Raw genomic sequence first — 52,814 nt, 5'->3', positions numbered from 1 at the left:
ACTCCAAGTCCTTACACAGCAGAACCTTGAATAGGCACAGGTATGCATCCCACATGGGCAGTTCCTATTCCCCTACCAAACTTCCGAGAATCAGGTGAAACACTGAAATATTTAGCAAGAGAAGCACCTCTGTCACCAAGTCCTGGAGTAGTACTAAGTCCCTTTGGAAGTAGGACAATAACAAGAGGGGAGGATGGGAGCCACAGCGTCTTACAGCAGGATGCATTTAGCAACAATGAGATTATGCTGTCCTCAAAGGCACAGTTCACAGGTTGACTTCCCTGCCCGGTAATCCAAGGAATTTTTGTGAAACTGGTGTGACACCCGCTGGCCATCTATGGTATTGCTCCTCATCACATTCAAAGTTTATTTACTTCCATGACCTGGAAATAAGGTCACCACACCACATGAAAAACGACAAACAAAAATCCCTTACGCTGTGCAGTGGTGCCTGGACAAACGTTGGATACGTTTGTGTCCCTATAAATGGGACACAATACTGGTTAGGCAAATAAAAACAAAAGTACGCCTCAGAGTTTCCACCCCATTGATTTGTTGACTGCTCAACCACGGAGGCTTGCTCTGGGCACACCTTGGACTCTTTACACAAACCCTCATCCAACCTCTGCTGCTCCGAATGGGCAGCTACTCTGTCCTCCTCACTATCCACTGCTCCAAAACTACCAGGATTAGAGCTGCAAGGGAGGACCTGCCCCATCTCCAGCCTCTTTCTCCAGGCGATGCTGCATCTTTGAAAGCTGAAGAAACGAACAGCTTAGTCTTAGCTTTGCAGATAAATAGTCGTAAGGATTAGAAAATGCACAGAACTGTCAGTTATCAGGCTCTAAATTGAGGGAAATTTTTGGAACAACCAGCCCAACTGCTCACAGCTGTCATACCCAAATGGTTTCACACAGAACAGCTGCTTGAAGATGATGCAGGCAGAGGGCTCAGAGGACAGTGTGGCCCGGCTGTCCTAACACCAGCGTAGGACACCAGAACTCATACCTCTGCTACCAGTTTGTTGTCCGATATTGAAACAGATTTGCAGAATCTCTGTCGGTGAGACAGAAGAATGAACAAAACATTCCTGAAATGCCCCTCCTCTTCCTGCTGCCAGTTTCTCCCACAGCTCCACTCCTGCAAGAGGTTTGTGGTTGCACCGAAAGGATGGACACATGTACTGCCCACCTTACAGGTGCAATGGGGAGCGGTGGCAAGTTTCCAGTGCCACACTCCCCATACCCAAGAAGTGCCAACAAGATACTCAGCCTGCTCTTTGACCCCAACCCAGGGCTCCTGCCTCAACTTCTGGAAAGGCAGAGACACAGATACAGGTAGGACCTTGCACAACCAAAACACAGCTACTTCTGGTGTTACTCCACACCCCAAAAGCTCAGCAGACCAGCACTCACCTGAGATGCAACAGACCTTCATTCACGTCCCTCTTTTGCCTGATTTGAAGCCTGTCTGCGAGTAGTAACATCAGTACTGCTTAAAAACTTACACAGTTCAGCCTAAGCTGCTGGCCTGTGAGTAGAGAGTGCACAAGTGTTGGCATTCATTTTCACAGCATCTCAGAAAAGAAATAAAAGCCCAGCTTTACAAATTATTAAGAAATTAATTTACTGTCGGTTAAAACCCTCCAAAGACTGGAAGCCTCCAACTGCTGCCCTTCCACCTCCAGCTCTCCAAAGACAGAACACGTCTCTTCCAGCTTTGCCAACGACAATCCCCTACGCCTCCAGACAACGCTGCAATCCCCAAACAGTGGACAAACCGACAGACCCGACTGAAACGTAGGGAGCTAAGACATCACTAACAATAGATGCTTTGCATAACACTAACATTTAGGTTCATTTCCTCCTCCACTAGAAATCTGATTTTCACAAACAGCATTTCATCCTTAATTTAATCCATTTAATCCTAAAGTCTCGCTCAACAAACACCACAGGACAGATATTTGGTAAAGGAGATGTATATTTATTCACTTTACAAAGAGGGTGGTATTTAGTTGCAACAGCTCCATTTATAGACAAATATATTATTGTACATTATAGTGGTGAATGGCTCAAACCTTTACCTTGTTTTGCTCTTAAAAATGTTTTGCACCACTTCAGCTTCCATTAGCTGAGCAAATAGCTGTCCTTGTTCTGCCACTGAGAGATTAAAAATCCGTAATAAAGGTATAGCTGTGCGCTATGTATTCACAAGCATTCACCTTCTCATTTCCCTGTGTTACTCCCCTCTGCACACCCAGTCCAACACAGTCTATCCTCTGGGTTAGCATTAAACTTATATACAGCCTCCATTAAAACAAAATTAGGAGCCAGTGATAGTTCTAATGTCCTTTTGAAGCACAAGAAAAGTCATTGATTTGTACATATAAAAGTCTTGAGTTCAAATTTGTTAAAAAAAGAAAAAGCCATTTTTAAGTCAGGTTGGCATTTAGATATTGCCAAGGCATGGCTAAACCGATGGAGGGTGGGGGGAGAGGGGGGAGGAATTTCAGTAGAGAATTTAAATATTACAAAAATATCTTTTTTTTTCTTTTTCTGTTGTGTTTTTTTTTTACAAATGCAGCAGGATGCCCACTTGCTATTGCTAACTGAAGCATGGAAAGAAGGTATAGACCAGTTGTCTTTGATCCTTGAATATTTGAAACAAATTCAATGTAAAGCTGAACCAAGTTTACCACACAAACAGCGGTGGCAGATTTATTTCACTTGAGATACAAATGCATGTCCACATGACAGGCATAATCTGACCATGAGGTGGAAGAAATGTTTCTATAAGTAAGCGCAGGGAAATAGGGCGAGAGAAGGCTGGCATGGTTAAACATTCTGGATTCCGAAATGCACAGTGCCCCACATGTGCCTCTGCACACAGGCTGCGCGTGAGTCTGCACTTCCTATATGCAAATATGGCATCTTTCAGCAAGATGATCCAGAATTAGAGTTTGGTGGCCCACTTGTTTGAACTGTTAAAATTATTCTTTCGTGCTGCTATTCTTCTTCACTTTCATTTTCTGGTTCCAAATCAGAATCACCATTGATTTCCTTTTCAACAGTCATTTCTTGTTCATCAGATTGCTCCTCTTTTTCCTCATCTTCATCCCAGTTTTCCTGAGGAAAAAAATAAACAGGAATATTTGAACCTTTGACAGTCACACAATTTCTGTTACAAGCAGGAGGGAGAAGATCTGATCCAACTCCACTTACATCAGAGTCTTTATCTGCAATCATCTCATCATCTGAGCCTTCCTCCTCTGAGGATTCTGCAAAGAGAAAACAATCCCTCAGTCTGAAGAACAGACTTTAAAATGTCATTGTGCAAACAGTGCCCAACCCCACATGTTGCTAAGTCTCCAAACTGTGCTACTTCAATTCCAAAGCTAATTCTACCTGAAGATTAGGTTGATCAACATGAATTAGGAACAAGTCACTTCCGTTAACGATTATACAAGTACAAAGTTGCAGTAGGAAAAAAGGCCAAACTGGAAGTGTACACGCATACACACAGACATCCACTACCTTGATGTCCTGCTGACTCAAAAGTGGCTTGACTGTATCCACCTGAGAAAGAGAGCAGCTAACGCTAGAAATTCGAGGTTGCCAATTAAGCTAAGCAGCATCCTGAACTTCCAATTAACTGATTCCTTAATTTGTGAAGCAGGGATGGGAGGGAATGACAGGAAATAAAAGGAGGGGAAGGAAGGAATGAACAACCAACTACGAGATGCATGCATCATTAACGACTGACTTTCCTGCCATGGACTTCCCACAGAAACTCTCTATCTGGGGACTGTACACTAATGGATAAGGACAGAGGCATGATGAACAGCCATCATGTATCAGATGTCACGTGAATTCAGGAGCTGAGCTACACCTAGCATACAACACTTACCATCCTCATATACCAGCTTCGCAGTCTGATTAACCTCAGTTGCATCCTGAACTGTTTCTGATGCTGCAACCTGAATAGAATTTGCAGATTAGCCTTAGATGCAACCATATAGTCCAACCTTAAAAGTCAACAAAACTCATAACGATGTACATGAAGCCTCCATCAAGTCTAACACACGTTAATTCATTTACGGTAGTAGTTTAACAGCCAAACAAGTATGAAGGACAAAGTAAAATTTTAGAGGCATCTGTTCTGAAGTGGCCCGGTACCTCCTATTTATTCCCCTTTAAGCCTCTATGGGTTAGTAGACACATTTGGCAGGAAAAAATGTGTAACACTTCCAGTGAGCATGGACTAACTAGATAGTCAATCAAGTGTGCTGCTTTAAGCGTTATCAGCGTAGCTGTACAGCAGCTGTATTAAGCTCCCAATGACAGGTTCCATCAGATTTGATCACAAGAGGAGGTTAAGTCTGCAAACGACACTTCTTCATGTTATTTAGTTGGAACTCACCTGGGTGACAAGAATGAAGAGTCTTCCGTGCAGACGGGAAAGCTTTTGCAAAGTTTTTACTCTGCTCTCCATTAACTGATATAGCATTCCCAGCTGAGGAATAAGGTCTGGCAACTTGAGAGAAGAGAGGGATGAAGAAAAAATGAAGCTGTTGACCAACACATCGCAGACGGCTACTTTTAAATTTTTTAAACTACCTTTGTACACTTGGGGCAAGCAATCCTTGCTCACATTATTTTAGACAGAAGGGAGAGCTGAGGGCTCACAGAAACCACCTGCAGCTTGATGAGTTAATATTTAGCCATGTTCAGAAACATAATCTACTTTCAAAACATGGCAATTCTTATACTACTTTTCCTTTCCATAGTCACTGCTGTAAGCAGGTGTCGCAGCACTATTTGGAAAGTTGTGTAAATGGGAACTGAATATATACCAGTGTACGAACGCAGCATCAGCAAGTTCTGACGTACAGCTATCCTCTAATGGGAGAAAGGACTAACAGTGCCAGAATGACTTTTTTGTAACTGAGCAAGAGAGTTTTATCCATCACTTGTAAGGCAAGGCTGGACTTCAATCCAGAAGCTAGGATATTAATTACTACCCTGCCAACTTTGGCACACCTTTACCCTATAAATCTAGCCATGCCCAAGATAGTCTCAAGATGAGCACTACAACAGCAAGACAAATTTAGTTCTGTAAGATTTAGCGACACAGGCTAGATTACTCTTTGACAGTAATTTTGTTCCCTAACTCTCACAGGTATGACATAACTTATCTTGGTTTGACTTTGGGCTGACTATAATTATGTCATGAATGACTAAGATAAACAATTTATAACCAATGTGCAGCAATTCAGCAAAAGTGGCATAAGTATAGCCCTGTACATTGATTTGGGCACTGCCATATGTGGAAAGCAGAAGACAGATTCCTGAAGGAAGAATATACATATATTTAATCATTCAAAACTTGTTTTACTTATGTGCATTAGCACTAATGCAGAATACTTACTGTGGAAAGGTAGGATGCATGTAGAGTAAAAACAGACTTCAGCCATCGAACCATTAGTGAGGCACTGGAAAAGAAAAACAAATTATATCAAAGAGATAATGGCTGAGAAACACCTATTTAACATTCTAGATGCTAAACAGTTCTATAGGAAGTGCTTCTCTTTCACTATATAAAAAGACAAATGCAGATGGAAATAAAACAGTTTGGCTATCCAGATGAGATACCTATTTAAGTTATAGTTGTAATGTATGTTAGGAAAAGAATAGGCATTTAATTGAGACATTAAACTAGACATGTTCAGGGGTCTGTGTTTCTGACATCTTTTATGTGAGGTTTCAATGAATAAAAGATCAAAGCATGCTACTTTTTTCTCCGCCTACAATGAGGGAATTTTTATTTTTAAAAAAGTAAAATAAAAAGCAACAACAAAAAACTCACCACCATTAAGGACAGCTAGTCTCAGCAAAGCTATCCTTATAGCAATGTAACAAGATGGGGGGTGTGGGGGGAGGAAGAGCTGGTTTTGTTATTAAACACACCACCAGGAGATGTCTAAATATATTTGATAATTAAACTGAATAAGCTATACATCTGAAAGTTATTTTATTTTACATATGCATCAGGTTCACAGTGTTGATATTCTGGGATGTCAGATACATTCCCAGGGTTATATGCTTATTTCAGGTATCCTTTTCCCTTTTTAATTTCACTTCAGCCATCCTGACAAAGCACTGCCTTAATAAAAGTTCCTCTTTGCACCCACAAACAGGTGAGAATTTTTACCTCAAGGTGCTGCAGTTTAATTACAGGTACTATGGAAATTAAACACATAGGTGGAGGGAGGGACTATTAAACATACTCTAGAGAAGTTTCAAAAAAATGATACTGTAGTTGAGCTGTCTCTTACCTGTATGGGTTGCCCTGCAATCTCTTTGTAAGCTAAAAGGACAAAAATAGCCAGCAATAAGTAAGAAACACATAATGAGTTTAAAAAAAACAACATTACGTGCATGTGACAGCTCCAATGTTGGGGCATTTGAAGTTTGCTAGGATGAACCATTGCCAGGCTCCAGAATACTGCATTGCCTACTCTACCATCCTATACACAGGCTGCTAACTTGCGATAGCTGAGTTTCATAATTACAATAAAACTGGAACTCTTAACAAGCAATATATATCCAGTGAAACTTAAAGTGGGCAGGAATACATAGATGGAAATCCCTTTATGTATATATATATCTGTGTATCTGCTTAGTAGAGCAGCTGTTACAACATGGACAACTTGGGGAAACAAGTGAAGGTAATTATCAGGTAAAGGCTATTTCACAGAACCAATCTCAAACTCTGGAGAAGACAGTTACATGATGATCTGTCCATCCACTGAGATTATATAGTCAAACACTTGCACTTAGATTCTCTGACAAAGGTCCTAGAGAAGAAATGCTGCACCCCAGTAACGTAAGTCTAAGGAGGTGTCACGACACTTGCTTAAAGGAAGTCTGAACATTCAAAACCAGGCCATCTGCATAATTCAGTTAAGATTAGTACCACAAATAAAAATTAAATCTTACTTGTGGCCAGCACATTAAAATCAAGAGAAATCTAACCATTAATTTATGTTATAGAATGTCAGTCACATAACAAGAGCAACTAATCGATGTTCAGTTTAAACAAAGTAATGTCTAGATATGCTAGTTATTAAAATATTTCTGTCTAAATAAAGATTTTATTTAGTATCACTGAATAAGCACTTCAGCAGCCAAATCCCTTTTAAAATTATTACTAAGTGATGTCACAAAGCTTAAAGATAGCAACTGGGCTTCTGAGCTATCCTCAAAAGAGGACGGAAATTGCCCCTCAATTTCCGAGTGCTGTCTCAGCTCACTGCTGTAAGTACGCATTGTATTTTTCTTTCTCTCACATGCCTATCTAGCATATTTATGCTCATATAACTTGCTCTGGCTAGCACTGCTATTTTCATGTTTCAAATTACATCCATTTTAAAGTTTAGTTTAAAGGATGTAATGGTAATTGTTTCCCATGGACTAAACAAGTTTTAGCTTAACCACTTCCTTTTCTTTTTCTCACATAATCATTTAAAATAACATTACATGATCTAATGCTCTTCCTAGCTTTGACAGTGGCACTTTGTCCTTTGGTTAAGCTTCAGAGAAGATAAGAGCATATCAGATATAAATTAAGAACTATTTCTGTTCTGCAAAACTACCAAACCAATTTCAATGGTAAAAATAAAGAGACATATCCTGGATTTTCCCCAGCTAGAACACAAACCAAATGTGGCTTGTATGACAGTACAAGAAATGCAGTCTCTCCTACCTCATGCAGCAGTGGAATGACAGCATGTATAGGCATTCTGGCTACTGTGTTCTTTATTACACTTTCCTTTCTTGTGTTAAGCACTCTCTGTTAAAATGAAAAAATATATCAGTTTTAACATGTGTACAAGCAATAAGTACAATCAAAAATTCCTGGTTTTAAATCTCTACTCCATTTAAATTTCTACTCCATTACCTTTGTATGCTGAGGATAACAAGTTATAAGATTTACTGTGAAAAGGAGTTCCGCTTTTCAATTCAACTACAATTAACAAAATAAGACACCTTATTAACCCACCTAAAACAATCTAGCATTGCCTCTATCTGGTCCACCCACCCCATGTTAGAAATGAAGCATCACGGCACATTAAAATTTCCCTTGCTATTTTCTGTGCTTGACTTCTATAAATAAACTCCTTTCACCAGCACATGTGACAATTTCTATTCAGCATCAAGTTCTTAAGATTTTTATTTCCCTGCCCCTGAACTATTATTTCCTCCTAGTCCAAGTGCAACTGTAAGCTTTGAGTGAAACTGTTGTCATCAATGCATTTTTCAAACAGTATCTACTTGGAAACCATGCATTCAGGAGACTAAGCACAGATTATGCTCCAGCTCAAGCTAAAGGGAAGATGGCTGCATTAGTAACATCGCTTGTAAAACATCTGAACTGTGACATAACAAATGTATCATAAACAGAAGTGTCTCAAACTTCATGCACTGACTCAGAAAGCAAAGTAGATAACAATAAAAAAGTAACACCGCTACTATCATTAATAATACCACTGCCTTGAGCAGCAAATCAGCAAAAAGCAGCAGGAAGAAACAACAGGTTCTTGACTGTTCAGCCTCCCCAGCTTTCAGGAAGGTTCCCCCCAAGTCTCAGTGAATAGATTCAACAGCATACAATGATCTTGTAACACTTACATTTAAGATTTCCGCATCGTTGCTTTCCAAGCCCTGAACCAAAAGTACCGCGAAGCTATCTGTTTGTGGAAGGCCACCTGGAGTTTTTACTTTGCCCACATCAATATCCAATGCCTCTAGGCGCTCTTCAATGCTTTCCTGCAGATGGTAAACAAGAGCAGTGCTGTTTCAGTGTAGATGCTCAGAAATGTCAGCTGAAAGCAAAGTACCTAACCTACAGCATTCCCTGATTCCACTGGAAAATAACATAAATTTTGCATATTCTTTTAAATGTACCAACAGAGAATAGCCTGAGAAAAGAAGAGAAGGAAGTTCTGAGTGAAAAGCAGTAATATACCTTAGCACAGAGACACAGACACAAGCATGTGACAAAGCTCTGCAGGAACATGGCAAAACTACGGGCAAGGCACACAGGGCTTGAACGAGGGAAAGGTTTTGAGCCGAGGGAAGTCTCTTTCATACTAAAAGATGGTTATCATTAACCTTGTTTCCACACCAAACAAAGCAAGTTCAAATTCACCTAAAGAAGTTATAACGATGATTTATGATTCTAGTGTATCCATTATTGCTGTATTTAAAAGAAAAAACTTTACCGTTGTTTCTCCCGGTTTCCTCTTGTTTTTCTTTCTCTCCTTTCCCGAGGATGGAGTTTTGACAGCTGTACTATGTCCTGGAATGCCAGGCACTAGAACTTTGGTGTCTGAGTTCACAACAGGCGTCTTTACCTAGTAGACAGAGATAACCACATCTGCATGAATTGCTAATATTTTCTTCCAATTTAAAATACCGATTTTATTCCGAGACTATCATATACATGGTAAAACCAGCCTGCCACAACCCATTTTCTTGACATAGATATTAGGAAAATCCTACATTTTTAAGAGCCATGAATAACCTCAAGCAACAGTCAGCTAGTTTTCATAATTAACTAAAGCAATGATCTCTTTGGAATCACCTGTGAATTATTCTTCTTACAAGCTTCTTCCATAACACTCATCAAACTAAGTGTTTGTATCCAACAACAAATATTTGGATGTTTACTAGCAACAGATACCACGTGTACTAATAGTCAGGCCCATAAACCACATGCAGATTAATTCAGCTTCCACTGGAGGAGCAGAACTGATCATGAACAGCAGCTCAATGTAACAGTAAAAGGTAGTTACTATTCACTTCAGTCCCACCGATTTTCTTTTAGGGATTGCTCAAATGCAGAACTCAGTAGACTGAATTGACTGAAGACCATGACTGTGATGACACAGAGCAACCTTAGGTTATACCAAGCAAGCTGTGGCATCCATCTTCAACGAACCCAAAGGAGATTGAATTTTAAAGGAAATATATTTAATAACCAAGGGCTCTCCTGACCCACAGAGGATGTAAGGGAGTATGTCACTTCCAGAACATCAAGAATGCTAACTGCTACTTCCAGAACTTCTTTAACCACAGTGTTTCTGTGCAGGGCCTTTCTTTGAAGTACCTGCCCAAAATTCTGTACTTGTGGAAGCCCTGCTGGGTGCCCAATGAAGTGATACAAATATAATCTACTACATTAAGCAACGCAACTTCCATATGCTGTGTGTAAAAGTAAAAAAATTTGATTTTGTAACTCAAGAATTTTACTGTAGAACAGCAGTTGTGTTAAAATACTACCCCCTTTCCTGACCACACTAATCACTGACCTTCTCCCCACAAGGCATGCTCAGACAGCCAAGAGAAATGTGTCTTCAGTGGAATTCAGCAAAAAGCGAAACCAAGATAGGTATCATCACTGCATGCCAGGGAGTTCCTACACCTCTCACCACATTTCAGCTCTGCTACGTGCCAGCTCCAGGACTGAGGAATCAACACAAAACCCCATCTGGCTGACGGAGCACCAGATCCAGTAGGTAACTTGAGGGTTAGAAAAACAGCGCTCACTTCACTGATAGCGCAAGCATTTCAAATCTTCAAGGCCTTGAATATGCACACTGATTAAGAACTTTACAGCCTGTCTCTAAACACCCAGGGGATCCTGCATGAGAGAAAACGGTTGCAACTGGCCTCAGTGGACACTGTTGCCATCACATTCTCTGTGAGTAGGAACACCTGAAGGCCACCTCGAGAAAGAGCCAAAAGGACATGCCCTTTTTATTTAGACTCTAAAACAAAGCCATCCCAACTTCACCGCAAATCATCAGGGTCAAAGAGGCTGTGCAAACTGACAGACTCTAGGGGAAGGACTGATCTCAAGCAGAAAAGAAGCCATCAGCCAGTCCTGTCTATCAAGCAGACCTGCTGAGAACAGGACTTGCTGTGAGCTACAGGAGGGTAACTGTGTGCGAGAAGATACTAGGACGCACAGCAGCTCTGAAGCACACTCTACCTACACCCGTCCAAGTGCTATGGACATCTGTAGCTCTGAGCTGCTCTGAGCTGCTCTGAGCAGGTCCGTCCAGAAATCCAACCTAATTTTAAAAGAGAGCAGTGAATTCTACCATTTCCAAAGCAAAACAAGAGGAGCAACAAAAATCGCGTTTCACGCAAAGCTCACCTTTGTTAGAGCAACGTCTGTTTTAAGTGACAAGGCTTTCTGGATGTCCCTTATCAAACACACGTGGGATTCAGTGGTGTTCAAAGACTAGAAGGACAGGAACAAAACCAGTTAATATATTTGAGATTCACCCCCGTGATTCATTATACTACTGAAAGATGAGAACAAATTCCAGAGGTATAAAGTCTAGAACAGCAGCTGCTTTGCACATCTGCATTCTGTTACCAGATCTCTATGCTCTCCAAAGAAGCTTGCAAACTGAAACAGTATTAAAACCAGTTTCAGTGGCCTAACTCAGTAACAGATAAAATGGTAAGAAACAGCCAGCAATAATGTCAAGTTGTATTTTAATTGAAAGAATACAAATCATCTTTCAAAACAGCTCAGGAGCAACAGGCATAGCTCCCAGAAAAGGGGAAAGGAATAAACTTTGAAATTGTTATACAATTTCAAAAAAGTAAAAAAAAAAAAAAAATCCCTTGAACTGAGAGCAGTATGCAGTCCTTATTACAAAATCCAAAACTTCTCCAGTAAGTTTTACATACCACTTTCTCTATAATGGGCTGTAAGGTGTTTCCATACACAAGCAGCAGAGACTGTCTGTCTGTGCAAAATGCAGCTGCTAGAATAGGGACTGGTTTTGGTGTGGAATCCTCATCATTTCCAGGCGTTGCTATCTGGATAGTACAGTTTGATGTTAAGGGCTTTTTGCAATAACTGAAAAAAAAAAAGGAATTAAAAAATTCCAAGATGTTTAGCTCAAAACACTTCAGTACCCTGCACATCTAAGCACCTTTCATTAGCAGGTCCTCAGCAAACTCAGCCAGTTTACACCTTTTACAGATGGCTAAGATGAAGTACAGACACACAAAATCCTGGCTAAAGCAACACTTAACACCAAAGTGCAGCACAGCCCCAACAAGTAAGTTCTCCATACATGTGCTCAGTAACCCAAGACAAAAAAACAGCTGGAACCTTGTTTGTGAAGAAATACAAGAGATTAAAGGCAGCAGCATGACAAGACTGAACTTTGCCTTACAGGAATCCCAGACCTTTCCCAAGGACACCCTCAAGATGAATACTAACTTACCCATTTAAGATATGTTCAAATAAATGCAACTGCCCATCTCTGCACACAACCGCTAACTTCACAGGCTGAAAGAAGGCACAGTAAAAGATTTTAATTAGATTAAAGGACAAACCTCCCATAAGTACAGGACATCAAGAGACAGCTGCATGGCTATGGTTTGACTTTTTTCAGTAACTAAACACTTTAAAGACATAACTAAATCCATAAGGAAGACCAAAGACACTAACATCTCAGGAACATTTAGTACAATTATTAGGAGACAAAAAGATAACTCATAACTTACTGTATCACTACTGATACAACCAAATATGAATAGTTTGCACAGTAGACATAAGTCACCATAAGCAGCAAAGTTCAAAAAAATATGGTACCAAACATGTCTAGAAGCACAGGTGACAGGCAATGACATTGTAAATACATTTAGAGGAAAGAAACTGAGATGAGTACACTCTGAGTAATTAAACGACAGGTATACATTACAGAATACGCTTATCTCAAATACAAGCAGTATGAGGGCACAACTGGAAACATTAGAAACTACAGCATGAAATACTGGTTTTAGAAAAGGCATCTAGGCAACAGGAAAAAATGTTTTAAATAATTACTGCAACAGGTTGTGAACATGTTTCACACTTAGACATGTGAAGACAACTACTCTGAAAGACTTGCACTTGCTGAAATTGAGAGACGTGGGGAACGCACGCTACTTTAACTCATTAAAGGCTAGTTAACTGAAAATGCAGTTATGCTGCCAAAGCCACCTGAGATCAGAAAAAACAGGACCATACCCAAATTGGATTTTTAGAAAGAAATTTTTTGTAGTTTTTGCTGCCAAGTTCTAACAACCATTTTGATCACTAATTTGTTCTAAATAGGAAACAACTGACATTTCTGCCATCACAAGCAAGATTTCTGAAGAAAACACTGAATTTGCACTTAGCAGCTTTGAAAATGAGTGTTTCAAACTATCAGCTTTATAAATGCACCTGTAATAAATATCCTTACACCATGAATTGGCATTCAGATCTCATCTCTGCATCACAGAACCTGAATACAGAGCAAGCTTCTTTCTTTACACCCTTAAAAGGAAACTGATGTGACAACTGAAAATTGTTCAACATATTTGGTTACAAACTATTGCTCCTACCTCTTCTTTGACTTCTGATACAGTCAGGTCAATAAAAGTTGGTTCATCTGTTACTGTGAATGACATCACGGCATTCTTTTCTTTCCTATCTGATCTGACCTGCCTGGAAGACACAAACAGTACACATTATTTACCATAGCACAAACGGTACCCTCTGCACCTGAAAAGCATTATAAAGCCTAGAAATCACCAGCGACTGTGGTAGTATCTACCCCACCCAAAAATACTCATGCTGTAATTCCAGCTTTCAGCTTAGAAAGTGTTCTTACATTCCAAGTGCAAAGTAACTCCCAAGTGAAATTTAGCAAGAAAACTTAGCATAAACCTTACAGTAAGTACAAAGAACAAGGAAGTCTATGACACAGTATGTTCCTGGCATACACTAGCGATTCAAATGGCAACTGGAAGCATGCTCAGACACAGCCAAGGAAATTCACATCTTCATTCAACAATCAGTGAGACGAAAACACCATTTAAGAGATCATCACTGCATTTTTCCAGAGTGCCCCTTTGGCTTAATCACAGAGTTCAGAACATACTTGTTGAGTCTATCTTCAATGATGATCATAATCAAAGTTATAAATTATGAAAAGCTTACATACCATACACTCAGTAATCGGTCATGTATAGCTCCAGACAAGAAATAAAGCCCTGTAATTCCATCAAAGGCCTTATTTTCATTCATAGGTTTCACTGTGGTAAACATTAGTGATGACACTGATGTAGCATGGCCTGTGAAATTCTAAGAGGAAAAAAAAAAGAATCTTTCAGTGATTGACATAAGCAGTCATATGGCAAAAATTAAAACGTTAGTTAACAAGGAACATTAGGAAAGATTCAAGTGTTACTAAGTTAACAAAGACATTTCAGTGATTTTTTTACTAGTGATCAGCCTCCTTGCATTTCTGCATTTCAAGGAAACTTTTTCTGACCTCCAGATATTTACCAGAATTTTAAAAGTTAAATGGGGAACCAAAGGCAAATTCACTGAGATTCACTCCATGCAAAAGAAATCACATCTACCTGTACTGTCAGAAAGCCCTTTTTCCATCCCCCCCAATTTTACACTTCAACTTTTACGTGAAACTAGATTCATAGTTTCCTTCTCAACTATAAGATGAATGCACAGGTCTGCTGACACACTAAGGCTGTTCAACCCGCCGCCACAAAAAAAAAAATTGGTTCCTCAGTCTACAATCATCAATACTGGTTTTGGCAGATATACATGGTAGTTGCCATGTGCCAGCAAGCCCACAGTAACAGCACACGTGTACAAACTCATCTGATAGCAAGTGCAGGAGATTCAGAGCCTAGCTGCAACCTATCTGCTAGCAAAAGAAACACGGCTGCATTCACGGAACAGCTAGAACATGGTAATTTGCTCATGTCTGAGCCCTGCTCAGGGAACAAGAAGGAGGTTGTTCCTGTGCCTTCCAACTCTTTCAACAGAAAAATTGATAAGGCCACAAGTTATATGAAGTTTAGCAAAGAAACCTGAAGGCTTCACGGAGGGACTCATGTTAAAAGTCAGGGAGCTCAGGCAAAAACCCATGCCAGCAGTAACTAATACTGTGGTGAACAGAGTTCTCCTGCTAGAAGGATATCAGAAACAGACCCAGTGAAAAAGCACAGCATCCATCGTTCTGCTACAGGCTTGAGAAAGTGCTGGTAGCATGCTCAGACACAGCCAAGGAATTTAACGTCCTCATTCAACTCTCAGCAAGTTGAAACCACAGTTGAGGGTATCATCACAGCAACAGCTTCCAGCAATCCCCAAACTGCTAACTGTCTCCTCACACCCAGTAAAATTTTCAGATCTCCTATCAGGAAACACTAGATAGGTTACGTCACCAATGAAGAAGGATTTTTTTTTTTTTTTTTGCACCCAGTTTAACAAAGTTACTTACTCTGTAGACTTCTTTGGTCTCCAGGTCCCACAGCTTTATAGTTCTACCAGCTGACAGCAGCATTTTCCCATCTGGACTGATGCACAGAGAGGTAACACTGCTATTGTCGCCTTTCCACTTGCTAGAATTTGGATGAAGGGGTTTTGTACAAAGGGAGAAAGGTGGAGAAATAGAAAAAACAATATTCATTAGCATAATCTCAAAATGCACATCAACTATGTTGGAAAATTTATGGCAAAAATTATTGAAAAAAAATAATTTAAGTAGTCAAAGATGAGGTCAAAGTTATTCTGTTTCTGCTCCCCTCCTTCAAATTGGTTTACACAGAAATACAGCAACTCAAAATTATGTAAAGCGATTTAATATAGAACTGCTGACATTTTTTAATATTTACCTATTCTGTTCTGAATTCCTCTCTCAAAGTTCTCCACACTCAAAACAGGGTAAGAGGAGCCATAGCGTTTTAAGACTTCTCTTTGCATCATAAACCAGAAAGCTTACACCAATCCATTCAGAAAGGCCTTCTCAACACTAAAATTCGGTTTCAAAGTCCCTTCAGTTCCTGGCCCTGCTCCCAAGTCTGTCAGTGGCACTGACAATAATAAACTTCGCCTTAAAGGTTTATGGTTCAAAGTACTATTTAAGATAAAAATAGAAAAGAAAGGTGCTGTCATGAAAAGCTTGCATCTGCTTTGCAGGAGTGTGAGTACTACACGTTTCTTGCAGGACAAAATTGCAAGGAAAGCGTTAACACAAACCCTTTACAGTTATGAAGCAGCCTGCAACCCATCACATTCTGATTTCTCATGTCCAAGCAGAACCTCTCCTGTCTTCCAAAGCAGAGCTCTTTTACTGTATCACTTTTGATTAGATTTCATACAAGCTGAAAGCTTTACTGCCTACAGACTTGACAAACAACATCCCACCTTATGGAGAGCATGACAAGATTTTGTATTCTCTTCCAAACAAAAGGTCAGGACTAAGAATTTCAAACCATTTCATAATGTAAACCCAAGAAGGTATTTTTAAATGTACTAAAAAGACTAGTCTAAACTAGACTGCAGAAAATACAACAAAAATCCGTTAGTTTTTACTTCAGATACTCTTCATATAATTTTACAGGAAAGCATTTTAAATAGGATATCATGAAATGATTAGCTGCATAAGGAGAGGTACAGAATGCCTCTGAGTATTCAGAGTATTTAAGACATGAAAAAGCTACAACCAGAGAAACAAGAGGTCATCCAGAAAGTTTCAGACTACTTCCCTCTAACACCTTGTCTTGCCTCTTCAGAAACTCTCTCTTCCCCAACAGCTTGTCCCTCTGCCAGAGGTTTCAGTGTGCTGCACAGACCTCCTGAAGTGGTTCTATGGACTACTTCTACAGTAATTAAAAAAGTCAAGTCTAAGGCCGTGTGGTTTCAACTCCCTATCTAGCAGTCCATACCTCTATAGGAAGATGTCTAGAAACCTGCAAATCAAAAGAAGTTGAATACCACTTCCCTACCCCAGTAGCAACCATCCTGAATTCTCTGTGGGACACTTAAGGATCATTTCCAGGTCCTGACAAGTGTTGAAGAGTGCAGGCACTCTCACATGTACACTGGGCTGGAGCAATTATTTTGAATAATTTGTTCCTTCTAGTCTCATCAATTTAGGTAAAATTTTAGAGAATTGTTTTCTTCTAATCCTTCCAATGTCATTGACCATACAACTCATCACCGGAGAAAAATTTCATTTAAAAAGCATTACATTATATTGCTGGTGTACTTTTAACATATACATTCCAGGAATGATTTTTTGCTGCCATCTTTAAAATTAAAGAATACAATGCCTCTTATTACCTTTTATAACCACCCCCAAAAAAGTGACAGTATGGGACATGGGCAGAGGGAAACACCCCAGATGAAGCATGACAGGAAAAATTCTCACATTTCCTAAGAAAGCAGTATGACTGAGACCCATCTAAAGTATCTGTACAGGAACACACATGCTGTGGGATACAAACAGGGTGATAGATGTCCATGGGCAGCTTCAGAGCTTTGATCTCACTGGCATCACAGAAAAACAGTGGGATAGCTTGCAAGACAGGAGTGCTGCAATAAATGGACCTTTAGGGAGGCACTTCAGCAAGGACATGCCAGGAAGACAAAAAGAAGAGAGGTTTCTCGACGCAAAAGGGTACCATGAATGCATGGAGCTTTCCTCTGAAACAGGCAAAGGGCCAGCAGAGAACTTACAGGTATGTATGAGAAGAGACCAACAAGGGTGATGTGGTGGGCATCTGCCACAGATTGTCCGATTCAAAAAGAAATAGATAATTCTTTATAATCCCACGCCCTGGTTCTTCCAAGGGGCTTTAACCACCCCAGCAACTGCTGGAAGGGCAGCACAGGAGGGCACAAGCAGTCCCAGAGATTGCTGGCAAGTGCTGAAGACCTTTTCTTGATGCAAGTGATTTATAACCACACTATGAAAGGTGCTTTACTGGATCAGCTACTCAAAAGAAAAGAAAAAAAAAAGGAAGAACTGGTCAAGAATGTGATAGTTGATGACAACCTCCAGCTATAGCAACCACAAGACAATGAATTTGAGACTCTAAGAAAAATAAGCAATACAAACAGCAGAATTACAACCCTGAACTTCAAAAGAACTTCTCTGCAACTTATGCAGAAAACTGACTGGCAGGATCCCACTGGAGGCTACCCTAAAGGGGTCTTCTAGCATAACCTCCTCAAAGCAAAGGAACTGCTCATTCCAAAGAGCAGAAAAATCACCAGCTATTGCATAAAGCTGGCTTAGCCAAGTGGGTAACTCCTGACTCAACTCAAAAACACAAAAAAGAAGTATAGAGAAGGTGACAGTGGAGACAGGAATATAAAAAAATTGTCCAGGCATGCAGGGAAAGAATTAGCCAAAGCTTAGCTGGTGTTCAAACCAGCAGGCAATATGAAGGCCAACAAAAGGACACCTACATACAGCACATCAGCAGCAGTAAGATGATGACTGAGGAAAGCGTGGGCCTGCTGCTGAATGGTGTAGGGACCCATTCAGTACACAGAAAAGGCCAAAGCACTGAAAAGCAAAGTCTCTCAAGTCTCCCATGTTCCTGAACCTAGTGCCAGAGCCAGAGGGAGCGAAGCACTCCCCATAGTAAAGGGAGATCAAATTAGGGATCACAACAGCAAGTTCAACACATGCAACTCCTTAAAACTGAATGGGCTGCATCCAGAACTGCTAGGGCCAGTGCTATTACAAGTTCATGCTATCATTTTGAGGGGCCATGTAGCTGTCCTGGTTTCAGATGTGACTGAATTAATTTTCTTCCTAGTAGCTGGTACAGTGCTGTGGTTTGGATTTAGTGTGAGAATAATGTTGGTAACACATTGATGTTTTAGTTATTGCTAGATAGTGATTATCCTAAGTCAAGGATTTTTCAGTTTCCCATGCTCTGCCAACAAGCAGGTGCACAAGAAGCTGGGAGGGAGCATGGCCAGGACAGCTGATCCGAACTAGCCACAGGGATATTCCATACCATTGAATGTCATGCTCAGTATATAAACTGGGGGGAACCGGACAGGAGGGTCAGATCACTGCTCGGGCATCGGTCAGCAGGTGGTGAGCAACTGCGTTGTGCATCACTTGCCTTTTCTTGGGTTTTATTTCTCTCTCTTTTATTATATTCCTTCTCATTACATTTTTTTTATTATTATTATATTATATTTTATTTAGTTATTAAACCGTTCTTGTCTCAACCCATGAGTTTCACTTTTTTTCCGATTCTTCTCCCCATCCCGCTGGGAGGGGGTAGAGGGGGCGTGAGTGAGCAGCTGTGTGGTACTTAGTTGCTGGCTGGGGTTAAACCATGACAGTAGCTCAGGAGAAATTTCTGACAACTTGACAAGAAAAAAGAAAGAGATAAAATACATCCACAAGAAAGAGAATCCAGGAAACAACAGGGATGGTTATATAACAAATCTACCTGGAAGCCGTTTCCAGGCACACAAAGGTCAAAAAAGTGACTGGGAACATCCAACATAGATTTACAAATGGCAGATCATGCCTAACAACCCAACTGCCTTTGTAATGAGACAACTGTCTTGGTGGATGAGAGGAGAGCCACATATGCCATTTAACTTGACTTTAGCAACACTTCTGACAACATCTCACATAGTATCCTTGCAGCCAAATGGGAGATATAGACTGAATGGGTGGACTCTAAGGAGGGATAAGATCTGGCTGCATCACTGAGTTCAAACAGTTGTGATCACTGGTATAGAGTCCAGCTGCTGGCCAGTTACTGGTGTCACCCCCTAAGGACATCCCAATACTCTTTAATATCCCCAGTAATTGCCCAGGTCTTCATTAATGACGTCAAAACAGGATAGAATGCACACATAACAAGTTCACATTCAACACCAAATTAGTGAGAGCAGTTGATATGCTGGGGGGCACGGCTACTACTCAGGGGCATCTCAGCGGGCTTGAGAAACAGGCTGTCAGAATCTCAAATGAAAATGTAAAGTCCTGCACGTGGGATGGAAAAAATCCCAGTACAGGCTGAGGACAAATGGCTAGAAAGTAGCTTTGCAGAAAAGAAGCTTGCTGTCCTCATAGTCAAGTTGAACATGAGTAAGCAGTGAGTCCTTGCGGCAATGAGGTCAACTGCATACTGATTTGCATTAACTAAAGTGTAGTCAGCGGGTTGAGGAAAGTGATTCCTCTCCTCTGCGCAACACTTTGAAACTGCATCTGAGCACTATGTCCAGTATGGTACAGTACAAGAAAGTCACTGACATAGTGGAGCAAATCCAGTGGAGGGCCACGAAGGCAGCTGAGGGACTAGAGCATGTAACGTAAGAGAAAGGTGAGGGAACTGGGTGTGTTCAATCCTAAGAAAAAAAGGCTAAAGGAGATTTTATGGTCATCTTCTGCTACTTTACGTCAGGGTCTCAACTTAATACAACCCAAGGATGCATCTCTTTTCTAGGAAAATCAAAGAGGCTATTGACAACAGGCTGTCTGCAGCGCTCACACCATCTTCAACAAAACCAACAGAGCTGTAGTAATAACAACACAACAGCGGGAAATGTTACAGAAAAGAAACAACAGCATAACAGAACGGTCAAGGTGCCATCACACACTAGGCTTTTACTGAAGTAAGATAACCAGGATCATTAATAGAAATCTTGGTTTCTTCTTTAAAGTTTTAACTTTATTACAAAAGAAAGTAAACGCCTACACCCAACACCTTGTTACTCTGCACTACTCTCATTTTGCTCAACAGTACTTTAAAAACAGTAGCAGCTTGCTCAGACAGCCAAGTGGAACTGTCCCCACTGCACATCAGTAGTGAGCGAAACCAAGTGGGTTATCATCATAGCAAGGCCCTCTGAGCAAAGTTAGGTGTGCATGTAACAGAATTCATTAGGATGAGGTGTTCCAGTATCTGCTCCCCCATATTTCCAAGGATATTTTCTAGAATTTAGGTTTTCCAACGCCCCGAAAGTGACTATGTCCCACTAAAAGTTAGCATGGAGGGACCCATATCCCTCTCAGCATATTACTTGTTTCATCTAGTCTTTATAATACAGGAAGAAACCCAACTATGAGAATTACTACTTTGTCCCTTAATAAAACCACTTCCAATCTCAGAAAAAATAATAGTCAACAGTGAATTTTGTACAGTGGATGTGAAGCCTGGATAGCAGAGTGCAGCATTTCCAACAGGGCCTCACTAAAACCTGTGAGGGAAATACACAAAAGCAAGTGCGAACAAATTCAACCAAAAAACCGTCATCACTTACCACTTGACTTTGCAGGTCTGTGTGTTCCATTCCACGATGTGTTTGTCCTCTGAACAGCTATACAAGCAGCAGTTGTCTTGATGCCATCTCACACAGTTTACTCTATTGTCATGACCACCATCCTACAAAAGGTAAAAAGAGGGTCAAGTCATTAATAAATTAAGAAGTCTTGACTACTGAGTCTTGCTCACACCAATGTGAACAAGCTGCTCTTTTGAGAACTAAATTCAAATCACTGGCGTCTTGAAAAGAGTGTGGTTTAAAGATCAATATACATATACAGTTACATAAGTTAAAGATATTTCATATTTTGATATGTACACATATTTGAATCAATTCCTGTTCTACCATTTCAGTTAACAAAAAAATTGTCCTGCCCACTATTTTTATACACATAGCCAAACAAGGTCATCTGACAGTATGAAATTTGCTCAAAGGAAAGGCTAGCACAGAGGCCTTGCTGACAGTCATCTAAGTGCCTGCTTGCTTAAGTACATTCAGAAATGAGCAGCCTCCCCTTTGTACCCAGCATTCAAGAGCGAGCTGCAGGAAGACCTGGATAGGCTGGAGAAGTGCGCTAACAAGAGCCTTATGAAGTTCAACAAGGACAAGGTCTTGCACCTGGGAAAACATAATCCAGGAGTGCAGCACAGGCTGGGATCTACCTGGCTGGGGAACAGCTCTGTGGAAAGGGACCGGGGGGTCCTGGTGGACAACAAGCTCAGTATGAGTGATCAGTGTGCTGCAGCAGCAATGAAAGCCGACAGGATGCTGGGCTGCATCAACAAGGGCAGCACCAGCAGAGATAAAGAAGTCATTATCACACTCTACTTGGGCCTGACGGGCCACACCTGGAATACTGTGTCCAGTTTTGGTCCCCGCTATACAAAAAAGCTTTGGACAGGCTGGAGAGGATCCAGAGAAGGGCCACAAAGCTGATCAAAGGCCTGGGAAGCCTGTCATATGAGGAAAGGCTGAGAGAATTGGGTTTGTTCAGCCTTGGGAGGAGAAGGCTTAGGGGGGGACCTTATCACCATGTTCCGGTATTTAAAGAGTGGCGACAAAGAAGATGGAGACCCCATTCTACAAGGAGTCGCATGGAAAAGATGAGGGGTAATGGCTACAAGTTACTCCTGGGGAGATTCTGATTGGTCACTAAAGGAAAATTTTTCACAATGAGAACAATCAGCCACTGGAATGATCTCCCCAGGGTGGTGGATTCCCCAACACCAGACACTTTTAAGATTCAGCTGGACAGGGTGTGGGGCCATCTTGTCTAAACAGTGCTTTTGCCAGAAAGGTTGAACCAGATGATCCTTAAGGTCCCTTCCAACCTGGTATTTTATGATTCTATGATCATGAGATCAGAAGACCCTATAAAGGGGTAACATTCACCTCTCTTAACAACCAAAACCTCTGCAGCTTAAATATACCCTTTAATCATTTAGGAACATATTTCCCCAAGTTTATAAAATTCCACTATTTGAATTGGCACCAGTCAGCTCAGACTGCTCCCAAAAGTGTCACTGAAAATCAGCTTTAAGCAAGACAAAATACATCACAGCAGGACATTCTGTTCAATAAGGACAGCTAAAAGTGACAGCTCTTGTTCTAGCAGGAATAATCTTTTAATTCAACCTTTATGTAAAAAACAAAGTAGTCACCAAATAACATCTGCTATCCTGCTCCTACAGCAGAGCAGCCTGTGTTTTCAAAACAAGTGAAACTGTAAATTTTAACGTGAAACTCTTATTTTCAGTTTTCAGCATAAATACAGCTTTTCCATAAAACAGAGTTGATAAGTGTTAGCTAGTATCACCTGCATGTATCATGAGTTTAAGAAGTCACTGCTTTCTCTAAATTCACGTACCTCTACCACCTTACATACAACTAACAGTTTAGAAGCAAAAGTATGCCCAAGTATCTCAAAGTATTGCACAGAGTCATTCATACAGATTTATTTTGGTTGTTATGTAATCCAAGACTAAAACCAAGGTATTTGGGAGTAACAGAGAAGTTATCAATGAGAGACAAAACAAAAATCATCATATCTCATTGGAGAAAGATCATGTGCTGAGAGAGCTCAAAAGCTTCCACAAGGGAGATAAGTTTACAGAAGAGTCCATCAACACGACACCTTCCCATGAAACGATGAGTACTTCAGTCCTGCCCTCCTCTCTCACAACACTGTGCAGGAACAGAGGGTATGACACTCCCACTGTCATACATGTTAACTCTCCAGTTAACATGGTGTTAACTCTCCAGTCAGGCATTTCATCATTACTGTTATTTTTAATGCAAAAGAACAAATCCATGCACAATGTTAAGATATTGCAATAACTCTGAAACCAAGATTTCTCAACGTGTACATACTGCCAACAATAGACAAAACACTACTTGAAGATTCCCAAGCACCTGAATTACTGCACTTCTATCCATACATGCAACTATTCAGAAAAAAAAAAAAAAAATATCTGAATTAGGTTAGTTTATTCCATTTTTGAGGAGCAGAAAGAACAGCATAAACTGACTGAAACCATCAGTATTTGGTAGCATGTGATGAAGAGTGTATTACTTACTAGCTTGCTCTGTAATTCTCCTTTTACTGTGCTGTACAACAAAATGCTGCCAACTGCTGTACCAATAGCCAGAATATCTAACTGCTTGTCCACATCTGCAACTTCTGACTTCCGTTTTTTCCTCTGGGGCCCATCCTGCAAAATTGAAAAAGAGAAAACATGAAACAGATTAGTCCTACCAGCTAATCTCAGCATTAAAGCAGAGGGGAAAAAAACTTCCGTAAGTTTGAGACCCAGTCAGCCAGCACAAACTCTGCTAAGACACAAAATGAAGACACTGATGTGCACAGCAACCTACAGACTCATCTGGTACCTCCATGTACAAGGTAAGAATGTTGCTATGAGTCAGATGGAAACATCTGGTGGAGGCCCTTTCCCTAGCCTAGCAACCACATGCATGAAGGAAAAAAACACATTCAAGTTTTTCACAGAGTTTATGTCCCAGAGGCAGAGGTAAAGAATAACACTATCAGAATATTTCACCCACAAAATGGAAACACTTGATCAAGAACGATCACTTTACTTTTCCTCAAAAGCTATTCAGAAGAATCTTGCAAATATTAAGTATTCATAACACCTCTTAAAAGGAAAGTACTACCCCACTCTGCAGAGAGAAGCAATGAGGACTTGAAGCTAAGTGCTGTGCCCAAGTCCTGTCGTCAGTACCAGAGGTCCTCCTATGAACAGGCAATTCTTACGTCTTCACTCTCTTACTTTGCAAGTGCTATCAACCACTTCAGGTAGGGATTTCACTTCATCTCTCAAACAAAAACAGGTGAATGCAGCACATCACTGGGAAGGGGAGAGGGAATAAAACTGGCTCCTGAGCATGTGAAACTAAAATAGAGGGCAGAAGCAGCCACTTAATTTATTCTCACTGGGTTAATCCCACATAACTAATCACACACACAAAAGAAAAGAAAAACTGTTCAAGGACTTCTACAGAAAAAATATCATCCCTAATGCTACTGATTATTTTTTAATCGCACTTTGGTACAATTTGTTACAGCAAAGCATTCTCCCAACTTAAAAAAAAAAAAAAAATTATACAGAAGCTTCCTCTACACAACAGATATATTTGCACTGATGAGCAGCCAGAAGAAGCCAAAGGAGACTGATAAAATAATGTGAGCAACCAGCTCTGTGCAAGCTCCATGTGGTGTAGCTAATCTGTCATACAACAGACATCACACAACAAGCATAAATAATTTTTACTCAGGTCCAGAGATATAATGACAATCCAGATTTGGGAGTTTTTACCACAGCTAAGATTTAAATGTATAACAGCACAAGACAAGTACTTTCACTCTTTGAAGCAGGACTTTTTTTTCCTCTGTACTGAACACAGACAACTTCTGCAAGGAAAAGTGTTTTGGTTTAGGCCAATAAATACCAAAATGCTATATAGACACTTTTACATCAAAAAGCAGGCTCTTGAGGAAAGAGATTACATTGGGTTTTTTGCAAGCATTTGTTTAGGCTTCATCTTCCCTGGAAAAGTGTTCATAAAATATTATGAAAACACAGGTGCTGAGAAACCATCACAGTCTCAAAGCACAACCTAGTAAATCAACCAGGTTTTAAGATAATATATGAGAAAACACTCAACTAGTTAAATTTTTGGCAGCAATGTCAACTAAGCCATCTTCTCAGACGCTGTCTGACATGCATCTCCAATGGCTACATGGCCCTTGTCTTTGCAAGTGCAGTTTAGATGTTTTCTGGTACTTTTTGATCTCTTTACGCAGTTTTACTAACTTCCCCACACACCCCCACTGCAAAGCAAGACCACATTTAAGAACAATTTTATTCTCATCCCTTGCAGAAATCTTTTAACTAAAATTTGTTCACCCTTCACTTCAGTCTGTTATGGCCAGTATCCCTTGGAATAACCCAAAGGTACAACAAAATTCCCACTAAAATCCACAGTTATTTTCAGTGTGAAGAAGAAAGCTAGAGGCAGTGAAGGTTTTTCCAATTATTTTTTTCACATGTATTTCTTTACTGACCATCCCTTTATCAGCATTATCAGTGGGGCATTTTGTCAGAAATTTTTGCATGAAAGAAATACCAGTGGAAAATTCAGACACCTATTAATGTTGGAGGTGATTTGAAAACACACTTCAAGAACTAAAAAAAAAAAAGTTAAAAAATAATCCAACATCTCTACCCTGCATTAGATTAGTACACAGACTGCCAACTGCAGTAGAGATCCATGTGGGATTCACTTGTGAATCAGGGTCTTATATTTAAGAGCACCCTGTTTTCATTGATAGGAGAGTTGAACTATACCAAGTATCAGTTTCCTTTTGGGTTTTTTTCAGATTTATGGAAACTCAAGTTTATTTAGAAATCCATCAACTTTGCCTAAAAAAGCACAGTGTTCTAATTAGTAGAGGTAGTTAAAAGAAGTTATTTGAAAAAGGACTGTGCACATATTTTTCCATAATGTTCTTACTTGAGCAGGTCAGCCACTGAGACTTTTTTAAAAAAAATCTCTGCTGCTCACGCATGAAGTAAAGCACTTAAAACACTGATGGGGGTGAAGCCTAAAGAGTCTTGAGAGTTGAAGATGACAGAGTAGTTGCAGCTTATTAAGAAGAAAGTGGAAGAAGGTATTTTGAAAGTTGGTGGTCCACATACTCTTGCACAAGGCATCACTTCACGGAGCAGGAGATGGTGAACACCGCAAGCAGGAAGCACTGACGCTATGAAGCGCGTGTGCAGGGAACATCCCAGTAAGCCACCACTGCATCAGCAATTCCAGGGCCTGCAGTTCAAAACTTAGTTTCTAATACTCCCCTGTAACACATGGCCTTCATTAACAGGGCAGCAGTTCAAAACATACTTAGTTTAGGTGTAACTTGGCCAAACACCATTTACAGATATCTACTGGCACAGTTTTACTCCTGAACACCAGATACTAGTACTACCTAGACAGATGTCAACTCTCCAGGAACATAAAAAAAAAGACTAAACAACGTCAGAAAAACCATATTCAATAAAATATATTTGACAGAACAATCACAGCTTTAGTTCTTCAGTCTAAGGACAAACCAATGAATTATAAAAGTTTATGGCATAATTATTCCAAGAAATGGTGTGCTTTCCAGCTCCACTTGAAAAAGTACCAACTTTCAAGCAGTGGACAGCATTCAAACTACTGGAATAATTAGAAAGCATTGAGAGGTAGCCAAATGCTGTCTGATTAAGTCTATTTTTCATATGACCCTAAACCAAGTTAAATAGGAGCATCTGTGGGTTTTCGGGGTGGGTCTCTAGAAAAGGCTTAGTTTTTAAAAGCCACTCAGAAACTCCTGTGCTTGACTTGCTGCACCACACTATGTTAGCTTAAGTTTTATTTCACACAGGATAGATTAATGCCATTTTCACATGACAATTTCAGTTTATTTAAGAATGGAGAAGAACCTACACAGCCCTGCAATTAATGCATGTATCTTTTTTTTTTTTTTTTCAAAGTTATATGACAAATGAACAGGTTATGGCCAATCTAAAACTAACCCTTTCTGTCGCATTCTTTAAATGTTCTGGGAGTTTCCAAAGTTTAAGGACTAAGCTGCTCAAATGAGAAAAATGAGACAATATCATCTTCCTTTGGATTCGTAATCTGTGTGTTAAGCATTCTGAAATACTTCTTACAGTAGTTCAAATACACTAAATTGTTGATATATCAAAACACACTTTAAAAAGCCCTCCCTCCTTCTTATGATAAATGGGGTGGATTTCACCTACTTCATCCAAGGGATACATTTTTTCTCAGGAAATGGTATGTTCTAGCTACAAAAAAATAAGATTACTTCAACATAAAGAGGATGAAAAGGTACCTTACTGTATATACTCCAGATATTTTCAGGTCGAGTGTTCACCTGAGGTGAAGTTAAATTAAACAAATTCAAGGTGGAGAACATCCGAGCCCTCTGATGCGTGCTCTGAATAAAGTTACTGAATACCTTCTCGCAGGATTCCTGAGCTCGGGAAGGCGCGTCACTGACAGCGTAGCAGCTTGCATGGAAATACTGCCAAGAGTAAGGAAGTGTGGAGAGATACTGCCTTTACTGGGATGTGAACTGGACGTAAGCTAAGAGGACGCACAGCAGCCGACCTGCTCTGTAGCATCACCTCTTCGATTAAGGTGAGATGTGCCGTGAAGTAACATACCTTGCTCCTTCAAGGAAGGCTTCTTCCACGCAAGTTATACGAAAGACAAATGATTTTACACAGTCAGTGCTTCTGTTGACAGACCCTTTTTCTTGTTTAAAAAGAAATAAAAAAGCTTCTAGTGCTGCTTCCCCCACCAACACGTGAAATTTGCCTTGTGAAGAGCAATCCTGCGATGCTCCTCTGAGAGCAGGTTCCCCTCACGCCCCACCACCCCGGGGGACGCCACGCGTGGACATGCCCCAAGCACCGCGGGAGCGGGGGTCGGTGACTGAACCCCGCGGAGCTCCGCACCTCCCCACGGGACCATTATCCCATTCCCCGCACCAGGACTCCCACGTCTCCGCTTCCCGGCCCGCCCGGCCACGCCGACCCCCGCCACATGGCGCCGGGAGGGCGGGGTGAAGCCGAGCGGGCCGCGGCCACGCGTCGAGGCTGCTCGGGGCGCCGCCGTCCCCATCCCACCCCTTCCTTTTCGCCGGTGCCCCCCGTCCCGCCCTCCGCTCCCTTCCCTCACACGCTGCCCGTACCTTGCTGGGGGGCGGGCGTCCCCCCGGCGGGGCCCAGGCCAGGCAGGTACAGGCAGCGCTGAGGTGGGCGGAGGGCACGTACTCGTGCTGCAAGCGGCTGCTCGCCGTCTCCCACACCCGCAGACGCCCATCCGCACCGGAGATGGCGAAGAAACGGCGCTCGCGGGGGGAGAAAGCGCAGAGGGCCCGCGCCGCTCCCGCCGCCTCCCCGCCACACGCTGCCGCCGCCATGGCGCTCCTTGCCCGGCCCCTCACGCGCCGGCGCATGCACCCGCCGCGTGCTCGCCCCGCGCGCCTGCGCCGCGCGCCCCGATGACGCCATCCCGGCGTCATCGGGGCGCGCGGCGCAGGCGCGCGGGGCGGCCGGCGAGCGCCACTTCCCGCCTCGCTCCTCATGAGGGCCTGGCGCGAGCTGCGGCGGGCCGCCTCCTCCGCCCTCTCCTCCGGTGATGGGGTGGCCCTCGGCAGGAGGCCTCGGAGGCGGGCGTGGGAGACGTCGCTGTCGCCGTTGGAGCGGGTGAGGCGGCTGCTGCCGCCGGAGGAAGCGGCGGCGGTGGGGCGGTGCGCGGCGGCCCCTCAGGCTCCCCCGGAGGAGGAAAAGAAGGAGGCGGCTGCCCCTCTTGAGGCGGGGGGAGCCCGGCCCGGCTCGTTCCGCGCCGGGGAGCTGGTGCTGGCGGAGTTGCGGAGGAAGCACAACACGACGCTGAAGCTGTTGTGCCGGCTGGCGGCGGATTCGGTGTTGGCCAGCTCCAGCGGCATCCTGCCCCACCGCGACATCATCGGGCAGCTGCCCGGGCAGGTGCTGCGCACCTCGACCGGGACGTGGATGCTGCTGAGGCGGCCCTCTCTGGAGGAATACGTGCTGCTGATGCCGCGGGGGCCCACCATCGCCTACCCCAAGGTACCGGCTGCTCGCCGGGCTGGCTGGTGGGTGTCTGGGAGGTCACTGGCGGAATGTCACCTTTAGTTTCCAAAACTAGTAACGTGCCATGCTTTTCTCATCCATAGGATATAAGCGCTATTTTAACGATGATGGATATCTACCCGGGAGACACTGTTTTGGAAACTGGCAGTGGGTCTGGTGCTATGAGCTTGTTTCTATCAAGAGCAGGTGAGAACCTAGTTTTAGAAAACATTGAAGCAGTGCAGTTCCCTTATCACACGTTGCCTTTCTTTTGACCGTATATTTATGGTCAGTTCTTACATGTTTTGCTGCAGTTCATAAGTTCATACATAGTTTGTTGACATGAGGGAAAATGGCATCTCTGCCAGAGCCAGTGCAGGGTCTGCAAAGCATTCCGACTGTGTTTTGAGGGCCATAGTACAGAAGGTTATCAAAGGCTCTGCAGTGAGTTTCAGCCATTGTTATTGTTGGCTTTGGCTTAGCCTTAGTACTCTCTTTCTCCAGTCTATTGCCTTTCTCAATTTCCTTTTCGTCATCTTGATGGACCACGTGAATAATTGGATCGCTGGGTACCAGTGAAAATGCTTATGTGGATGCATGCTGTTATTTTTTCACGTTATAGCTAGCTTGGTTTGATCTAGGTCTTAATGCTCAGAGGTGAGAGCCTTTGCACTCAGCAGGGTGAGTGAGGGTGAAACCTCACCCTTCAGCTTCATCTCATCTGTAGGTATCCTGTTAGTGAACCACCTTTCAGAGTTCTTTGATTTATGGGCTTCGGATAGAACAACTTCCTTAAGAAAAGAAGGACAATAAACCAAAATAATAACCCCAGAATTGTTTGCTGTAATTGCTTTTGCACACACCTGAAAAACAAAACACCATTTGAATTTGGTTTTCATATTGGTGGGGTTTTTTCAAATGTATATCTAATGTTGCAGAATACTGCCCTTCTCTGCAATATTGAAGGAGTTTTGAGGGTAAAGATGGGAACCTTGTCATGGATGGTCTTGAAGTGACAGCAGAAGAGCATGAGTTGCAGATCCTGAAGGCTTATGTTCAAAGGGGGGGTTTGTGGGCACCCCACCATCGGAGTATAATTGAATAGCTGAGGGTGCCAGCAGTGGTCACTGAGCCTGAGAAGTACCCCGTATCCTGAGCTTTGGTGAAACCTCAGCACTAATGTTTCTTTTTTACTATTTTCCAATGTGTGTTATAAAGCATTGTTATAGGCCATGCTGTCTTTGTAAAACGTTTACAGTTTGGGCTGCCTTTGTGGTTGTACTCTGCATCATTTGACAGTTCAGGATAGAAAACGTTTCAGTACTCCCACCTACAGCCAGCCAAGTGTCTGTGGGAGGTGATGCTTCCTCTTACACTCTCTTGAGGGAGACAAATCGAACAGATCAGCTGCTCTTTTTGTTCAAGTCCATTGAATAACCTTAGAACTCGAGGGCAGCAAATTAGTTTTCTCTTACTCTCCCGTGTAGCAGTGCTGTATATCTGCTGTCCCTTGGCACGTGCTCCAGGATAACAATGCAAGGCTTTTTAGAAGCATGGGTTTTTCTGAGGAAGCTCAGTATTTGGCAGGTATGTTACCGGTGTCATTGATCCAGCCCCACTCTGGGATGCCCGGTCACACTGCTGAGCGTAACACGAGGAGCTAGGAATGGTTACACTCAGGGCATGGTAGAAACAATAGCGCTGAGATCCATCGGGAGCTCAAAATTGGTGAGGGCACATCAGCAGCAGCAAAGGGAATCTGGAGGGTCCCCTGCTGAGACAGAACAATTTGTCCTTCTTAGTCCTTTGTTTTAGCTGCAGTGATCTCCACCTGGCATACTAATTCAGTTGAAAATGCTTATTTTAACAAACACCCATTACATGCTGCCCCAAGATGGTCAGCTGCAGGTGGTCTTGAGATATGTTCTGCCCAGGTTTTGAGGTCAACAGTTGCACCTCTGCTGCCTTGCCTTCTTTCAGCCTCCTATTGCTATTCCTTAGTTCCAAATTCTTGATGATTTAAAGATTTCATTAATCTCCTCTCTTCATATTACTCTCATTTTACGTTTTATTTTCCATTCTTTAATCTTTCCCAGAAACTACTGACATGCAACAGGACAAAGTTAAGACTGTGTTAAGAATGTGGCATATGCCATGACTTTAAGATCTTTGAGAACTGGAAAATAAGTATGCGAACGTGACATACTGCAGCTTCACAATAATGAAGAGTTTTGCCTAGCTCTTTTAACTAGTTGTCCTTATTTTTCCATAAGTCAGTTTCAAAACGTAGGAAATTTTTGGAACAAGAAGAGGAAGGAATAAGACTGACCCCAATGTGAGCAATTTTATTCTTCCAGTAGTTCCAAACTGATAATCTTGAGGAGCTGGTGCTGTGACTACAACTGCTTAGGATGATCAGGGGCAACACTGCGGAAACCCTCTGGCCTCTGTCTGATTCAGGGTGAGCTGGATCAGGGAGAGTGCTGGGAAACCCATCCCTTCTTTTATTCAGTTTTCTGAATGGATTCACAGTGGGATCACACAGGTGAGGGAAGGAGCCTGGGGACTCCAACCTAAAATGATTTAAAAAATCACAGAACCTCACCCGCTGAGCTGCTGATTGCTGAAAACTGTCTTGGCCCATCAGAAAGTAGCAAGGAGAAAGAGAAGCTAATGGTGTGGTAGGTTTGAGAAATTAGAGTAGTACAAGGATAGAGCAATACAGCATTGCCTGGGCTGCTGTCTGTGCCTGGATTTCCTAGTAACGCTACATTGTGTATTGGGGTTGTATGGTAAATTTCAGAATAGTAAATTTATACTTGAAACAAGTAATAAAACAATTTTATTACAGTTACAGACAATAACAGGAAAGTAACACAAGCCTGTGTAAATCAAAGAGTACACTTGAAAACTTGTCTAAGGGGCTGAGATCAGTGAGTAGCTGGGGGGGGTTTTCTTAGCCTTTCCCAACCCGGAGAAGGGACAGGTGGAGAAAGAACTATGCATGGAAAACAGCAAACCTTTTTAAAAATTAGGATTGTCAAAAAAATTTGAACCCAGCAGTTTCAAATCTTGCTAACAACAGGAGCAGTCGCTGTCTGTCAGCTTTACAGCATCTGTGAGTGGTGAGCAATGTTGCCGCTTGCTGGTACCTCCGGTGAGAACCCTCTATAGATGGATCACAGCGGGGGAGAGAACCCTAGGTGGATCACAGCGGGGGAGAGAACCCTAGGTGGATCACAGCGGGGGAGAGAACCCTAGGTGGATCACAGCGGGGGAGAGAACCCTAGGTGGATCACAGCGGGGGAGAGAACCCTAGGTGGATCACAGCGGGGGAGAGAACCCTAGGTGGATCACAGCGGGAGAACCCTAGATGGCTGGGGCCGCAGAGGCTCAGGTTCTCCTTTGCTGCAGGAGTTACTTGGGGAAGGCAGGTTAGGAACAGTTTGTACTACTACAGCTGTGCTTTATTTCATCTGTGGATCGATGGATTTCAGTCTGTAAATGAACTAACCCAGCACTTCATCTGCATATATTTGTTTTACATGTAAAGAAAAAATAAACTCTGATTGTTTCATGTGTGATTATTTCTTCAAGTGAATTTAAAGCTGTACTTCTGTCATTTACTATGCTACTTTTTTCTAAATTCTTTATTACAGGGGAGAAAAGTAATAAGTCTAGTATCTTTTGTTTGTTTTCAGTTGGGCCTGAAGGACGTGTTATAAGTTATGAAATCAGGGATGATCATCATAATTTAGCTAAGAAGAATTACAAGCACTGGCGTACTGCGTGGGAAATAGGACGTATGCAAGAGTGGCCAGATAACGTGAATTTCATTCTTAAAGACATTTCAACAGCTGCTGCAGATATGAAATCTGTAACACTTGATGCAGTAAGTCCAAAAAATCCTCCCATTTGACATTTATCTTTCCTTCAGACATTAAAACCTTTAGTGCTCACACTTGCAATGGGATTCCCATATCTAGTTTAACATGAGAAAAAACAATCAGATCCTCATCAACGAAAGAAATATTGTGAAATTTTTTTTTTGTCAGATTACAAGTATTTTCAAGGTTTTGGTTACAGTTTTCCAAATGAAAGAGTGATATGGCTGTAGTACAGAAATACTACAATTAATCACTGCTGTCTTGTAAGCAAAGACAAACCTTTTCTTGTATTTTGGAGACGTTGATATTTTTGTATCTAAGGCATATATTTTAAACATTAAGTTTAAGAAAAATACATAGGTTTATTGAAAATACAAATATGTAAACATTTTTCTATCAGCTATATAGAATGCACAATGTAACAAAAGCCTATGTTAGAGTAAGGAATGTTATTGCTTGCTCTCCTGTCCTGCTTCTTATATCCAGATTTTGTAAAGGGAGGCGTGCTGGGGAAAACAGCTAGATGTTAACCACTCTTCCATGTAAAGCAGGCAAACTACTTAACATCAGCGCTTTAAACAAACGACAATCGTGTTAAACAGTTGGAGCAAAGAAATAAAATAGCGCAAAAATGTAATTTTTAAAACTTTAAATGTAACAGTCCCCAGAAATGCATATCCCATTGTTTTACAGTTTGAATGTTTTCTAGCAGAAGATGGATAAACTGCCAAAGACCAGAGTTTTCTGTATCTTGAAATAAACGAAGTTAGACATTGAGACTGTGGTGTGATCTTTTTGTGATAAAGATGCACTTAAACATTATTTTTCTTTTCTACATTTGAAAACTAGATATCCAGAGGTGTTAGTAAATGTAGTCTCCTAAACGTTTTTATTAATGTCAACATTATGGAATTTAATTAGTGGGAGGTTTAACGTTAACGCAGGACTACTGCATTGGTGAAGCACTACTTGCTGTTTTACTAGAAATTCAGTTGGAAGTAGCAAGGACTCTTGTAAATACAGACCTCAGGTTTCACTAAGATTTTGAGAGACAGTAATAAAACTGGTTTGTGATTACATACTGCTGTTGTATGCATTCATTTTCTGTAGATAAACGTTTTCTCAAGCATTGTTGTAATGGGAAAAATTGATAGATATTTACTGGGAAAACACGTATCTTTCTTTGCAGGTAGTTCTGGATATGCTTAAACCTCAGTCTGCTCTGCCTGTTGTACACCCAAGTCTGAAACAGGGTGGTGTGTGCGCTGTGTATTTAGCCAAGTAAGTATTTACTTCTGGCACTTAGGCATTTATTCAGGCATCACCTAACGTTGTTACAAAACCAAACATCTTTTTAAATATACATCCAGCATTAATTAAATGTTTAACAAAATTATTTTTTTCCCCATTTAATTTTTTGGGGGGGGAGTTGCACTCAGTATAAATTATACTTGGCCAGATCCTTTGGCCTTTACTTTGGGAATGTTCTCATTATGGTCAGTGGAAGTTTTCACTTAATGACACCGTCAGAATAACCATGCTGTTTTCCAGTGCAGTAGTCAGGTTGCTAGCTCCTTTACCTTAAAATTGAAGGACTCATGTAACCTCAAGAATGGGACAAAGGCATTAGAATTGAGACTAACAGTGTATGATTTGAGTTTTCAAAATAATACTTTATCCTTTGCATTTCTTCAAAAAGCATCACACAGGTTATTGACCTTTTAGACAGAATACGGACCTGCAAGCTCCCTTTTTTGTGTGAAAGGATCATTGAGGTAACTCACAGAAATTGGTTGGTACTCCCTGCTAAAATCAAGAATTCCAAATCAAGCCAAATGGTGGAAACTCAAGAAAATATTGAAGAACCACCTCAAAAGGAATATGAAGAAATCCACATTCAGGATCAAGTAGTTCTTAAAGAAAGTGAATATAATGGTAAGAACATTATTGCTGATGAGATATCCTGTTACTGCAATTTGATAATCCAAGGATATCATGAAGGCAAAGTTTGTAGGAAGAGGCAGTATATTTTTCTTAGGTCAGCTGAGATTGTTGTGAAGAATAGACAAGCTTTTGGACAGCCTAGACCTTGTCAGGTTTGAAAAAAGATATATTAATGGTTATTTAAGTTTAAATATCTTATTAAAAATCTAGACTACATAGAAAATAAATTGCAATCTGCAAATAAAGAACAACTGCTCTGCTACTACTGTTTTCAAATTTTTATTTTTTCAATAAAATTCATTCCTCTACTCATCCTGTAGCTGCCTTAGAGGACTCTTATGGGCTTAAGGGTTCCATAGAAGAAACGTTACCAGTGTGCTCTGTTTTGTAATCATGCTGTTCTGGCAAATCCAAAAAAGATGCCTCATACTAGCATAGATTTGCAAAATCCATAGTAGAGCAAACAGGTCTGAATGCCCTGATAGGTGATAAGAAAGCACTTCAACAGAAGCAAAAAGAAAATGAAAATACATCAGGGAAAAATAAACCATGCACACTGGCAACTCTAGTCTGCATGTTTGTTTTAAACTTGTTGGAAAGAATTAAAAAAAATTTACTTCTTACAGAATCACTTTCTGACGATGCTGAAACACACTGCTCGGTGCCTTATGTTGCTAGACCATCTTATTGGCAGGAAGCTCATTCAGGTAAGACACCTGGAAAATGTTTTTTTGTCTTAAATGTTTAGTGGTATCTCATTTTCAAAAATGTTTTTTTTTTTTTGTACTAGCATTTGACATGTTACTATATCATGAAATAAAACATATAATAAAATAATCATTGTGTGTATTGAAATACTGAAGTAGTAACTTGTTTTGCTTTTTAATTAGCATTCCTTACCAAGCTGAGAAAGTTTCGACCACCACTTGCTTGATGCTGCTGAGATGTTAGCTGCTAATTTGAGTGTTGTATCAGAATTAAATAAAGTGTTACAAAGTACCTGCTACATTTTGCAAGTTGTGTAACTTTTAAGTAAGGACTGCTTTGATTTCTACTGCATATAAAGTTGGAAATCCCACCTACTATTTAAAGGGAACAGCAACAGAATCATCACGTATGGTGGTGTGATGCCACACAGATTGTTCTGCAAAGCACAGTATCTGTTTCTGTCTCATCGGGTGTATTTCATTCTTCATTGCTTGAAAACCAAGCCATGGATTTGTCTTGGTTCAAGGTGCCACCTGGCCTTCTTTTGCTCGACAGGCTCTGACAGTCTACTAGAAATAAGGAGAAAAAAAGAAAATAATGGATCAAAGTCTGCCCTTTGAAATGCAAGCAAAGCAGCTTCTGACTTCACTAGCTACCGAGTGGTAGCTATCAGTTTCTTTAAGAACAGTGTTCTAAATGCACAACTGTAAGGGAAACTGAAATTCACTGAATTTGTTTTCTTGGTAAAGCTGTGCTTGTTTCAAGAAAAAGACCGGTTGTTGACAGGTAGAGCTTTGGTTCACTTCCAGCACCTATGCTGAAATTGGCCTGGTGATTTGTGAACTTTGCTATATATAAAGCATTCCTACATGGTCAAAATAAACACAGTTTTTTCCGACCATTGTCAGATACGAAAAGCAAGATCTCTCAGGTAAAAACAGATGTAAAATTAAGGCTATTATGTTAGTCTCATGTAAGTCTCCACATAAGCACATGTTAATGCTTAATACATTTAATGTGTTAAGTGATGTGCTGTAGACACCTGACTTGTTCTCAAGGAAGCTTCAAATGCCAAATTTTTCAGAAGTTGAGGGATCCATTGAGAATCACAGTTGTACTGAAGCTGTCAAAAGCAGTAACACAATCCTACCATAATAGTGAAAATTTGGATATTAGTGAGAACATATGCAAATGAAAAATAGAGCTATAAATAACTGTAACCCTGTATTAAATAGGTATACTAAGAACTCTGCAGTGGTTAAACACATGAAAGTATCTTTGCAGAACTGAGGCCTTGATACAGCTCTGCCAGGAAGTTTACATCTCAAGCGTGTTCCACTCAGTAATAAATAAAACAATGAGTGTTTGCCCCATGACTGCTGTATGTAATGGAGGCTTCTCATACAAAGGCTCAGGGTGCTATTTTGAGTAGATTAATGGGCAAAGATTCAATTACGTAAAACCATTTTCACAATACTCTTGTGTTGTTTCTACTCATACCCCAGTCTTAAAAGGAAGTCTTGTATAAACTGTCAACAGCTGAGATACACTGAAAGAAAAATGTGAATTGCGATTTAAGGTATGTCCAAACTGATGACAGCAACTGAGCAGGCTGCCCTTTCTAAAAACAGTGCTCTCAACAAGAGGGCTTTAACTCACGTAACACACACTCTTTTAACTCACATGACACACACCAGTATTTTTACTGTTCCTTCTAGCCAATCCTAAGTGTTAAAACCAGGATTTTCAATCTAATTTATAATGTAAGAATAGTAATAAATGCCTAAACAGACTGGAACGCAACCCAAAATCTACCATAGTAGATGAAGGTAATTTGAAGAGACAGAATATAAAGCAGTTGGTACTTCCAGGAAGTCAAGAGACGAGGTGTGAAAATGAAACTATGGCAGTAAAAGCACAGTTCTGCCAAGGTAACTGCATTTGTAATGGGGGCGTCTGCTCCCACAGAGAGGTAGTCTCCTGTTGTACCAAGAAGGGGACAGTACTCCCTACAGTAGTCTGAAGGGCAAATATGGCCTCAGTTGCCTAAACTAACTGAAAATTATTTGCAGTGTTAAACCATACCTTGGGCATAATGAAAAGGAGAGTCAACAAGCATTTTTTCAGTTGCAAAGGTGTCCTTCATATTCTGGGGTGAATGTAATTCCACCATCTCCAAAGTGCCAGTAAATGAGGAGGAAGATGATGACAATCCTAGACGTACATATCTTCCTTTCTTGCCACAAAGCAAGCAGTCTGTAGGAGTAGCGCTAGGTTCTCGGGGCAGCGGTACTTCCTCGTAGTTTCTCATGGCTCCGCTGTGGTGCGTAGAACGTTCTCGCTGCCATGCGTAATGCGTTGGAGCAATAGCCATCACCTATCAGAACAGCCGTTCAGAACAGATCAGAAATCGTGAGAGTAGTGGGAAAACACAGCTGAAAACAAGGGATCCAGTTCACGTATGGCAGAGAATTAATACTATGTAGCTGAAATGGATATCATCTACTATCCATCTGCTTCTGTCTCACTAGAAAGTTTGCTACCCTAGGCACAAGTAAGTGAACCAGTTATGAATCAGATGTGGAAACGCAACAGTTTACAGCCTTTTATGTTCATGTGAGTCATCACAGGTACCAGCTTATGCTTTGTACGTTGGACTAAAGATGGTGCCTTTTACTAACTACTAAACATCAGCTGGATGGATCTTCTGGTTCACAACGTCACTGCACTGACCGTTGAAAGCTGGCAGGGCATGCTGGGAAAAGCACCCACACTTGCCTTGTTCCTGGTACTATTCCCACAAGCACCCAATCCCACCCCCAGAGATGGGATTCTAGAGTATTCCATCAGCTGTAGTAAACATGTTCTTAGAACATGACGGGGCTTCTCCAGACAGATACATTCCACCTGAAAAGTGAGGAATGTCTTTTTTCCCCTTCCAATATGTTTGAAAAATGTAGGTTGTAACACTGCATTAATAGTAAATTAATATTATATAATTAATAGCTAAAGGTGTGTCAGTTTTTTTTAAATGCAGTGAAAAACCCTTACCTTAAAAAGTCACTTGAAGTTATAGTATTAATTTTGAAGGGATTAAAGTTTCACCTGAGGTGCTGGGATTTTTATTTGAAGGTTTTACTTGTGTACAGACTTATAATTTGTAAAGCAAACACACAGAATTATTTCTAAAGTGAATGAAGTGAAACACCAATGGTAAATTTTAAAGAAGAATATTTGCATAAAGCAGGAAGATTCTAATCAATAAAAACTTCACTTTTAACAGTAGTGCAATGTAAAATATTCTAGTTTACCTTAAAAGCACAGTTTCAAAGAATGTATTTTAATAGCAGAAGAAAAAATTCATGGAGGACAAATGGACAAACATTTTAGCTGCATCTGTTCTTTCCCATGGCACTTTAGGGAAGAAATTATTTGTATAGAGCTAGATTGTTAGCTGGTACTAATTGTTGTAGTTTCAGCATCTACAGTATGAAAACTCCCTACCTCTTCACAGCAGCGTCTGCTTACAATAGCCCTGTAGTCAATTCTACTCCAGAGTTGATCTCTTAACTTTAAGAAATCAGGGAAGAGCTTTCTCCAGGCTTTTCCCAAAGCCCATGGGAAAATGTCATACTTTGATTCTTCATCATCTTCTTCAACTGTATTTGCCAGATACCTTCAAACATATATATGTTGGTGTTTGTAAATATTCAATCTTAAATCACTATATTAGTATGACTTCTAACAGTAACATATAATATTGAAGTGGTTCATTTTCCTAGTATTGTGAGAAAAACTGCTAAGACAATACAGCCTTCTCTCTGGAGTACAGTATTTTCTTAATCAGAAGGGTGCATATATGTCATTTGGGTAAATAAAAACTTAAGCTCCTATAAAATTGCTTTTCCCTGAAGGGTCCTAAATGAGTAGATATGCAAGAACGAACATGTCCTGACAGCTTTCTCCAAACTGGCAAGATATCCTTGCACTAAAATGAACAGTTTCTGACTGATTCTCCAAATAAAGCTTAAAACTATCTTATGAAATCTTAAACTTTACATTGTCTACTTCGTGGATTTTAGCTATTCTTGGAAAACTATGCTGATCACATTAAATAAGCAGAAAACAACTAAATACAGGTCTACCTTCATATGTAAATGAGAACCTTAAATGACTTTTTTAATGTCCATATTTCTCCCTTCCTTCATGTGCTACTTTTGGTTCTGGATCATCTTCTCAGACAACGGGAGAATACTATTTCCTCTGGATTCACTTAATACTAAACTGGAAATCATACCTGAAAAAATCATGACTTTCAGTCTTCTCCCCAATTTTCTCACTTGCTCCTAACCCCAATATTCCCTGTAGTCCTGGTCTCACCAGACCCTTTGTCCCTTTCTCGTGGCCTGGCTTTTCTCCCTTCAGTGGAGTCAGACAGCTTCCTCCCCCGTGCTCTACAGATGCTACCAGAATACCATTTACAGGAGAAGAAACAGACATCTTTCTCCCTGCGCTTGTGTGCCAGTCAGAGCATCTGAGAAGCGCTGTTACAGAAAAAGATGACCTGAGCACCATAACACTATGAAAGAAAATGCTGAATCCCTCTGTGGGTATAGCCAAATACAGGGAGATTATATAGGCTTGGTAAAGACATTACTGATTGCACCTCTGTTTCAAAGTATAGAAATTTTAGAACTGTTCAAAAAAATTCTCAGAAATTCTCTAGCAACATTTTTACAGTTGACTTAAATCATGTTGACAGAAACTAATAAAAAGTTACTCCCAAGGTGCCTATCATGATGAAACATGTCAGTACAAATGACTTAAAGGCTGGCAAAGATACAAAATAGGGTCTTATAACAGGCAGTGTGAGCTATGTATATGTTGTCATGTATTGTCCTGCATCTAGTTCTTGTAATGCTTAAAGAAGTTCACAGATTTAGTTTGGTGGGCAGAATGCCACGCTGTGTATCACTGCACCAACACAAACGTCCCCTCACTGCTGCTCAGGCTTATTCCCCACAGGTGGTCCTCAGAGGAGGAATGTTGAATTTGCACTATTTATATATAGTATGTAGATTATGTTTCTACACCTCATATAGAACCCAAAAACTACATGCTCGTTAAACGAGTCCCATTGTATATCATGATTATCAGTGGCATAAACAAAGGAATAAAATAATGCAAAGTTTATGCTAATAAAACCGGGTAATTTAAAAGTACTTACAGAGCAACAAAGAAATTCATTCTGGTATGCTCATTTATTGTGAAGTTAGCCCTCTTGAAATAAACAAAAGTCATTGCCAAGAGATACTGTTTTAAAATATAAAACAAAGTATCAATATATTATTTCAGTATATCATTTCCTAAAATGCTTCACACGTTTATCTTGCACCAAAATATTTTCATCATTTTTATCAACAAGCATAAATTGAGTTTCTTGAAGCTTCCACATGAACACGTTAAAAAACATCATGGTCTGTATTTGCATTACAGTATCAAGTGATTAAGGACAGATTTTTTCACTCAGTATATGTTCTATTAACTAAGAAGGAAATACACTTAACCTTGTCTGCAATTTTACAGCAACAGTCCATCCAAAGGAAGTCTTGGATTAGATCATCATCTGCAACAAAAGAAAGTTGTAGCATTTCAAACACCAAAATTGGTTTTGATAGAAAATATTTGTAAATAAATAACAGACGGTCCTTTTATTAAACCAAATAAAAACAAAGGAGCTAGACCCAGCAGAGAACAGAGAAGTGGGGGAAAGATGAAAAAAACGTAAGTGATGAAGATAAACTACCAGAAAGGCAAGGTGGAAAATCTAGTGAGTGCATTTCATTCATTCTCAGTAATAGCAAGTGAAGGTGAAAAATACCAGTGTCTTTTCTATTTATGTAATTTCTTCCTGTGTTAAGTGGTTCCATCTACTAGCATGCCGTTATTTCTGATGAACCATAGACTGGTGAGATCTCTGCACCTTGGTTACCTGACCTTTATAAGGCAATACTGGCGTGATTATTTGTGGTCAGTGCATCACTGTCTGTGAACATGCACTGTAACAGGATTATCTGATTCACTTCTGTATTCAAGGTTCAAATAAAAACCAAGTGTAATCTTCCACTATTACTTAATCTCTTCACTAAACACGGAACTTCATATGAAAGAGACACAAATGCAAAAGAGATGCTACAACTCCTCAGCTTTTCTTCTCATTCCACTTCTCCCCATAAATGTTTATTCCCACAATAAATAATGTGTTTATAAGACTGGGAGTCCAGCCTTTTTTAAGCCTTGTGTAAAACAAGATGTACATTGTTTTACATGTATTTGTTGAAATATAAGAGAAAATAGGAAAGGGAAATGATCATGAAAGAAAGTATCATACCACCTTGGTTTCATTTGTAATTTAAAAAGATACTATTTATCAGTTTGGTAGCCCTGCTTGTATTTTTAACGTAAGCATTAAATATTTATACACTAAAATAATCACAAAATACATTTAGACAAAGATATGGCCATTAGTATCTATTACAAAAAGCACTTCCAAAATTATTGACTTTAGAAAACATACTTGCTTAATACCTTTCTACTGTTCAGTCAATACATTGATATCTGTCATTATTAACCTACCAAATAATTTAAAGAAAGCGGTCATTTCCTGACGCTGAATAACTAGACATGGTCCCTTTGGACATTTATATTTATGACTAGGAACCTTTTCTTCATCATTTTCTTCATGGTCTTTAAAAGTGGGCCGCTTTAGTCTAATAAGGGTTTTTTGCTGATGTGATCTGGATGCACTCGATTTTACACGAACAGTGACAGTGGGAGGTGTCTGACACACCAGATTGTGTCTCATTTTGGTAAGTAAAGGTTCCTGTTAAAAAAAAAAAAAAAAAAGGAGAAATTAACTACAAAAAGTTTGAGCAGTAGTTCTCTACATGCCTTGTTCAAATGAAATATTTCAGTAGAGCTTGTATGTCAGGGGATACAACAATTAATTCAGTATCAGTACTAATTATCTAAGTCTTGTGCCCTAAGCCAACTATGTAGATTTCTTTAATTTAGTTCCACTTTGATAAAGCTCTTTTTCAGTGGAAGGAGCCTTCAATCTTTCTTTTTCCATTCAAAGTTTTGAAAAATGGAAAAAAATTCTTTCCAGAAAAACTTGCTGTTTGTCAGATCCTCATAGCCGTACACGCTTACTTAGATCTACCAAAAAATCTCCATTCCTCCCATTTGTGATTGTGTATTTTTAAAATAGCATTAATAGAATGCAACAGAACCATAATTAAGCCATATTACATTAAAATTAAAGTCTTGAGCTCATTTTTGTAACATTTGACTATAGCCATTGGGAATGAAACTTACCGCACAAGTAGGACATACCCTGACGGCATAACCAAGGAAACAAACCTGAGATGTCTGTAACTGTAAAAATCAAGATACTAAATGGAGCGTGAGGAAAGGTATTTTCAGACAGGAGCAAATTCATTTACTTCTTCAGTAGGTTCCCCCACTGAGCACAGGACTCTCTGAGGCCGGCTCACAACAGCCGACCCAGCTCTCCAGCTCTTAGCTGCCACATAAACAACCAAGAGCCCCTCGCGTGTGGATGTGATTACGGTCTGCCGGTTCCCCGCGGGTGAGCTCGGCGCCGCGGCAGCCCGAGACAGCCCCCGGCCCGGCCCCGCCAGGCTCAGCCCGCCCCGCTCTCCTCTCCTCAGCTGCCTTCCCCTCGCGCCATAGCCCCGTGCCGCGCGGCTCGAGGTGGAGATGGCGTCTCTCGCAGCCAATCGGAGCGCGCGAGGCAGCCCCCGCAGCCAATCGGGCGGCGGGGCACACCTACCTCCCCACCCCCCTCCTGCCGCCCGGGGGCGCTGGGCTGTGCGGAGCCCGCCCAGGGCCCGCCAGCCAATGGGAGAAGGGCACGGCTGTTGCTAGGCGGGGGGGCGGCAGAGGGTTTAACGCTATTGCCTTTGCCGTCCCTCACAGCCACGGAGAAAAGCGCGCCCCGAGGTGCGCCCCGCGTGGCACGGTGCCTTCATGGGCCTAGAAAGCTCTAAGCTAGTGTCGTCGCTCCGTGCGGTGACGCGACCCTCGTCCGGTGCCCGTCGAGGCTGGGCCGCCTCACCTTACGGCTTGCCCACGCAAGACGAGGTGAGCCCGCGGCCGGCGCGGCCGGTCGCTCCGGTGTGCCGCCGCCGGGACGCGTCTCTTCCACGGTGCCGCTTCAGCCCCGCGGCCCGAGGCGCGCGGCCGTGGCGCCGGGCGGGGGGGGCGGCGCCGCCGGCACGGCGGGAGCGGAGAAACGGGGCGGCGCCCCGCCGGCAGCGTGGCCTGTGGGGGCCGTTGCCCTTCCCTCTACCGTCAACTGTTCTCCAACGAGACTTTAATCTCTCAGCTGCCCAGCAACATTGTAAAAGCGTCCTTAAAACATCTCCCCAGGATGAGAAACACCCCCCCAGGAGACGCGAGACGTGAGGGAGAAGGCAAACCTAACTTTAAAGATCATTAAAAATACAGGTGCAATATACCCTGTTGTTACTTTTCCACAGAAGCAATTAATGCAGCAGTTAGTGTAAGGCTGTCTATGGAAATGTAGCAATAATGAAAAACTCCCTTCACTAGTAAGATTCAGTGTGAAATCTTACTGTCTTATAACAAAAGAGCTAAAGATTTATTCTAGGAAAATGGCAAGAAATACATCCAGTTTCATTGTTTCCCCCTGTATAGGCCAATTAAAGTGTAACTGGTCTCACTTGTTATGGTAATGAGAAGAGAGGCCTTTTTACCCCTTCCTCATTTTTTATTAATAATTTGCTAGACAACTATATCTAGGTGCCCTGAGTTAGTGAGCATAGTCAGGGAAAGGTCACATCAGGTTTTTGATACTGTACCCTAGAAAGAGAAGAAACATATCAAGCAGTAAATGTATGAATTAACAACATCTCTGTATGGAACAGGCTGAAATCATGAAACTTGGCAGCAGGGCAAAGATGATACTAAATACACCAGTTGGGCAAAAGGCTGTTTCTTTGAGGTTCTCTCTTCATATACCTGTATATTCAGGTTGATTTACACTGCATTAAATTGTTCTTTATTTTTGCATAATATCTTTCATCTAAGGAACTTCAATTAATTACCATTCATTTGATAACTGTGGAAAACAAAGAAAGGATAAGTTACAGAAACTTCCACATAACCATCTAAACCATTCAGACTAGGAAACAAGCTTCTGTCGTTTTTTTGCCCTACTGCAAAACATAAAACTGAAATGGTAATTGTGAAGTGCATGTTTTCTTAGTCTTTACACCCTCACATTTGTATTCCTTGGCTTATCAATAAAAAATCACTTACAATGTAGATCTTTATCCACACAGAGCTTTCCAGGGTTTGTATGTTTGTTTCCTGTAGCTCTCCCCTTTCTAAATTATTTTTTGAGCTGGTGGTTCTGCAACAAAATAATAAAAGATTTTTTTTCCCCTTTTCACTCAAAAATCTGTTGCAGTCAAGTTATTCAACAGGTATTGTGACCCTCTAACCCCCACTGTACTGTCCCCTACCTCCCAGGACCCAGGGCTCTGCTCTGATAAAGACTACCTGCATAACCTTGGCTCAGATTTGAGGAAACTGGAATTGTGAGAAAAATCTGTGAGAAAGTCTGCAACGTGACCTTTTTTTCCTTGCAGGACTCAGCAGCCTGAGGTAGGATTGTTAAGATGGGGATGACTCAAGGATTCAACTTGGAAACATCATGGAAGAACATCAACATGGAAAGATTGATGCCTGAACACACTGACACTAAGGAAACAGAACTTTACATGACTCTAAATCCTCTGCATGATATAGTGGATTTAACTGCTTCTCAACTTTGCTTGTTATTAACTACAGTTTTTACAAGGTCGTTGAACAATTCATCCCGGAATATCCGGAAGAATGCAGCTTTCCGATTTCCAAGTAGCTTGCTCGGCATCAGGGGGCACTGTTTCACCACCAGCAATTTAAACTGAGCCAATGCAGCATTTGTCTAATACACCGGATTTCGTGTTATACTTAATTCCTAATCCTTCCTATAGGTGGACATTAACTCAATTTAGCTACTCTTTATCTTTGTATGTTATCACAGTTTTAACTGATGTTTATATATATATATTTATATATATAATGAATAAGACCTGGGTTTGAAAGACCTGGATTTCTTTAAAAATCTTATTTTTGGAAAAAAAAAAAAATTCCATAAATGCACTGGAAACTGCAGAGCAGCTTGCCTCCTTTAAATGAAAAACGAACTTAAAATTTTTCAGGGATTGAGTTGTTTACAGACAGATTTAAGAAACATCAATGAAGAAAAACACAGGGCTAGTATTTTAATAATTATATTTAGAATATACATACTTTTAAAAAATCTTTTAATATTTGTGAGGTAGGAAAACAAATGCCTTTGGCCTCTGATACCCTTTCCAGTGAACTTTTCTTTGTTTAAGAAAGATAAAGTAGCATACGAAGAACACCTGGTATTTCTTTTTAAACAAAGTCATGAAGAAAAACTATTGGTTCTTTTAAATACAGATCATTGTTCATAGCAAAACAAATATTTTTCAGTTACAGACTTTTCCTAATTGTTGAGTGTGAAATAGGAAAAAAAAAAAAAAGTCTCTTGTCCCTGTAGAGACAGCTCAATCAAACATGTTCTAGATGAAATGCACACAGGCCAGGAGCTCAGTTCCCAAAGACCATAAGGAAACTGAAGCGTTCCTCTAAAAAGCAAACTTTGGACATGCAGTTATCTCTTTCAGAATAAAGGGTGTAGCAAGTCATACAAGTTTCAGTAAATTAGAAAGGAACAGATAAACCACCTGAACCCACATCTATCACCAGAAACCTGTTTTTTATGTGGGAAGAGAGAGTAAGGATTTAGGTGAGTTGCATGAAACAAATCATTACGGCATCATGGTGCCTGGGCTAGGACTAAGCGTAACAGACTAAATATGCCTTACCTGTTTGCTACTTGAGGTGGCAAGTAAGGATACTGCAAGGGTGCCTTACACCTAAATCCTTGCTTTTGAAAAACGTTACAGTATGATTAGAACTACAAGTGGTCCGGTGCCACTTAAGTCTATGTCATTAATGGATGGACAAGAAAATTGTTTTCAGCTTTGTTTACTTGAAAAGAACTTCTAAGCATACAGCAGGGTTTTCTAGTACTTAAGTCCAAGAACAGGTGTAGTTATTCTCAGGTAGTGAGAAATTCAGGAACTAGAACAAAAAAATAATTTGGAAATTATGTAGTGAACAAGAAGTGTATTGACTAGACTAAACCAGCAAATGGTAAAAGAATGTCAAGGCTGCCAGCAAACAGTGCATGTTTAAACATGCTGCTTCTGCATACTTCAAAACAGCCAAGTCCTCTGCAGCAGCAAATCTACATAAAGTACTGGGGACATAGGTTTGAACTTGCTGTTCACTTCTACTGTAAATAGACTGAGATCCGGTATGAACTAATTCAAAGCAGACAGTGGAAGCCTTGATGATTTATTTTTAAGGGTTGGCAGTTTGTGCTGGTTGTAAATGATATGAAGTATTCTTATCTGAAGAGTTCCAATTATTTTGTCAAAATAAATAGATGAGATAGACTACATCAGGTCTTCACCATCATGTCACAAAATGGCAAGTGATGAATGATGTACTCTCAACATCAGCAACTCAAAACTCTGCGTGCATATTTTACACTAAAGGGAAAGGGATGAACCATACAGTACCCCTTTAAGTGTTTTTTTGAACCTTCTGATGTTATGCACCATATTTTAACTTTTTAAAGCCACTGGAGATTGTATTTTCGTTGGTGAATATTTAATAACCATGGTTATTTGTTACCCATGCTGTTTCTTCATACCGCGTTGTGCAAAGAGGACTAATAAACAGGACTCCTCTATAGCACCATGACCCTGGAGCCATTTGTTCCGGCTGCCAGGAGCACCAGGCTTCCCGGGACGCAGGTGCTGGAGCAAGGAGCAGGTGCATGTCGGCCGTGCCCAGGGCACTCCCGGCGTGCCTGCATTCACAATGAAAAATGGGAACTCTTCAGCTTCTGTTTTTCTCCTCTCGTCTCCCAGAAACAACTAGCAAACCCTAGACTTCAAAAATCTTCACAATGATAATGTAGCTGAACCAATAAAACTTCCAAGAATTTTACTTTAAAAAACATTTTCATAAAATCACATTATGTGAAAATACTCCACTCACATCTAGTGAATACCACAAATGCATAGTCTCACTGATGTAATATATATGCACATGTTAGTACACAAAACCATGAAAGATCTAAGCAACTTACTATGCAGGAAATATATCTAGCTTTCTATTTAGGGAGATCAAAAGTAGAAAAACTTCGCTACTTTCAAAATAATGTCCTAAATTTTTTCCTGAAGGTGAGTTCAGCATTTTTTAAAACAACAGCCATTTGAGTGGATGAAGAATAGGTAACAGCCTTCAAACTCTTAGCTAGCTGGCTGACGATTCTATAGTGAGGCAAAATATTTAAATTGCATCAAATCTTTCTCATCCCATTTTCCAATTCCAAAGTTTAGATTTACCTCTCAGTTTACTGGTCGCATAATTCAGATCACAAACTCTTTCAAACATAGAGTATCTATCTATTCCCTGTTTTTACACTGTTGAATACAACGGAATCTTTGTCCATGACCACAGCCCCTATAATATGAAACAATAGTAATAGTTAAGACAGAATAATTTCTCTATTGTCAAGAGCCTTATTTTCAAGGCACAGCATTCAGAAGACTCACCCCATGAAAGGATTAATCAAGAGTAATGTAAGGGAAAATTATTTTCATATGCAAATAGCTTGGCTCCAATCCCCTCATACTGCTCAGAAAGGAACAGCATCAAGTTCAGTAGTGGGAAGGCAGAACTTAAAGGACAGCCCTTTGGAGACTAAAAGCAGACAAGTTAAAACGCAAGCTGGAAAGTCTGGAATGTTTTTTTCATTCCCATCCAATGGTCCAGGCTCCACATGGTTAAATTAGCATTGCCACGGTTTGTTAAAACATTGAATGCCCCTCCCAAGAAGCAGTGGGCTCTATAATTACTCTACAGCAGGTCAAAAAGCTTTCTTCTTTCTCCGAGTTCAGTAATCACAAGTTGTAAAAGTTCTCTCACTCAGAGGTTGAAGCAATAAAATGACTAGTATAGGGGCTGTAAATTAAAGTGCAAAGAGAAACAGATGAACTTTGGTAACAGCTATTGCTAACTGAAAAAATAAGGGAAACTCAAACTAGGAAAGTAGTCACAACACAAAAGCAATTTATTTCAGCAAGAGAAAATAAAAAAAGCGTTCTGTGAGCTATGGAACCCCTAGCTCTGTTAACTCTACTCTCTGTTGTCCATTGTGTTATGCTAAATGGTGTTTGTGGGATGAGATTTTTCTGCTCAGCTTATGGGTGTATTTATTCACCTTTGCTTCGGGTATGACTACACACACAAGTTAGTGAGGCAAGAGTGGGTGGGGATTTCCAGCATGTTAGCTGCTCCCTGGAAACTGCCTGTGTGCATGCTGTGACCCTGTTTACATTGAGGAATAAATGTCTCCTGCTTGCTGCTGGGTACAGCTGTGTCCAGAGGTTGTTACTGTGGGGTACCTGACATACTGTAAACCCACACTCTACCTAGCCTTGTAGTGACCTGTACATATACACAAGTCCAACACAAGCAAATTTAATGGCAGACACCTTCAGGTTGTCAGAAAAGTACTTAATGTACCTTCTGATAAACCATGCTGAGAGACAGGACAACTATATGTCTGTATAACCATCTGCTTTGGCTCTGCCTACAGCACAGAGATGTTGTCATGCGATAAAACATGTTAAAAACTCTTTAGGACTCCCTCAAACAGTTTTTAACAAGTGTTTTGACAAAGTTCCATCTGTATCTTCTTTCACAGAGAATGGCTAAAAGGGCAAAAAAAAGTATCTTAGATGCCAGAATTGAAACAATTTTAGTGTAAATGGGGCTTCTCTTACTACAGTTTGCTATCTGGTGTTTTCCCCTGAGCCCTTTCCAAGCCCTACTAAACCAGTGAGTGTTCTGGGAAATTGGGCACAGTATGAAAGCAGTAGCTTGCCTCTCTGCTACGAAGTAGCCTGGATGAAGAATTATTAAGTTTTTTGCATCTAATGCTGTGCATTTTAAGGAGCTTTGAAGGCTGACAATAGATGTTCTAAAAAATGCTGTTGGTATAAGAGCCATGGAGATGTGTTTTCAGTAAGTAAAGACAAGGATGACAAGCCTCTTACTGACCCCACCCACTGGAGTGAAGACTCAGCCCTGGCAGAGAGGTGAGGATACCACAACATATCAGACAGGTTGGTTTCTATAATCCTCAAAGACACAAATAGAACATACATTAATCGCATGAGCATTTCTCTCCTGTGGCTACACCCTGTCTAGTTTTACGAACCTCTGAACCAACAGCCCTTTACCTCTTAGTAGATACTCTTACTTTCAGTCAAAGGTCTGATAGAGAACCAAGCTGCGGGCTTCTGGCACTAAGGACAGCTTTGTGAGTGTTGCCACTGTCTCTGAACTAATGCCATCTCCGGTATGCGTGACAATTTTGGCAAAATACACAAACATAGTTACATTTATAAACTGTGTTATTAGTCAAAGAAAAAAAGTCATAATCTAGAAACAGGTCAAAAATAAACAAAATGTGTAAACTAGATTTTTTACAGTGTTCAGAAGTAGTTAGACAGTCTAGTAGAAAGACACAGGACTGCTCAATTATTTTCTTATTGGCTCTATATTTGACCAGCTCCATATGGCTGAAACATTTAAGTTCTCCACGACTCCAAATGTTCTCATTATTCAAATCAATATAACAACTGTTACCTGTTATATGGTGGTTTTCAAACCTGCAAAAAAATACAATACACAGAAACACTGGTTTTATTACACTTCTTTGAGCAGCAGCATATATCGATCTGTGAAGGCATGGAACCTTCAGAAAACATCATGGACAAGATTTTGTATATAATTTCTCAATACTGTCCTCTTCCTACAGTCCTTTTGAGGCTTCATTCTATGCAGATGGTGCAGTCCACAAAAAAAACTTGAACACAAACGTTCTAAAATTGTCCTAATAAAAAGTTCCCGAGCAATCTATAACACAGATAATGTATATAACAATGTCTACCATCCAAAAAACTGGTTGGCACTATTGAGCATAACTCTGTTTCTGGTTGTTTCTAACTTTGTCAGCCTTAACCAGTGAAAAGTCATCATGAATTTTCGAAAGTTGTTAGTTTTGTGGGGAAAACACTAGTAAGACTATGTTTTGCAGTTTGGTATAATACACAGCCTACTTTCTAAGGACAAGACTTTGGTTATCTTCAGAAGGGTACACCCCCAAAACCGATCAGGTTTGCAGCCTCTGAAGAATCTCAGAGCGAGATTGCCAAATACTCCAATGGCACTGATCATGCTCTCTCCACTCATCTCTCTGATCTGCTGACCATAGTGCGTGTCACAGCCCCACCTTGCATCGTTTCCTGATACTTCAGGAGTGACTCATACATCCTTGCAACTTTCCCTGAATGCAGATTTTGTCCCTTTTCTGTGCCTGGGGAGTATCACAAAGCCCACTTACCCAATTTCTAGATAAGACCTGGAAATGACCTCGTAAAGACCTAGGCCAGATCCCAGTATCACACTAATTCTTACTGACTTCAGAAAGAGCTGGATTTATCTCCTCAGATCTGATTCACAGTTCACTGAAGTCGACAGAAAATCTCCCACTGGCGTCAGCGGCTCTTGAGTACTTTAGTGAACTGAACTTTATTCTCCAAATAGACCCGGAGCAGATGTAAATTACAGAGCGAAAGTTGAAAAATACAGATCACATGAGTTTTCCTAATGTAAATTTACATATTCTCTAGGGCCTGATGATCAAAACATTTTTTTTTCTTTTTGCTATATGACAGAGCCAGTAATGTGCTCGTAGCATTTAAATTATAATTTGTCTGGGCTGTAATTATGCTTTAATATGTGTAAACCACAACTAGCCTACACTGCACTGCCTAATCAGCATTCAGCTATTTGATAAGAGGAGGTATCTCCAACAGTTGATAAAATTATCCTGTTTATAACCAATAAGCAAGGTCCTACCTTTAGAGCTGTACACTGAGGAAAATTAATATAGAATAGCCATTGAAAAAGGTCATGTATTCCAGCACAAAGAGTTATGTATCGCCACGAAAGGTAAGAAAAAGACATTGCCTTCCAAGCCCTAGACACCAAGGTATCTGTGTAATGAAGCTACTTTGATATTTGGGCCCTTTTATCTTTTTAACCACGTGCCTGCTCCACTGACTTTGATTCTACATAGAAGCTTTCATCAAAATAACCTGGAAAGAGGGTAAGATTAATGCTATTGTGAATGATCCCTCATTTCCATTGCTTTGCTGGGGAATGACTGTCTAGAGCAACCCTCTCTGCTTCTAAAATACTCAGCAATGTTTAAACAATAATTTCGTCACATTTGGAAACCTGGGGAAATTACAGATAATGAGCTGTTTGTTAGCTCCTGCAAATCGGAGCCACATTAAATGCTGTACTACACAAAGCAACACGATGCATCTATCATTGCACCACAGTTACAGTATGACTTTCTACAAGCAATAACTAACAGTTCAGGGAAAACATAATGTATCACACTAAAAAGCCAAAACACACTGTAAGAAGCTTCTTTAGTCCACACAAATACCCCAAGACCATTCAACCCTTAGACACTAAAGGTTATGGCCGTTTTTTTGTACACTGACAACAAAGACCTGTTTGGTATTTGGAGGTGGTTGAAGAAGCAGTGCTACTTTCAGAAATAGCCATT

At 40.7% G+C, this 52,814-nt stretch overlaps 3 protein-coding genes and 4 non-coding genes across 11 annotated transcripts; 1 reads left to right on the top strand and 6 right to left on the bottom strand.

The window, feature by feature from the left end:
* Positions 1–1,962: 1,962 nt before the first annotated feature.
* WDR43 (WD repeat domain 43) lies at positions 1,963–28,711 on the bottom strand. 3 transcript variants are annotated; one of them, XM_074817707.1, is made up of 19 exons: positions 27,599–27,653; positions 26,397–26,523; positions 23,754–23,888; positions 21,175–21,296; positions 15,368–15,488; positions 14,063–14,202; positions 13,461–13,563; positions 12,314–12,378; positions 11,769–11,940; positions 11,224–11,310; positions 9,284–9,415; positions 8,691–8,828; positions 7,765–7,851; positions 6,335–6,366; positions 5,428–5,491; positions 4,420–4,533; positions 3,907–3,976; positions 3,222–3,277; positions 1,963–3,125 (listed from the first exon to the last, which is right to left on the bottom strand). In XM_074817707.1, the coding sequence occupies exons 2-19, from the start codon at positions 26,409–26,411 to the stop codon at positions 3,006–3,008; spliced, it is 1,773 nt and encodes a 590-aa protein (XP_074673808.1). In that variant the 5' UTR covers positions 26,412–26,523; positions 27,599–27,653; the 3' UTR covers positions 1,963–3,005. The 3 variants fall into 3 exon arrangements, with proteins under 3 accessions (XP_074673808.1, XP_074673805.1, XP_074673807.1); XM_074817704.1 differs by lacking the exons at positions 26,397–26,523; positions 27,599–27,653 and adding an exon at positions 28,463–28,711; XM_074817706.1 differs by lacking the exon at positions 26,397–26,523 and having other exon boundaries at positions 27,599–27,923.
* Positions 10,389–10,467, bottom strand: LOC141921958 (small nucleolar RNA SNORD53/SNORD92). Its single transcript, XR_012622841.1, has one exon. It is a non-coding gene; the product is annotated as a small nucleolar RNA SNORD53/SNORD92 (small nucleolar RNA).
* On the bottom strand, positions 13,870–13,953 carry LOC141921961 (small nucleolar RNA SNORD53/SNORD92). Its single transcript, XR_012622844.1, has one exon. It is a non-coding gene; the product is annotated as a small nucleolar RNA SNORD53/SNORD92 (small nucleolar RNA).
* On the bottom strand, positions 15,134–15,217 carry LOC141921960 (small nucleolar RNA SNORD53/SNORD92). The gene has a single exon (XR_012622843.1). It is a non-coding gene; the product is annotated as a small nucleolar RNA SNORD53/SNORD92 (small nucleolar RNA).
* On the bottom strand, positions 20,676–20,753 carry LOC141921959 (small nucleolar RNA SNORD53/SNORD92). The gene has a single exon (XR_012622842.1). It is a non-coding gene; the product is annotated as a small nucleolar RNA SNORD53/SNORD92 (small nucleolar RNA).
* Positions 28,712–28,822: 111 nt separating the features above from the next.
* TRMT61B (tRNA methyltransferase 61B) lies at positions 28,823–36,203 on the top strand. Its single transcript, XM_074817700.1, has 7 exons — positions 28,823–29,363; positions 29,471–29,573; positions 33,068–33,258; positions 34,443–34,534; positions 34,953–35,188; positions 35,824–35,904; positions 36,088–36,203. The coding sequence occupies exons 1-7, from the start codon at positions 28,857–28,859 to the stop codon at positions 36,129–36,131; spliced, it is 1,254 nt and encodes a 417-aa protein (XP_074673801.1). The 5' UTR covers positions 28,823–28,856; the 3' UTR covers positions 36,132–36,203.
* On the bottom strand, positions 35,462–44,157 carry SPDYA (speedy/RINGO cell cycle regulator family member A). 3 transcript variants are annotated; one of them, XM_074817701.1, is made up of 7 exons: positions 44,046–44,157; positions 42,542–42,788; positions 41,473–41,531; positions 41,133–41,218; positions 39,410–39,581; positions 37,991–38,282; positions 35,462–36,474 (listed from the first exon to the last, which is right to left on the bottom strand). In XM_074817701.1, exons 2-7 carry the CDS (start codon positions 42,768–42,770, stop codon positions 36,383–36,385), a joined length of 930 nt encoding a protein of 309 aa, XP_074673802.1. In that variant the 5' UTR covers positions 42,771–42,788; positions 44,046–44,157; the 3' UTR covers positions 35,462–36,382. The 3 variants fall into 3 exon arrangements, with proteins under 3 accessions (XP_074673802.1, XP_074673804.1, XP_074673803.1); XM_074817703.1 differs by having other exon boundaries at positions 35,462–36,471; XM_074817702.1 differs by lacking the exon at positions 44,046–44,157 and adding an exon at positions 43,283–43,510.
* Between the last annotated feature and the right edge of the window lie 8,657 nt (positions 44,158–52,814).

The sequence above is a fragment of the Strix aluco genome, chromosome 3 (assembly GCF_031877795.1).
Source record: "Strix aluco isolate bStrAlu1 chromosome 3, bStrAlu1.hap1, whole genome shotgun sequence".
In the NCBI taxonomy this organism is placed as follows: domain Eukaryota; kingdom Metazoa; phylum Chordata; class Aves; order Strigiformes; family Strigidae; genus Strix; species Strix aluco.
Note: the sequence above shows the minus strand (reverse complement) of the source record. Positions and strands in the feature narration are given on the sequence as shown.

Bases quoted from the DNA above. Each gene is read 5' to 3' on its own strand.
- WDR43 (XM_074817704.1), bottom strand. From the start codon at position 28,693: ATGGCGGCGGCAGCGTGTGGCGGGGAGGCGGCGGGAGCGGCGCGGGCC. The intron at 11,311-11,768 runs GTATGTAAAACT...CTGTCCTTCTAG, and splicing joins AGCCCATTATAGAGAAAGTG to TCTTTGAACACCACTGAATC. The intron at 3,278-3,906 runs GTAAGTGTTGTA...TTCTCTTTGCAG, and splicing joins GAAGCTGGTATATGAGGATG to AATCCTCAGAGGAGGAAGGC.
- SPDYA (XM_074817701.1), bottom strand. From the start codon at position 42,770: ATGAGACACAATCTGGTGTGTCAGACACCTCCCACTGTCACTGTTCGT. The intron at 41,532-42,541 runs GTAGGTTAATAA...CTTTTGTTGCAG, and splicing joins CGCTTTCTTTAAATTATTTG to ATGATGATCTAATCCAAGAC. The intron at 39,582-41,132 runs GTAAGTACTTTT...ATATGTTTGAAG, and splicing joins ATGAATTTCTTTGTTGCTCT to GTATCTGGCAAATACAGTTG.
- TRMT61B (XM_074817700.1), top strand. From the start codon at position 28,857: ATGAGGGCCTGGCGCGAGCTGCGGCGGGCCGCCTCCTCCGCCCTCTCC. The intron at 34,535-34,952 runs GTAAGTATTTAC...TTCTTCAAAAAG, and splicing joins TGCGCTGTGTATTTAGCCAA to CATCACACAGGTTATTGACC. The intron at 35,189-35,823 runs GTAAGAACATTA...TACTTCTTACAG, and splicing joins TAAAGAAAGTGAATATAATG to AATCACTTTCTGACGATGCT.